Raw genomic sequence first — 71,872 nt, forward strand, 5'->3', positions numbered from 1 at the left:
CATGGTTGATTTGCTTTAAAATGTAAAGTTCACATTGATAATTTTTTATGATAATTCTGTATAATTTTTTTGTTTATGTAAATCATTATTCTTTCCTAAATTGTGATTTTGTTCATTCCTTTATGGTTGTACTTCCTTAGTGGTTGCAAATTTGGTATCGAAGCCATGTTAGCTTAAATTCTTGTTTTTGATTCTCCATATATCCATATGAAAATCCTCACTTTGGAAAGAAATTTTGCTCATGAAGGGAACAGGTTTTGGAGAGGACTCCACTTTTTTTTCCCAAGAAAAGAAACAAAAAAGGAAAATACTTGATGATTATATGGTTGGATACATCTGTGTGTGAAGAAAACATGAAAAGGAACCCAATTTAATTTGGGAACAATTGGAGAAAGTTTGAGATCAGAAAAAAAAAAAAAAATGGAATCAAATTGAAAGGAGATGATAGTACCTGCTTCCAATGCTAGCAAAGAGGGTGCAGATTATTCTGTCTTCATTATCAGAGAACTCTCCATGTTTAATGTTTGGCCTTAGATAGTTGAGCCATCTCAATCTGCAGCTTTTCCCACATCTTCTAAGGCCTTAAGAAAGTTAAACAAACAAGACCCATTTCAAGAACACAAAAAAAAAAAAATAATAATAAATAAATAAATAAAAATTAAGAGCAGCCCAACAAATTAAAACCATTTCTTGAGAAGGGATTTGATTTCTTTCAAGTATATATATATAATTACCTGCTTTTTGTGGGAGAGCTATCCAATTCCCTCCAGTCCCATGCTTCTCTATATACTCTTTCAGCTTTGCATCTTCTTCAGGTGCCCATGGCCCTCTCTTCACATTTTCCTTGTCACAGCAGGGAGCTCTTCCCATCTCTGTGTGTGTGTGTGTAACAAAGGTTCTTCTAAAATGGGCTGAAGATGCTTGTGGGGAAGGTGGCTTTGTTTCTTTAGAAGACTTGGGTTTTTGGACAGAAAGCAGTATATATTTATTGTGAGATATACCCATGTCAAAGACACACCTCTCTAATTTCTTTTATTTATTTATTTAATTTTTGGTTGAAAACACCTTCAATAATCATCAGTTGTCTAGCCCCACTTTGCTAGCCAACAGAACTTTTCATCTTAAAATAAAAGATCAAATACACTTTATATCACATATAACTTTATCTTTTATTTTCGAAAAATATTTTTAAATTAAAATACAATACTAATCCATTAATCAAATTAAAAAAATAACTTTAATGACCATCAAAATGGTCTCACACCTTTCTAGAGATATAGGCCAAGCATATAGGCCAATATATTGGTGGAGCGGACTTCATGTGTATATTAATTTATATTAAAAAGTTAGGCATACATGATGTGTGTAAAAATAAAAGTTGATTGTAATTGTCATATGAATAAAAATAATAATGTATATAGAAGAAAAAATTAAAAAAAAAATCAAAATTAGAAATAAAAAACATAGGCGTACAAGGTAGTTTTGATATTAAAAAAACATGTGACATAACTTCATCGAGTATATAATATAATAGATTACATAAAACACACACACCATAATATATAAGAGTTTTAGATATCAAATTTTTTTAACTCTAAAAGTGAAAATTTTGTTGTAAAAGACATTTAGAGACCAATTTTTATCGTCGTGGGGATAGTCGCCAAAAGGTCGTTCCGAAAAGTAAAAAATAAAGCTTTTAGTGATGAAATTTTGAAAATGTCACTAATAAATACACTTTTGGGGACAAAATAATTTGGTCTCAAAATGGTTTATTTTTTGAGACAAAAAATTTGGTCCCAAAAAGATAATAATTCATAACTAATATCCAATTTTCATTGATAAAAATATAATAACGAAAGTTTTAGCAATAAAAATATTTGATCTCTAAAAAATAATTTAGTTCCTAAATTATGGTCTCTAAAATCGTAATTTTGTGTAGTGACAACTTGGAATGTTTTGAAACTATGTCCTGCATTTTCTCATAAGCAACTATTCATTTTTTTTTTTTTCAAATTTTGATTTCTCCAATTCTTCCCCTTCTATTTACATTTTATTTTTTGTTCTTATATAATAGTTTTAACCGTCATTTCTACACATTTATTGTGTGTGTCTACCGTTCTATTTAATCTATGAACTTTTCTCAAGTTCATATATGAACTTGATTGTCATGTTCGGACTTGTAAGGCCCACCAGAGTACCTGTTTTAATAATCTCAACTGTTCATTTTGTAAAGTTCTTATTTATGTATATAATATATATCATTCATAAAAAAAAATTAAATCGATTTAATAATTATAATATTTTCATTTTATTACATTTATCTAAAAATAATACCTAATGTATTTTAAAAAACACACTTCTCAAATAAGCTTGAGCCGACTTTAAAAAAAAAAGAAAAAAAAGAAGAACAAGCTGTTTTTTTTGGTCATCTATGCATGGTGTATTTTAATTTCACCAGATAGTTATGTGTGAACCTAATAGCCATGTGCCCATATTAGGAATGGCAACAGGTCGGGCCGGGGCCGGGGCCGGGGCCGTGGCCGAGGCCGGGGATGACACTCCCCATCCCCGATCTCCAAAAGTAGAAAAATTTCCGTCCCCGCCCCCAATCCCCGACGGGGAAACCATCACCTCCCCCGCCTCCGACACCGAAAAATACCCTACAGATTTGTTCTCAACACACACACACACACACACACACACAAAAAGAACTGTTCAGATCAACCACAATTCATCAACAACCATCACCAACAGCAACAGATATATATATATATATATATATATAACAACTTTAAAAAAAAAATGTGTTCATCAACACAAACAGACAACAACAGATGTATATATATAACTTTAAAAAAAAAATTGTTCATTAACAACACATATGGAGAGAGAGAGAGAGAGAGAGAGGGCTTCTGCAGTTCTTCTTGGTCAAGGTCCTGTTCAGATCGATCCAGATCGGTAGCTTCACGGTCTGTTCAGATCGAACCACGATCTGTTTAGATTGATCCAGATCGGTAGCTTCATGAGATCGATCCTGGCCCAGTTTAAATCGGTGGCAACATAGGACTTCACGGATGGACCACGGACAGTTCACAAGCGAGACGGAGAGGGAGAAGGGAGGGCTTTACAAGCGAGACAGAGAGGGAGAAGTGAATGAGGAACAGAGACATGAGGGAAGCAGTGAGATGAGAGAAATGAGAGACGTAAGTGAGGGAGAGAGAGAGAGACGGGGTGAGACAGGGAGAAATAAAAGTGTGATTAATGGATTTGGTTTTTATATATATATACCTAGGGGTAAAATAGTAATTTCATTTTGGGATAATCGGGGACGGGGACGGGGACGGGCCGGGACGGGGCTGGGACACATATCCCCGTCCCCGGCCCGAGAGTGATCGGGGATTGATTTTTAAATACCATCCCCGTCCCTGTGGGGATATTTTTCGGAAAAAAACTGCACAAATCGGAGTCGTCGGGGGGTCGAGTCCCCATCGAACCGGGTTTAAATTGCCATCCCTAGCCCATATGTGTTGTCATATTCTGGCCTCGTTTGGGAACAGGCTAATTTAGTAACTTTTTGGCTATTTGGCTAAAATGTGATGTAAAAAAAACTAGTATGTTTGGGATGACTTTTTGGCTTTTTATGAAAAGATGTGCAAAAAGTAGAGAGAAAAGAGAATCTTTGACTTTTTGGTATGAGTTGTTGGCTTTTTGGCTTTTTTAATAACTTTTTGACTTTTTGGCTAAAATAGCCTCTTGCCAAACGAGGCCTCATGTACCTTAAATTAATTAATGTAAATTGTTGAATTTATGCCCCCCAATATTACTGTTTATTTCTTTCTTTCTTTTTCTTCTTGTTGGACCGTCACTCCAATCATCAATAAGGACACAATTTTATGTGTCATTTCTATATATCAACCATATTCTACCTACATTTATCATATTATCAAATAACATAAATATATAACTTAGAATACAAGATACACACACACACACATATATATATATATTATTTATAAAGATGTTTGGGTGGAGTAAATATTAAATGTAATATTGATATTACGCAACAGTATCACCATCTAATGAGCAATCTTGATTTGCAATAAGAACCATCGCCTCCCCCCCTTTTTATTGATGTAAGCTCATATGTTGTATATTTGTTTTTATCAATAAAATTTCTTTTTTTGCTGATAATATATATATATATATATATATATGTTAGATTAGTGGGATATATAACTTATCTACTTAGTTCATTTTCGGCTTTTTATTGGACGATGACACCATGTAAGATAGTGCTACCATTAGACTCTTTTTTTTTTTTAACCTTTTTTTTTTTACCTCGATGATGTAGAAAAAACATACGAAATGAATGAGAAAAAAAAATGAAAATATAGAAATTGAACAATTTTTACAATTTTTTGTTACTCAGAAATCTCAAAGACTTATTAGTATAACTCAATTTATTAGTAAACATTGTTTGGTGATCAAGTCACAATCTAACACAAAAAGGTTAACATATCATGACGAAATGCTCCCGTCTATTGATGTTCGTTGTTTTGCAAAAGTGAGATTGATCTCCAGTGATCTCTCCGCTCCTTCCTCACAATCGTTTTGTAGGTTCAAATAGACTGGGTTCTTCCGATCTAGACGCCCGCGATCTGAGGTTGCTCTGGAGGATGGGATTGTCGATCTAAGCATGGAAGTTCCAGCAAAGATTCAGAGTTTGTTCTGAGCGAGGGTAAGTGATATGTGATTTTTGATTTGGGATTGATTTTTTGTTCTGGTTTTTTTCGTTTTGGGGAATCAGAGGGCTGATCGTTGGTTTTGATTTGCTTAGTGAAAACTTCGCCCTCCACCTGTTCGATAAAATGCCTCAGTGAAAAATTTTATGGACCAAGGAGGAAATGGAGGTTGGACTCCAGTTGGGAGGCAGCGGAAAGGTGGAGAAGCGCAAGGCAAAGAGGTTATTCATGGACTGTATACTGTTTTTGTGGATAATTTACCTACAACAATGGTTTCTAAATCTCTGTTCGATCTATTCAGAAAGTTTGGGATAGTGAAGAATGTCTTTATACCTGCTAAAAGAAGGATAGTAACAAACTTAAGATTTGGGTTTGTGAGATTTGATTGCTATGTAGCAGCAGATATTGCCATCTAGAAAGTGAATGGTCTTTTGGTGGATGACATGGTGCTGGTAGTCAAAAAAGCTACTTCTGTCAAGAATATCAGAGATGAACAAAGCAGGAGTAGACCTCAGATCTTCAGGAAACATATTGAAACAAGCAGAAATAGGGTTGAAGCTTCTTTTGCGGGCCAAAGATCATTTGCTGAGGTACTTAAAGGGGTCTCACCCACTGTGGCTAGGAAAACAAATTTGAGCTTAAAAGTCAATGATGATGGCCATGATTGGCTCTATGATAGTGCAATAGTTAGGCTTAATACTGAATACCCCACTCACTACATTGGAAATGCCTTGCAGGAAAAATGGGTGGATCAAGTATTGGTCAGAAAAGGAGGAGGACGGGATATAGTTTTAACCTTCAAGTCTCAAGAGGAGTTGAAATCAAATATATGCAATATTAAGGAATGGTTTAAGGATTGGATTCAATTTGTGGTGGAATGGAAGCCAAGAGTTCATATCGAACAAGAGAGATGTGTGTGGTTGAGGTGTTATGGCATACCCTTAAATCTCTGGAATAGGAGCACATTCAACAGCATTGGAAGCCTATGGGGTTCAGTTCTCAATTTGGATGAAGATATTTGTTAACCAAAGGTGTTCTCCCATACCAGAATCAGAGTGGTTACATCTTGTATGGAGTTTATAAACAAAACTATAGTATTGGAGTGTAAGGGTAAACTCCATCCAATTCTTGTATGTGAAGATCTTCTATCAGACTCTAGTAACATGAAGCACAATGGCATGGAAGAATGTAATTCTAATGACATCTGTGGCAATGAAATGAAAGGAAATGTTCCAGAGGAGTGTTGCAAGGAAAAGGAAGAAACTGTTGAGGTGGTAGGAGCCAAAGTACACAGCCCAAACAGTGGAATGGTGGTAAACACAGTTATTGAGGAGACAAAATGGGATGTAGGCTTCAACAGAGAAAATGAAGCATGTACCAAGGAGGTTAAACAAAGGAAAGGGCCTATTGGCTGTCACTCGGGAGAGGAGTCAGCGGAATCTTTGATGGAGGAGTCAGTGCATAGTCCAAAAAGTCAGGTGCAAGTCTCTACACCTGGAATTATTAGAAGCCTTAGTGGACCTAGAGATGGTCTTGGGCATGACATCAATCTGGAAGTAAATTTGGCACAACCACTTAGCAAGAACTTAAATGGGAGGGACATCTTGAGCCTAAATCATTCAGACCTAGGTAAGCAAACTGCTTCTGTCCAAAATTCCTGCGGATTGAGAAGAAAAAAAAGGAAGAAGAAGGGTCAGTTAGAGGGATTCACTAGTTTTGCTAGACTTCATAGGCATAAAGCAGCTACTGTTAGCAAGCACAACTCCAAATCTGTCATCTACCGACCAGCAACAACTGCTATAGCACTTTCAGATCTGTTTGAGGGTGCTACAAGTCTGAACAATTATCTTCTCGAAGAAGCTAAAGCCACTCTTCAATTGGGGAAATCTCTTGAAATCAATTTCATTGGGAAAGAAGATGTTGTTCTGAACAAGATTTTTGAGCTAGAGCTGCAGGATAAAGAGAGAATCAACAAAGAGGGGTAGGCCTGTGTAGTAAGGTAGAATTGATTTTTTGGCTTATAGTATCAAGAGTTGGAAGCAAGATTGTAGGTTAGTGTGGTAAGTGTGGTGGTTTTAAAGTCTAAATGCTCTTGTAGGTTATAAGCTTTTGTAGAGCTAGTTTTTGGGTGGCAACAAGCATTGGCTTTAGTTAGTGTTGGTTTCTCACCAACATTATGCTTTGTTTCCTTTTTTCTTTTTTCCTTTTCATCTTTATTGATGGTTTCTCATATGTAATGTATGTGTTCTTCATTAATAAAGTTTTTTCTTTGCTGATAAAAAAAAAATCACAATCTAACACCAAATCTAATCAACATTACATAAAATTAAAAATAAATAAACTCCCAAAGTGGTAAGAACCTAGAATATAAGACTCAAAATGGATTTGTTTAGACTCAAAATTAGCATTTAAATCTTTTCGACAACAACAAAATATCTAATTTAGCTGCTTAAATGATAGAATTCATCAAAATTCAGAACAAGTCACTGCTTAGGAGTGAATTGAAGTCATTCGGCCGTTTCGAATCAAACATTGGCCTTTTGAGCTTGATCCAAAAGTCTTCAAAAACTAGAAAAATTATCTTCTCAATCAAACGTTCAAACTACTCCATGAATTTGATGTCAATCATTACTGCATCACTGGAAATTTGTCCTAACTAATCTCTTAAGATATATATAAAATCATATGATTATTTTGTGAGTTTTTGAAGGGATGATTACAGTAGAGAAACGTCCTTTAATTTTCGACGACTAAATATTGGACTTTTGGCGACCAATATTTTGGTAGTCAAAAGTGACATTTCTTGGTCAAAGACTGATAAAAGAGTAATCAATTCATCACAAGTTTAAGCAGCCCTTTTCAATCTAATTATAATATAAAGAGTCAACTTGTTTCACGGTTAGGATCATTTGGTTAGGCAAGTTTATTTTATTTTTTTAATTTGTAAATCTATTAACTAGGTTAGCATGTTGATTATGTATTAATATATAAAGCACGCAATTTAAAAGACAATTTGAAATTTTGTAACATTTTTTAACTTTTCCAATAATATGTATAAAATACTTTATAAATAAACAGTTTCAAATTTAACCGATCTTTCTCATTTTAAATTATCCAAAAGTTTAGATAATACTTGCACTCACCGCTAGCATTAAGCTAAATGAGCATTTCAACTTTTATATACAAACTCCAAGTGGGAATTAATCTACCATATTTAAATCAGAAATTGCTAATTAAAAACTAGAGTTATTTTCATTTTTTAAAATTTACATACTTTGATCCAAAATGACTCCGTAATGGCATTTTTTTTTAAAAAAAAATTTATAAGCAATCTTAAATTAATGAGTATCTTGTTTCAAAGTGATGACCTCAAACAGCAACATAATTGTATACATATTTTCAGGCTATATAGCACTGCTCATTATATTTATAATTTTACATATATATTAAAGATTGGTCAATTTTTCTGGACTTATGTTATGGCAACAAGGTAGGCTATTTGTAATAACCCCGACCTCCGATTAATGCTAATCCATGATTAGTTATGCCTAACAGTAATTTAGAAGGAATCCGGAATTAATTTACATATGTATTGCATTATCTTTGCGTTTCTATCTGTTTGCCATAAAATGATCTGTTCATGTTTAGACTTTGAACTGCGAATTGAAAGCCTTATCGGCACCCGATTTCGAAATTGATTAGTGTTTCATACTAGTTAGAATATATGTGATTTTATGGTAGATTTAATTAAAATTCGATTTGATACGATTAAATTAGATTAAATAATAGTAAATTACATTAGTTGGCTTATTTACCAAAATGTCACTTAGTGGACCACTTTGTTAAACTTTGTCTTGAGCTTGAATTCATGTCATTTGCTCATCTTTGAGAGACCAAAACCGTAGGAGAGAGTGAGAGAGGAGAAGTTTGGTTTCATCTCAAGAATTACTTGGAAAACTTGAAGAATTGTAGAAGAATTGTATAATTGAGCCTCTATACTTGGAATTGAAGACCTAAGGTAGGGAGTTCATCCTTTTAATTATGAATTTGAGTTGTCCTTGCTAGATTCATGGTGAAATTGGTATTTAAAGTCTAGACTTAGCTCAAGGTGTTGTTTTGAGAGTTAATCCATGCATGCATGCATAAATTTCCATGCTTTGAGTTTGAATTCTAAGATTTCTTCCATGCATGTGTTAATTTCACTCACATTATGGTCATTCATCTTGTTGTCCATCAAATTATCAAGTTTGATCATGTTTTGGAGGGCTTCGATTCAATGAGGTTCTTGCATGTTGTATTAAGGGCATGTTCATAGAGTTCATGTTGATTTTGCACAAATTAGGTTGCTCTTGGGCCATGATTTCTTAAAATGATTTTTAATACATGTTGTTTTATGAGTTATTATATGTTTCCTCAAATGTTGGCCCCAAAAAATGAGTTTTGAAGGCTTAAAGGTTGAGTTTCATGCTTGGAGGTCAATCTGGATTTTCCAGAAATTTGACCCACGCTCGAGCGGGGACTTTCACGCTCGAGCGTGAAGCTTGAGTACATGCACTTCCGCTCGAGCGGCGAGAGTCACGCTCGAGCGTGAAATGCATATACCCAGAAGTGTGTGTGTTTTGTAGTCCGCTCGAGCGGGGGTCGAGCGCCCGTCGAGCGTGAATTTCATACATCCAGCACTTTTTCATAAGTTTGCAGTTTGCTCGAGCGGGGAAGTCTACGCTCGAGCGGAGCTTCTTTGTCCGCATGTCCGCTCGAGCATGGACCTTATCTTCAGCAAAATCTGAGAAATGGTTTTCAACCCATTCTTACATCCTCATTTCATCCTAGGCATTTCTAAACCATGTTTAAGACTCCATAATGAGGATAAGAGATTAGAAACACACTAAGAGCCAACGAAATAAGTTTTGCACAATTAGAACGTGTGTTTCAAGTGTGCATCTATTATGTGTTGTGTAGGTCACGTGCCGCGTTCTGTCTGACTAACTGCTCCATCTGTTTGTCTCAAGGTCCACTGTAAGTAATAACTGTGTAAAGTTATGTTCAACTTAAGTATTTTCTGACTGGTATGGTATGATCTATTTTTTGAAATGCTATCTTACGAATTATGAATGAATGTCCAATTTTCTGAAAAGTATTTGTGGCACCCTTAGTTCACGTGGCTCTCATTCGGGGGTAACAATACCGCGGCCAATCTGCACGTGGCCCGTGCCTGGGGATAACAATACCATGGCTACTTGCGCGCAAGATATGGACCTTTATGGTCGTTGGTACCAACTATGCATGTGGGTCTCAGGACCAAATTGATCTGATAGCTAATGGGTGTACCACGTATGATCTTATGCAAAATCTGAAAATGAACATGAGTGTGTATCTAAATCTATTTCTTTTTTGAAGTCTGAATATGTTCTGATTTAAATACTGGATCCTAACTTGTGCTAGACATCATTCATAAAACCCCTTTACTCTGTTATTATTCACTGGGCTTTCGCTCACAGTTTATATTATGTATGTAGGTGAACCGGCACATGACCAGGGCCAGAGTTGACGACCTTCTGTTTTGTTTTTGTCAGCCAACTGTTGTGTCTCCCGAGGTGGTTTCGAATGAAGCCTAAAGCCATGGCTGTTTTTGTATTCATACTAGTCCTTGTGTATGCTCTGTAAAGTCAGGTCTTGGGAAGTGCATTCTGTAAATATTGTGTATCTGGACTGGCATGTTTATGTATATATAAATAAGTTTTGAAATGTTCTGTCCCATGTATGTTATCACAGCTCACTGGACCTTGTCTATTTTGTATTATTGCTTCCGCAACCCCTTATTATTTGCTAATCTCTTCAGAGGCTTTTGGTAATCCACGGGTTACTGGCCGGTTACGGTGTTAAACCTACAGGGACAGGTTTGGGTCGTGACACTATTTCCATCATGCTTGAAGATGAATGGCAGTGTGTGACAGTCTTAAGAGAGGGCATCTATAGAGTAAAGGTTTGTTTGGAACTTTTTTTTTTTTTTCGAATAAGTTTTTTTTTTCTTCAACATTTTCAGTTGGCATTCATCTTTCAAACCTTTTATGGACTTTTAGATTAGAAAATCAATATTATTGAAAAAGCCAAGGTTTAAGTTGGACCAACCAGGACTTGATTAATTGTTTCCTTTTTTCATTATTGATATGAAGTAATTAGTTTTTTATTTTTTATTTTATTTTTTTTCAAACGATAGGATGTTAGGTTTAGATTACTTTAAAGGTCGCAGTCGCTCTATCGACTCAAAACCCTGAATCTCTTACCATCTCACTGTCCCAAGAGACAATTATGTTGACCATTGGCCAACTGCCCTATCCAAGTAATTAGTCACCATTCTCAAACTTTGAGATAACTACTTAGTTTGACTAAATCTACATATGAATGAGAAGAAAACACAAATAATTCAATTAACAGAAGTGATAATTGAATCGAAATTTCCTATCTTGATTTTTTTTTTTTTTTTTTAAAACTTCACAACTTCTTTCTTACCTTATCATCATTAAGTCGATTGTTGTTTATTTTAACAAGCCCTAGCGACATGGTGCTCAGTGATTCATTATTTTCACCCCTTGAAATTCTTAAAAAAATTGCAGTTATAAATATGTGGCATAGAAAAATCATAAGAGCTCATATAGATGATTAGTTTATTTATGTTTTTATTTTTCTTTATTTTGATTCTTACAAAGTTAAAACCATGTGAATAGCACATAATATTAACAACTCTGCATTTGACTACCTCACATTGCATTATTGTCATCTCAATAGACTTTTCATTGAAAAGCAAAATCAAAGCATGAAATATGACTTGAGGGAAGACTGTTAATAGATACTAGTTTAAATATGACCATTTGTATTAAACTAATTAATTAAGAGGTCACTAAGATCAACCTTAATTGATACGCAAACGATTCGCATAATCGCGAAGATAGATTTCTAGAAAACTTTATTGTGGTCCAATCACAAATTTTAAAGTATAGAAACATGAAATGTATGTAACGTAGTTCAATCCTTCAATAAGAAATTAAATAGCTGGGTCGTCATCTATATATGTTATTTTAACACAATTTTGGTTTTAAGTTATTGAAAATACATTTAGTGAATTAATTATATCATTATGCCTTCTTCTAACCATGTGTAAATTAAGTTGACCTCTGTCCCAATAGTTGAAATTCTTATGCTTCATTTTTCTTCTCTTATTTTATTTTTATTTTTGATGTCTATTTATAATTATATAATGATTTCCTTACGTATTACCAATGCTCGCCATTTCTTTCCGACAAATTTCACAATTCAAATTTATGGAAAATGAAAGGAAATAGTACCCGGCCTTTCAGCATTGGAAATTTCACAATTCAAATTTATGGAAAATGAAAGGAAATAGTACCCGGCCTTTCAGCATTGCACACTAACAATTTTTTATGTCACAAAGAAGTATTACTAACGGCATGACGATAAGGCTAATAGTGGGATTGCAAATAGCACAACAATGACGATTGTCAACAAGAGTGGAATCCATTGTTTTCAATAATAAAGCGATGATGATGCTCTCTCTATGGCGTTTCAAAAGTGTAGATATTCAATTTAATGTTAGCCGTGTTTGTTTTGGGAGATAGAGGTGAGATTGAGATTAAGATTGATGTGGGACCTGTTATATGTTGTGTTTGTTTTGAGAGATGAAAAGGGGATTCATAATCCTATCAGATTAGGATGAGCCTTGGTATTGGGATTGAGATGGAGGAGATGAAGATGGTATTAAGAAAGGGGAAATTACCAATAGGCCCTGTTTGTTTTCAGAGGTAGAATGGAGGGGATTAATAGTGAGTGGATTAAGTAAAACTGTGTTTGTTTTTATGGTAGTTGTTAATGTGGGGATTGTTAAATTATTACCCTATAAAAGAAATATAAAATATTAAAACAAATAAAATTATGATTTTTACTTAAAAAAATACAAAAACATTAAATATTAATGTTAAAAAAAATGTCCAACATGTAAATAAAAAATAAAAAATAAAAATAAATAAATAAACCTAATCTCATAAGACTAATTTCCTAATATTATTTCTACCTTCTCCATCTCAATCCCAACACCAAGACCCATCCTAGTTCCATGACATTATGAATCTCCTTTCTATCTCCCAAAACAAGCACAACATATAGTGGGTCCCACCTCCATCTCAATACTAATACCACCTCTATCCCGTAAAACAAACAGGGCCATAGGTCCTACTTTTGAGACTTATTATCCATTAAATTCTATTGATAAATTTATGAAATGATAAATTTATCAGTCTCTTATTTTTATGAACAAATTTATAGTGATAAATTTATCAGTCTCTTTGTTTTTATGAATAAATTTATAATGATAAATTTATTAGTCTCTTGTTTTTATAGTAATAAATTTATCAGTTAAGACCTATAGGTAAATGAGTCTAGTTAATACGACTGATTGGTAAGTGCCCCATTAGGAAATTAGTCCCATGGGATTAGGTTTTTTTTTTATATATTTTTTTTATTTACATGTTGGGTATTTTTTTTAACATTAATGTTTAATATTTTTGTATTTTTTGTTAAGTAAAAATCATAATTTTATTTGTTTTAATATTTTATATTTCTTTTATAGGGTAATAATTTAACAATCCCCACATTAACAATTACCATCAAAACAAACACAATTTTACTTAACTCCCTCACTATCAATCTCCTCCATTTTATCTCTGAAAATAAATGAGGCCATAGAGGATTTGAGGGGAAAAAAATATTAAAATAAAAATTGATAAACAAAGAAAAAAATTTAATTATATCCTACATACATATAAAGTAGCAAACTTGGGGGAACAATCAACATTTGAAAAGATAATCCTTTTGGAGGTTGTTGAGTCCACTAAATAATGGGTAGGTTGTTTTGCAAAATAATTTACAAAGTTATATTCTTTGGACATCCCTATGTTACCTTACCTAACAACACATGCAATCTCTATTAACCATGTTTTTGCATCTAATGATTGTTTGCCCTAGAACCCTTTTTAGTAATAAAACCCTTTTCACCACTCAACTACCCAAATCTTCTTCCTCTTCTTCTCCATTTTATTTATTTATTTTTTGGGTTTGGTTGGAAGTCAAGCTTCTAGTTCATGTATGTCTGCATATTTCAACTAACGCCAATGCAGTCACTACAAAAAAATAAAAATTTTAGAGACTAAGATTTAGGAATAAAATTATTTTTTAAAGATTAAATATTTTTATTACCAAAAATGTCGTCATTATACTTTTAACAACAAAAATTGGACATTAGTGATGAATTATTATCATTTTGGAACCAAATTTGTTATCTAAAAAAATAAACTATTTTGAGACCAAATTATTTTGTCCTTAAAAGTCTATTTATTATTGACATTTTCAAAATTTTGTCGCTAAAAGCCTTATTTTTGACTTTTCGAGACGACCTTTTAGCAACTATCCTTACGACGATAGAAATTAGTCCCTAAATATCTTTTACAACAAAATTTTCACTTGTAGAGACAAAAAAATTTAGTCTCTAAAAGTCTTTTATGTTGTAGTGAGTATTGACAATTCAACCAACACATTAAATTAAAATGATAGAAACATATAATGATTGTAGTATCACTCAATTGAATATAGTTCATTTTGGTCATGCACACTACACAAAAAAAAAAAAAAAAAAGGGTAAATTACACCGACATCTCTTGAGGTTTAGATTTATTATAGTTTTTCCTCTCACTTTTTGAAAATTACATCTCTCTCCCTAAGGTTTAAAGTTTCATTATAGATTTCCCCCCTCAGCAATTTAATTTTTTTAAATACTAATTTTGCCCTCATTGGATAAATTACATTGACACCCCTCACATTTTAGAAATTATAATCCTCTCCCTAAGGTTTAAAGTAGCATTACCAATTATCCCCTCGGTTAGTATTAGTTGGAAAAAAATTAATTCAAAAAAAAATTAATTCAAAAAAAAAATTAATTGAAAAATTTTTTTGCTAGTAAAATTTTTAAATTTCTGTTTAAAAACCAATGTAAACTCATTTTTTGAATTTAAGTTTTTTCCTCAAATTTACAAACTGAGACAACCATTTATAAACCAAAAAAATTATCAAACAAGTTTTTATGGCAATTTTTTAAATTTTCGTAAATATAAATTGAAAATTGAAAACGAAATGGTTATCAAACAGGTTTCAGATGGTAAAAATGTCGCAAAATTAACAAATAATTAAATAAGTTACCAACGTAAGAAATGACTTATCAAAAGATTCTTAGGTTATGTATGGTTTGATTTTTATTTTTTTTTTTAAATTAAAAATTAATTTGGTTTAGAAATAAAAAATAAAAAAATAATTATCATTTTTATATAATTTTTATCTTTTGAGTGATTAGAAATAATTTTTTACAAATTAAATTATAATAGCCATACGCATGTATATAACCTGCCCAAAAGTTAAAATGATAATTATTTTTTACCCTTAAATGATAATTATTTTTTATTTTTTATTTCTTAACCAAATTAATTTTTAATTTTTTTAAAAAAATTCTAAAAATCAAACCATACATAGCCAAGAATCTTTTGATAAGTTATTTCTTACGTTGGTAACTTATTTAATTATTTGTTAATTTTACGATATTTTTACTATCTGAAGCCTGTTTAGTACCATTTTGTTTTCAGTTTTCAATTTATATTTACAAAAATTTAAAAAACAGTCATAAAAACTTGTTTGATAATTTTTTTGGTTTATAAATAGTTGTCTCAGTTTGTAAATTTGAAGAAAAAACGTAAATTCAAAAAATGAGTTTACGTTGTTTTTTAAACAAAAAATTTAAAAATTTTACTAACAAATTTTTTTTTTTCAATGAATTTTTTTTTCCAACTAATACTAACCGAGGGGGCAATTGGTAATGCTACTTTAAACCTTAGTAGGGGTGAGCATGGTCCGGATTGGACCGGATTGGAATAAAACCAGGACCAATCCGTTTTTTACGGTTCCTAAAATATTGGAACCAATCCAATCCGTTTAAATCATGGAACCAATCCGAACCAATCCATTTAAATACGGATTGGATCGGTTTAGGACCACGGATTCACATAATTAAATAACAAAAATATATTTATAACACTTTAATTTTATAAAAATTTAAACATAGCGCTATATTAGTTCCACAATAGCAACATATTTTTCTATAATAGCGACATACTGTTCTAAAATTTAAATAACCATAAGAAAATTGGTTTCACTATAAGTATTTAAACCATTACAAATTAAAACTAAAAACCAACAAACAAGAGTAATAAAAGAAGATATTATACGGTTTTAGGTTTGAGTTTAGATTTTATATAGAATTAAGAGAAGATACTATAGGGGAGGATGTATAATAAAAATATAGACTATTTGTATACGGTTCGGATCGGTTCCAATCCGGAACCGTGAGATTCAATCCGGAACCAATCCGTAGACTACGGATTTTTAATTCTTCAATCCGGAACCGAACCGCGGATTCAAAAAATCAATCCAAACCTATCGGATTGGACTGGACTGGATCGGATTACGGATTTCACGGATTGCTTGCTCAGCCCTAAACCTTAGGGAGGAGATTGTAATTTCTAAAATGTGAGGGGTGTCAATGTAATTTATCCAATGAGGGAAAAATTGGCATTTAAAAAAAATTAAATTGCTGAGGAGGAAATCTGTAATGAAACTTTAAACCTCAGGGGGAGATGTAATTTCCAAAATGTGAGGGGAAAACTATAATAAAAATAAACCTCAGGGGGTGTCAGTGTAATTTACCCAAAAAAAATTAAAGTTTTGGAAACCAAAATTTAAGGACAAAATTATTTTTTAGGGAGCAAATATTTTTGTTGCGAAAAGTATTGTTATTATATTTTTAGCAACGAAAATTGGACATTAGTGATAAATTATTATCTATTTGGGACCAAATTTTTTGTCTAAAAAAATAAACTATTTTTAGACCAAATTATTTTGTCTTTAAAAGTCTATTTATTAGTGACTTTTTTAAAATTTTGTCGCTAAAAGTCTTATTTTTTACTTTTTGAGATGACCTTTTAGCAATTATCCTCAAGATGATAGAAACTGGTCCCTAAATATCTTTTGTAACAAAATTTTTACTTTTAAAGACTAAACTATTTGATCTCTAAAACTCTTGGCACCACAGAAATTTCAAGACAATTCAATGATTATGACTATTTTGGGATAGGGGGTATAGAATAATTTGGTAACAAAAGATGGGAATTGAAAAACAAATTTTCTTGTAACCCACTTAATAAACACTGATTATGATTCATTAATTGATTGGAATATACTTATCATGCATATGCATGCATGCAATGACTGGCACTTTACGGATGTACCTAATTTAATTTGTTTTTACAGGTTGTACCTAGTTAAGTCCAATAACAAAATGAAGCGAGCTTTTTTTCTATGAAAAAAGATATTGTAAAGTATATACATAAATGAAGAGAGAATAATCAACACGTAAACAGATTACCAAACAATCCTTAAATTTTTTTTGACAAAGTTAGGTTCTATGAATATGGAACTATTTCCTTCTGTGTTCTTCTCCTTTGCCCATGGAATCTTTATTTGAAAATTAAGAAACTTTTTCAACAAATACACACGTCCATGTGTGTGCATATTCCTAAAAGAACCTAGATTTAATTAAATTAAAATCTTCCATTATCAATCCAAAAACATTTGGGTTGTGTTCCTTTTTCTTCAGAAAATTAATGGTTGGTTTTTGATGGGTTAAATTCAGAATTTATCATACATAATTTATTTATTCCCTTATTAGATCGGTTTCATTTCAGCTAATTTTTTTTAATCCTAATCACATATCGCCAATGCCATGGTTAAAAAATTTCCCCTTACATAGTTTTTGTAGTCACAAATTCTTAACACATTTGCAATGGCATACCTTTCTCATTGCCAATAAGTGAAAATTCACCATCAATATTTGTGACCGTGACACTAGTGATATTGTGGTCACAAATAATAATTTTTTTATAATGGAATAATATTGTTATCACAAATAATTATTTTTTATGCTTGAGTTCTAGTCATTTATATGGTGGCAGAAAGTGACTAAATGTGACATCATTTATACCGTTGTGAATATTTTAGATGCAAAATTAAGTCCTCTATAAAAATTGAAATAGTATATAAATTAGTTTAAGTAGGCTCACCTAACAAATCTTATTGTCATTGAATGGTCTGGTTTGCTTAGTCCCAAGTACCGTATATATATTTAAAAAAAGAAAATTAATCGTCAAGAAATTTTAATTAAAATAGATTAGATTCGCTTATTTTCAAGGCTACAACCAAGCAATGCCCAAAACAAATGGAAAATTGACCTTTGGTTGCGTGAAGAGTTGTATATGATTTAGACACACACCTAAAAGCTTCCAATAATACAATTGTCTTCATTTGCATTGACTAAAACTTCAAAAGTTGAGCCAACAATCTTAGACATTGAAAGGTTTGGGGTTGTTTGGGGCGTTTTAAATAAGTGTATTTTTTATGTTTTTAGATTAAAAAATTGAAGAAAAAAATATAGATGTTTGGGTTAATTTTTTGACTTTTTATGAAAAAATGTGTATTAAAAAATTGTATAAATTAGTGTGTAGGGAAAATTAGGATTGAGAGTTGTGCAGCTGTAATTTTTGACTTTTGGTAAATAGTGATAACTTTTTAACTTTTTAAGTAACTTTTTGACTATTTGACTTTTTTTCAACTTGCCAAACTTGACCTTAGTATAACTTATAAATTAATTTTTATAATTATAATTTTTTAAATTATTAATTTAAAAGATTTAAAATAATTTGTAAATGTATTTGGTGTAATATTTCATAATTCGTAAGAAAAAAGAAGTTGAAATTGTTTAGTTAAATAAGTTATCACATAATTATTTATTGTGTAAATATGTAAGATACTCTCAAAAGTTATATTTAAGACAACAAAGATTAGATTATTTCGTCCATATTTATTCAAGGGTTTCAAATAAGTTTAAAAAAATCACAAATTGAAACTTTAAAAGATCTCACTTTTTTTTTTTTTTTTTGTGTGAAATAAGTTACAATCTAATGTATAAATTATTTTTAATTTGTAAAAAAATCCCCTGCCAAATTTATTTTGTAATGCTAATGACGTCATGATGATATGCTTATGTGTAGTAGGTTATGTTAGATAATGTCTCAATGGGACCACATAATTAAATGTGGTGTTATCATTTATAAGAAGCCTACAATTTAAGTGATTCAATTTAGTTAATAGGCTTAAGGGTATATGTGTTATGGACCTAATGTGTAGATACTAGTTGTATAATTTCTATTTCTATGAGGGGCAGAAATAGATATTAAAACATATTGGTTAAATTGGTTTTCATTACCTTTCAGTTTTAAAACCAATAATGGTTAATTTATTGGTTTTCATTACCTTTCAGTTATAAACCAATAATGGTTAATTTATTGGTTTTCATTACCTTTTAGTTATGAAAACCAATTACAACCTTTAAAAGGTTATGGTCCCTATTCCTTCCTAAGGTGAAAGAAAAGATAAGAACACTGTTTTGTTTTTCTAAATCCTCTCAAGGAGAAACATAAGGCACCAAAGGGGAAATGTCACGCCCCACTTTTTATTACTCGAAGTCGTTACCAAATCCATTAACTTAATTCAATTTCAAGGATAACATGCGGAAATAAACTCATACATTCAATCTGTAGAAGTGATTAACATTCTCTCATTCGTATGCAAAGTAAATATTACATGAACATACTTAATAAATTGCCCTTGGGCTTACATCACTTAAGGTACAAGAAGAAGGGTATAACCCTTTCACAACAATGGCATTCCGCCAACATAACTGAGGCCCCGTGGCCAGTAATTAAGTAGATCCAAATCTTGCAGCCCAACCTGCTTAATACCTGAAAAGAATTCAACAACGTGGGATGAACATATAGTCCAGTAGGGAACTCAACATGATTCTCAACAATAACAGCTTACAGATAGCTATGATCATGAACACTCATTCTCATACTAGAATAGTAATGTGACAATTTATACAAAAATAACATAAGTAAGAACATTTCTTGAAAACAACCATTTCAATCAACGCCATAGGCGATTCATCTTTCCTTTTCTTTTCATTAATCCCCGTTCCCACTCTTTCATAACATTAATAATACCTTAGGAAATAATTTCACTAAGCCCACCACACTCTTCCATTTTTCAAATATACACAGATATGCTTTTCAAAGTATATGTTTCTTTAAAAAGTCCGTTCTCCTTCACACTTTCCAAAAGACAAATATGACGTTTTGGCTTTTTCCCGATACAATCAACTCTAGACAAGTACTGTTAAAAAAAAAAGAATAACAACTCACCAACGTGCATAAGATAAACCAATGAGGCAACTCGTCCCTCCAACACTATAACAAATACAATCCACAATGTTTCCAGATACACTGAAACAATAACAAAACAACACTGCACTACTAGCTATATGCGTAGTAAGCCAAAGATACACTTCTCACCACAATCTACCAGTTTACCAGGCGCTAGCTGGAAGGGTATGGTACCTTAGATTATCAGCGCGTCAGTTCTCCAGGCGCTAGCTGGAAGGGTATGATACCTCTGATTATAAGCGCTGAACACATAAGTGTGTGGAGTCCATCCCCTATCTTCTCACACACACTGGAGTACAACCCCTCTCTTCTCCCCAACCGGTATACAAATATAATGTAATTCAGCATTTCATTACATATGATGTTCAATCAACAATGGTGTATTACATACACGGCAATTCAACACAACCACGTCATCCTCCACCGATGACCAAGGACAAAACCTCTAGATGCAAATATATAGTACACCTATTAAAGACTCAATTACTATGAGACCACAAACCCGACAACAACATTAACATGGTAGTTCAAGATACAATTCCACACATGTGTGTGTTCAACACTCATGAAACAATAATCCAATTTTCATACGTATTTCAAAACACTTTTCCCATTTCACAAAACAAGTTCCACTTCCCTCTTTGTTTTAACAAAACCAACTCCGTCTCTTTAGTTGTCACAAAACCAAACCCATCCCTTTTGTTTTACAAAAACCGATTTCTACCAATAAGGAAGCCATAACCCACATTAGTATACTACATACATTTCAAACCCATTCCAAAGCCAAAGTTAACCCCTTAGGCATTAACACCTTCACCCACTCACATCAACAATAGAGAGTTACAATTTAGGTTCATTATTCTCCATTTTAATTTATCAATCAAAATATGATTTAGGCCTTTTTCCTTTATCAACTACAACATGCTAATTTACACTCCAATTAGCCCAAAACAACCCTCAATGATAACATAACCATTTTCATATACCCAACCCTAGGTTCCTTCTCATGATTTCAAACAAATCCAACATGGATATGATTTTTATGCAATACAAAATTACCACATGTCTATCTATAGACGAGGTATTGAAAAAGAACAAGGAGAATCCCTACCTCAAATGGAGAGCTCAAATAGAGAAGACGGCCCGAAATCAAAGTGCTCCAAATCCCAAATTTCTTGGATCACAACAAAGCCCTCGACGATCAACACACTTCTTACAAAGGCCCAAGGTGAGGAAAACACTCTAGCTAGATCAATCCTAAGAGAGAAGTTCGGTTTTAGAGTGAGGTGCTCTCCAATGGAGGTTTTGAAAAAGTAAGAGAGAGAAAGGAAATCAAAAAGTGATCAAAAAGGTGATTTCACGGACTGATATAAAAACAGGTCCGCTCAAGCGTACAACACCCCGCTCGAGTGTCAGACACAGGTTCACGCTCGAGCGTCCAAAGATCCGCTCGAGCGCCAGATGCACTCTCCCAGAGTTTTCTGCAGACGACCAAAATGCTGAGAGAAGGAAATTCACGCTCGAGCGTCCAAATTGCCGCTCGAGCGGAAAGGCAACAACAAATGCCCGCTCGAGCGTCAAATCTCCGCTCGAGCGGAGAGACCAAAACCTGGGCAAAAATTCAAAGCTCCAAAACACAACCAACTTATTCGCAACTTGCGCAACACAGCCCAAAACTCTAACACAAAGAGTAAGGGATAGAAATGAGGATAAGACCACAACGAATCTACGGAACCGAGTCCAGTTTACAGTTAAACAACAACAGGGAATACCGGGATCGCTATAGGAAAGGATTAGAAGGCAATAATATAGTCAATATCAAAGGTTTTATTGACAATCAGACGCTTCCGTTTAACCGTTCATCGATGGATTCAGGTATGTCGTTTTTTGTCTTGATTTCTTGATAATACACATGGTAAATGATCCAAAGTGTAAGGTTTATGTTCTGAAATTTATGTTTACAAGTGGTATCAGAGCGGTTATATCATGTGTATTATCAGAATAGATATGCTTTTATTCATCCTATTTAGTTTCTTGGAATCAGATTCTGTTTTTTGTATTTCTGTTTTTCCCTCTGCTGCAAATTCTGTTTTGTTTTCTGGAAATGGAACATAATTCGGATGGGCGGTTCATTTTTCAAATGGTGAACATCATGTATTTATATATATATATATATATATATGTATATAATTGGGATTGCTGCAGATTATATAACATATACGAGGTAACAAATTTAGAAATCTTTAAATTTAATGTAATTTCATACAACGTCTACGGAAATTTAATTTTCTAATGTTCTAAATATAAGTCAATTCAAACAAGATGTCACAAAAGTGATCTCTCTTATCTAAATTGTTTTATATGGAATGTTTTGAAATTCATGTCTGTGTATCTCATGCGGGTATTTATCGGTCCAAAGACATGATTAAGACTTAGCAGAATTACACACACATTTTGTGGTGATAAACATGTGCCAATTGTCAAGGAAACCTAATGTGAATAATAAATCCATCAAAAGATAAATTTGTTATTTGGCATAACTTATTGTCAATGTTTGATCATTACAACAAGAATACCACTTACAGTTAATATCACTACCCAAAGGTTTGGTATTAATGTTGTGCTAGGTATTTTGAGATGTTGTCATTAAATTAATTTATTTAGAGATTATCTGTTTGGTAACTTAATGTGAGTATAATTGTTTATTCCTTTTATTTTCTTTTCGATTTAGCTTTAATGTCGACTACTTCAATCTCTGCCAACATGAACAATGTTCCAATGTTAAATGGAACAAACTTTAAGGACTGGAAAGAGAACATATTGATTGTTCTCGGCTGCATGGACATAGACTTGGCATTAAGGATGCCAAAACCGAATGCTCTCACTACACAAAGTACTCCTGAGGAAACTGTGTACTTTGAAAAGTGGGATCGTTCTAACAGGCTAAGTCTTATAATCATGAAGCGTGGGATTCCAGAAGTTTTTCGGGGTGCAATAACAGAGGATGTTACCGTTGCCGGTGAATTTCTTTTAGAAATTCAAAAGCGTTTTGCTAAAAACGATAAGGCTGAAACAAGCACGCTTTTAGCAAGCTTGATTTCAATAAAGTATAAAGGCATGGGTAATGTTCGCGAGTACATCATGGAAATGTCTCGTCTTGCTTCAAAACTTAAGGCACTAAAGCTCGACCTATCTGATGATTTGCTCGTGCATTTAGTTCTCATCTCTCTTCCCGCACAATTTAACCAATTTAAGGTCAGTTATAACTGCCAGAAGGAGAAATGGACTCTCAATGAGCTCATTTCATTTTGTGTGCAAGAGGAAGAGAGATTGAAGCAAGAAAGGACTGAAAGTGCTCATCTAGCAAGCACCTCCAAGCATACGGGCAAAAGAACGCATAAGGGAAAGGAAGTTGCTATTCCTCAGGGTCCGGAACCAAAGAAACAGAAAACGCAGGATGGTTGTTTCTTTTGTGGCAAGCCCGGACACAGAAAGAAGGATTGTGCCAAATACGTCGCCTGGCGTATAAAGAAAGGTCCATTTCATGTTTTGGTCTGTTCTGAAATAAATTTAGCTTCAGTACCAAGAAACACTTGGTGGGTAGATTCTGGTGCTACTACTCACATATGTGTTTCTATGCAGGGTTGCCTGAACTACCGAAAGCCAACTGATGCTGAAAGATACATCTTTGTGGGTGATGGCAAGTCAATAGAAGTGCAGGCAATAGCGCACTTTAGATTATTACTGAAAACTGGTTATTATTTGGATTTATTAGACACTTTTGTTGTACCGTCCTTTAGACGAAATTTAATTTCTGTTTCTGTATTGGACAAATTGGGATATTATTGTTCTTTTGGAAATATGAAGTTTAGTATGTCTATTAATTCCAATGTTATTGGTACCGGTTTACTTAATGTGTTTGATAATCTATATTTGCTCGAAACTATTGCATCTTATAATGCAACATTGCACGTGGAATCACGAGGTACAAAGCGTAAATTAACTAAGGAAAATTCAGCCTCATTATGGCACAAACGCCTAGGTCACATCTCTAAATCTAGAGTTGAGCGCCTTGTGTCTGATGGAATTTTGGACTCTCTTGATTTTTCAGATTTTGATGTCTGTGTTGAGTGTATCAAGGGAAAACAAACCAAAATAAATAAATATGGTGCCCATAGGACTACAGATGTCTTAGAACTAATTCATACGGACATTTGTGGCCCATTCCCTATGGTGTCTTGGAATGGTCAACAATATTTTATCACATTCATAGATGATTATTCCAGATATGGGTATCTATTTCTTATCTATGAGAAATCACAGTCTTTGGACGTATTCAAAAGATTTAAGGCCGAAGTTGAGTTACAACTCAACAAACGGATTAAAAGTGTCAGGTCTGACCGTGGTGGTGAATACTATGGCAGATATGATGGATCAGGTGAACAACGTCCAGGACCGTTTGCAAAATACCTGGAGGAATGTGGAATCGTCCCACAATACACCATGCCAGGATCACCTAGCATGAATGGTGTATCTGAGAGACGAAACTGGACTCTTAAGGATATGGTAAGAAGTATGATCAGTCATTCTACTTTACTAGAGTCCCTCTGGGGTGAGGCTCTAAAGACAGCAACTTATATCTTAAATCGGGTGCCAACTAAAGCAGCTGCAAAAACACCTTATGAGCTTTGGGTTGGGCGAAAGCTTAGTCTAAAACATTTGCATGTGTGGGGGTGTCTTGCTGAGGCGAGGCCTTATAAACCTCATGAACGAAAATTGGATTCTAAAACCATTAGCAGCTACTTTATTGGCTATGCCGAACGATCACGGGGTTACAAGTTTTATGATCCCACAAATAGGTCAATATTTGAGACGGGAATTGCAACATTTTTTGAGGATGTTGAGTTTGGGGGGAGAAATCCAGTTAGAGACATTGTCTTTGAGGAGGAAGCAGGAGTAATCCCAACGTAACTCTGTGCCCATTTTATAATAAAGAAACACATAATTATTTTGTCTAAAATATTAGAAAAAAATAAATAAAAGTAATAATATAACATTATGAGTGGTGATTCATCCCATTAATTTTTGGACCACTAATAGCTCTAATGAGCTTAAAAAAAAAAAAAAAAAAAAAAAACACTCAAGCCAAAACATCACATCACTTTGGTGGGGACCACTGTGCCACATCATTAATAATGCTCTAGAACTCCCAATTTAATGCTCTAAAACATTATTCTACCGCTATACAATTAAAACAACATACTACTAATATATAGGCGTCGTGACGTACTAGATAATTGGTTATTTTACACATGGCAGGAAGCTACATGGGCCTGATTAAGCCTAAAATTTTAAGCTAAGTCCAAAAATCAAAATGAGTGTAGGTCGAGGCTTGCCCTCTGTGTGATCTTGGGCTGCGGCCCTACAATGGTGGGCCTTTTCAGCTTTTTTTTTTACCTTGTTTTTTTCTTTTTCTTTTGTTTTTTTTGGAATTCAATCAATCTTACTTTTGCACTATGATTTGAGCCCATACTAATGGGATGGGCTTTCCCTACACCCTGCTAACAATGGACCTTTGTGTTATTGTGTCTAATCTTAGGGCCCATTCTGGCTTGAGCTACACTCATACTTGAATTGCATGTTTTTTCTGGGCTGAATACTATGGACTTGGGCCCCTTTACTAAACAATGGTGAAGTACTATCGGCAAATGTTAGTTGTTAATTGTTAGATTAACACTTATAGAAGAAAATTTCATACTTAAGTTGACATGAATACATTTGTCGCATAATTTTTATATGCAAAAGAGCTCACAAGAACTACATAATTCTATATGTATTTTACTTCTCTATCAGTTATAAAAAGTTGTCAATGGTAAATATAATAGTAGGCCACATAGTGATTCGTATTGCTTGCCCACTACACAAATTATTCCTCTCTTCTGTCTCCTCTACTTTCTCTATTCGCCGTGTAATTGTTTTACATTGTGTTTGATTAGAGAATTTGGAAAGAAATTTGAAAAGAGAAAGAAAAAAGTTAGACGGAATATAAAAAAAATATATTGACATTTCACCTACTTTCACATACTTTTTCTATTTACCTTTCTAAATCTCTTCTTAACTTTTCCAACCAAATATAATATTACTGTATGTTCTTTTCACCGTACATTTTTCTTCTCTAATCACTGTTGAAATAAAAGCATCAAAGCAAAGGCGTTGTTTGGTATACTTTTTTTTTGACTGGTAATGTTTCTATTCCATGACCTTTTTTATTTGCTTGAAATTGCTTCTACCACTTTGAGCATTGTTGCTCTTCCATATCCGTTTCATATGTATATGGATCTACCAACCATTTGTAATATATGCAATGGCTCTTCTAAATATTTAATTTTTTTTTTAAATTGAGTCCTGAGACTGTGAATCCCCTGAACTATTTGGTTGGATTAGATATGTATCCCGTGTTTGTTTTTTTATCAGATTAGATGTCTGGAAAGGATTATTTTTAGTCAATCCAACGTTTGGTTGGATGGATTGGATAAGATAAATGAACAAAAGACTATTTTTCAATTATTTACTAAGTAATAGCAATATTAAACATATCTTTAATATTTTAATTATTTTTAGCTAGATTAAATAAAAATTTATTTTGTTTTATTTTTTTACAATTAAATAAATTTATTTTTAAAAAATTAAATAAATAAAATATCAATAAAAATATATGTTATTTTTTATTAAAATTTTAAATAAATTTATTTTAAAAAATAATAATAATTAAATAATGAAATTAAATAAAACATCTATTAAAATTTAAATAATGAAATTAAATAAAATATAAACAAAATTTTAAAATAAAACATCAATAAAATATTTATAAAAATTATTTTAAAATATTAAATAAATAAAACATCAATAAAATATCTATAAAAATTATTTAAAAAGATTAAATAAATAAAACATCAATAAAAAGTTAAATAAAATAATTTTATTTTTAAATTGAGACATCTAAATTTTATTAAAATTTACTAAATATAATACATGATTAAATTGTAGATGGTTAAAATGGTCATTTCACCACCTAATCTTAACAGTAAATAATCCTATGAAAATTGTCCCACACCCCCCCCTTGGACAGTATAATCCCATATATGGGAGATAAGGAGTCCGGTCGGACTCTATGTTCGACAGATTTAAAAAAAAAATAAATGTCAAATTATCCACTTCCAATGAATTACAATCCAAATAGTAAATACTCCTCTCCTTATCCCCAAATCAAATGCACCCTTAAAGTTTGGAAAATTCTATTTCCACACCACATTGTCTTCATGCACATCTTTTCTTACTCCACTCACTTAATAATTTGATTTTTAGGTATTTATCTCAATCCACACACTCCATATTCCAAATATACCAATTTAATAAAAAATGTGTGCACACCCTTATCTTCTTCATCTTCTAAACTCTAACCCTAACCAACAACTATCTCGCCAGTAATAATTTACTAAATTTAGTTACATGTTTCTTTTTACTTACCTTAAGCATGCCAATAGATCACTAAAGAAAAGTTATATCTACACTATTTTATCGAGAAACAAAGTGCTTTTCCTTCTTCTGAACTAACAAATGCCCATGTGATTTCTTCACATAGCCAACGGTTAATACCACATCCCATGCTCCCTTTTTATGCTTATCAATTACCAATCCTTCCATGTGATAATCCAAAACAGTGTTTGGCAGACGATATATAGAATTACAAAGACATATTACGTAAAGTATAAAATAGATCTCATAATATTTTCTTAGACTTCTACAATGTTTCACAAATAATTGGTTCTACAACTCCAACCACGCTTATATTCTTTATTTTTAATTGTTGTCGATGGTTACTAGTAGTAGGTAGTGACTAGGGTTTTAATTGAGGGTTAGGGTTTGATTGAAGGAGAAAGGAGTATTTTGGTAGTTTCATTTTAGGACAAAAATGTAATAATTTTTTTTTTTATTAGTGTGTTGATAGAGAATAAATGGTGTGTGGAAATAGAATTTCCTTTAAAGTTTGCTTACAATATGGATTGTCCTTGTGATTTTAGAAATTACATATATCTCCTAGTCAATTTTTTTAATTTAGCAGAATTAACAAGAAAAATAAAATTTTAACTAATCTCCTATATAACAATAAAATTATCTGAATTGTTAATTAAAATATATTTTTGATATTATTAAAAAATATTAATGGATTTAATAGTTTATTAAAAAAAATTATTTATTATATAATTAGAATATAATTTACAAAATTAAAAGAGACAATTTATGTTTAGAAAATGAGTGAGACCATCTTTGTTAGACACCTTACCACTTTCAAAATAATCCAAACCACTTATGATGTATAAAGCCACTCATCTCTGTATAGAGTCCACACCATAAATAGTGTGAATCATTTTAAGTATTGTAATGTCTCGAAGAAGTCTCTATCATTGTTATTTATATTTTAATCAACGTCTGCGTCTCAACAACCCTCAGGCCATTGTAACTAACCTAAACGTGGCAGATTCAAAAATTAAAATACTAAAGTATTAGATTATCCCTGATCTTCGCCGTTAATTTGAGGATACGAGTGCGACCACTGGATCACCATGGTCTTCGCCGTACCTGATTAACCTAAAGTGGGACCCGAAACGAAAGGTATGCAGTTTTTCCCTCGCTGAGGAAAAGAGAGAAAGCAGAGCATCCCCCTATATGTACATACAGATTATCAACCATATATATCTCTACTCTCTCTCTCTCTCTCTCTCTCTCTCTCTCTCTCTCTCTGTTTTCAAATCTCTGCTTTTACACAGGTACGCATCGATTGATTACAGATTTAGATCTATGTCCATTCGTTCGATTCAGATCTAAATAATGAATCTTCTTCATTGGCTTTTTTCTTTTTCCGGCATCGTAATGGAGGATTGATTGATTGGTGATTGTTTGTTTTAGATCTAGTTATGTGATCATAGATACTTCGGCTGATCTTCATTGCTTGTTTTTCATTTCTTCGTTTGAAATTAGTTAAATTACATATCTTTATTAGTTTAGGGATGATTAACATTTCATTCTCTGTCTAATCATATACACATGCATGTAAAGATTTTAGCTTGGCATTTTGAACTTTTGTGTGATGGCGTCTCTTGATTCTTTATTTGATTTTATTTTATTGATAATTATTGAGACTATAAATAATTGTAGATGAAACATATATATATATATATATATAATGAAAAAAAGAAAAATTTGCAGGGATTATTGATCATATATGATAGAGGGGAGGGGATTAAGAGTATGGTGAGATTGGGTGATGAGATTATTAGTGTAGCGGTGGTATTAGGTTAGAGATGTAGGATAGAGAGTGCTTGTTTGTATTCCACCGGATTAGTAATACTACAGATATAGATAGTATTAATATATAAAATTAATATTTTTTAATTTTTAGTATTTTTTTAATATTATAATTATTTTTTTGTTCTAAAAATATATTTTTCAAAATTCACTAATCTCGTTGCTTAATTTCTATTCCGAACTTTCTCACGGCTTTGTTAGTCCTACCCTTAGTTACAGGAATCGTGCAACTAGGTGGCGATTCACAATAAGAATCGCGATTCTGCGATTCCTAGAAAGAAACGTGTAAGAATCGCGTTTCTATGGAGAGAGAAACGCGATTTAGTTCAAGATGGGATTGTAAAGGGGGGAGAGAGAGAGAGAGAGAGAGAGAGAGAAACCCTAACCTTCGACGTCGACATGAGAGGAGAAAGGGCTTCGATCATTTTCTTCACTCTCGTGATCGTCTTCGTCACTCTCTCGATCGTCTTCGTCACTCTCTCTCTCTCTCTCTTCGTCTTCGCTTCTCTCCCTCTTCATCTCTGTTCGTTGTTCTCTTCACTCTCTCTTTGTCTAGATCATATATAATATATAATATATATAATTTATCATATATAATATATATAATAAATATAATTTATCATATATTATATATGTAATAAAAAAATATTTAACTATTATTTCTTAAAATATCATATATAATAATAATTTTTATAAATTATTATTTCTTAACTTTTTAACATATAATAAATAAAATAAATCATCCAATTATTTAAAAGAAATCTAATTATACCATATATAATAAAAAAAATTATAAAATAAAATATCTAATTTTTCTTTTTATTTATTTTAACATAATTTATTATTCCTTATTTATTATAATTTTTTATTTATAATATATATCAATTAAAAATAAAAAAATAAATTAACAATAATCTAAGAAGCACGGACACGGACACGCGACATGACACGGACACGACACGACACGGACACGCAAAAACGCAAATTTTCAAAAAATAGGGGACACGACACGCCGGGAACACGTTCAATATATATAATTAATTTTATTTATTATATGTCATAAAATTATTAAAAAAAATCAAATAAAGGTAATAAAATATACAAAATAACACTATTAAAATTATAAAAAATAAACATTTAATTGATTTAACATCATATATATCGTTCGCAATTAACATAAAATAGCATTCCATCAATACATAACATGTCATTCGAAGCTACCAACCATCATTTGTTACAAAATGCATGAAAATCAAACCACAAAATATAAAATTATCCAATGTACCAACAACTATTACAAAATCCATAAATATCAACCTAAGTAGAGGAAACTATTACAACATCTTCACCACCGCCTCCATCTTCTCCTTCATCTGTAAATAGGACCGCCTCCATAGCCGGTTCATCAAGTGAGAGGTTAGCTATCCCAAGCATTCCAATATCATCAAGTGAGTCAAAGTTATCTCCAGCAATATCCCACATTTTTGTCTCTCCTTGCAAGTATTGGGAGCTCCTCCTTGATAAAAGACGAAGATTGCTATGAATGAACACCAAATCCTCCGCACGTTGAGGGACCATCTTGTTCCTTCTCACTGAGTGAATAAAGGAGTAAGTACTCCAATTTCTCTCACAACAAGATGAAGAGGCAGGTTGCACAAGCAATCTCAAAGCTAGTTTTTGAAGAGATGGTGCATATGCACCATATGCACACCACCAAGTATAAGGATCCATGTGCCACCTATTATGAATGGAATCATACTCTGAGAATGCTTCAACATAACCCGAAAATTTTCCAAACTCAGTTATCACCTTGGTTCGCTCCGTGATATCTTCAAAATACCTCTTAAAACACTTGTTCCTCTCACGTGTCACCTCTTCATCCCTATGTGGAGGAACTCTATTTTGATCCTCATGGAGCCACTCATCACTATAATACCTACAATCCAAAATAGGAAAAATAATTATTTCAAGAAAGACTAGATAAGTCCATTAAAATGAAATATGTAAAACAAATTTAAATGTGGTACTTACTTTGGATTCAATGAATGTGCCATACAATGGAGAGGAGTATTGTTTTTATTCCAACAATCCACGAGAATTTGATGCACCACATTGTAAAATGTAGATTCCTCATCTATTCTTTTCCCTTCATGCCTATAAATTGACATCTTCACTTTCTCTATCATTGAGTCCCACATATCATATACTAAGTGAAGGCAAGGTTTGTCCGTATCACAAGCCCTAAGCATGTCATATATAGGACCCGTGAAGGAAAGAATATAATCAATGTAATCCCACCACACATCATCCAAAATCTTTTCTTTCACAAATTTTGCCTTCCCAACATCATCCTCTCTATAGCAATTCCACTTGTCACTAATTACCATTGCTTGAAGATCACGTTTTATAAGCTTTAACCTCTTGAGCATAACAATTGTGGAGGCAAATCGTGTTTCGGCAACCGAAAGCAACTTCAATGACACAAATTCATTATACATAGCCAATCGCATTGAGCGATTAGAGATAAAATTCTTAATCATCAAACCATCTCTGGCAATATCAGTTATCCAACTACATTCTTCATATGTGACTTCATTCCTCTCAATATTCTCTGCGGCACAAATATTTTTCAAAGCTAGATTTAATGTGTGCACCACACAAGGAGTCCATAGAATATGAGGGAATTGAGCTTCAATGAGTTGTCCGGCTGCCTTACAATTAGGAGCATTATCCGTGATGACTTGAACCACATTACTTGGCCCAACCTCATTAATCACTTCTTTCATCAAATTTGCAATGAAATATTTGTCTTTAGTTTCTCCAGTACAATCAACTGCTTTAATGAACATAGGCCCACTTTCACTCACTGCCATAAAATTAATCAAAGGCCTCCTTTGAGAATCACTCCAACCATCACTAACAATGCTCACCCCTTTTTCCTTCCATGTGCCCCTAATTGGTTGCAATAATTTATCAATGTTTGCCCTCTCTTTTTGAAGTTATGTGGTTCGTAACAAATTATAACCGGGAGGCAAATATCCAGGAATATTATGATTTGCAGCAAATATGTAAGAGCTAACATAGTAAGGATTTCTTGCAAGATTAAAAGGTACCCCCCCGAGTAGAACATCCTAGCAATTTCAAAATGCAATTGCTCTCTATCCTTCAAGTTGAATGCTTTCTCAATAGCACTTCCACTCCCACTCCCAGGCGCACTCCCACTCCCACTCCCACTCTCACATGTTCTCCTCTTCTTTGATTCATAAGCATAACTACTACCCACTGATACAGTGGAAGGAGGCAATGGTACATTTTTGGGAAGAGCATTTTTAATTCTCAGCTTAGCAGCATCATTCTCATTTTGTAGTTGTGAAAGTTTTTGACTTGTCACTTTCTTACAAGCACCAATTCCCTTTCCTGCCTGGGAGTTTTAACAAGTGTGCCCTTACTCTTGTATATGAACCTTTGAAAGTATTATTACAAAATTTACATTGTAATTGGCAATTTCCTCCTCCTTCCCCAGGTTTTGCTAATTTAGTTATATACTTCCACAATGGTTTATTCTCATCAAAATCATCATCAGGTATATCATTAGAACTACCACCTGTAGCCATTGTTTCAGAATTAATAATTGGTCCCTATAATAAAATTAATAAACATACATTATTAAAATTATATCCTCAAATAATAGAAAAGAAAAAATAAAATCAGAATATAAAAAAAATAAAAGAAAAGAAAAAATAAAATAAAACAAAATCAGAATCAGAATTAAAGAAAAAGAAAAGAAAAAATTAAATTAATAAAAGAAAAAAAATAAAAGAAAAAAATAAAATAAAAATCAGAATCAAAATCAAAATAAAAGGAAAAAAATGAAATAAAAGAAAGAAAGAATAGGCTGAGAGAGAGAGAGAGAGAGAGAGAGAGAGAGCTATCGAAGAGAGAAATAAAAGAAAGAAGAGGCTGAGATAGAGAGAGAGGAGCTATCGAAGAGAGAGGGAGCGATCGAAGAAGATCGAAGAGTCGTACCTTCCTTAACGAAGCAGCAAATCGACTGAAGATCGCACGAAGAAGATCGCCGACTGACGACAGACGACCGACGAGGAGCAACGATCGACGAGAGACGACGTACGACGAAGTCAGGTCCTCTCTCTTTCTCTCTTTCTCAGCTGTTTATCTTCTATTCCATAGTCGATTCGAAGAGATTAGGGCGAATAGAGATTAGGGCAAATTTGATATGTTTTTGGTTATTTTCAAATTGACCCCAAAAAATTTTAGTAAACTGTGAAATTGCCCCAGCGCGTGTCCCAAACGTGTCCAAAATGTGTCCAGATGTAAAAAAATTAAAAAAAAATGGGACACTCTCCCATGCGTGTCGGACACGTGTCCACCGCGTGTCCGACGCGTGTCCGTGTCAGACATGTGTCTGACACTGGTACGGAGCCCTCGGAGAGGTGTCCGTGCTTCATGGACAATAATACATTATTTAAAAAATATAATAAATAAATAAATAATTAATGTATATTAAAATAAAAATATTTATAAAAAAACTTCTAATGTGCATTAAAATATATATATATATATTACCGCTTCCCGAGACGCTCCCAACCTAAGAAACTTTTATCGGCTCACGATTCCCCGCTCTCGCTTCCATCCCCGCTCCCGCTTCGTGCAACTAAGGTCCTACCACATGGGAGGATTACTAATCAAATGAATAGTTGATTTCCTTACTCATATCACCAACCAAAAACTCTTTAAGTGAGTTCTACGGACTGTTAGTCCAATCCCCCTTTCCAAAGAGCCAAACAAACATGGCCAAGTGATCTTCTGATATGGTTTGGTGGTGCCCACAAGGTTGTGATTGGCGGAGGGGTAGGGTGCCATGATTTTGTATTGAGGCATAGAGAACCATTTGGAGACATGTCAATTAGCGATTAGCTGGTGGCAAAAACATGTGTTACCTTGAAATACCTAATAATTTTTCCATCTTGGGGCTCGCATACCCTATGAGAGTAGTGCATAATCCCATTCCATAGAGATGAGTGTGATTGTAGTATAGTTGTTTATTTGGACTCTTTTTGATTCTAAAAAATGTGGGGAAAGGACAGATAACGTTTTTCTTATATTTACATCTTAAATTTGTTGACGGAAACAATAGAAGAGGCTAATGAAATTTCTCAATTTATTTATCTATTGGTAATATTATGGGAAGCATCATATTTTTAACTTTCCTACAATCACACCCATCTGCAATAAAAAATTCTCCCCTGAATTTTCCTCTTGTTTCCTTTTCCTCCATGTTAACCGTAGAAGAAAAGTGGGTTTCATTTGCATCATCTTCTTCTTTCCCCCTGCAAATTTTATTAGAAGTTTTTGCTTTTCTTTTTTATTTTAAAATCTGAATGGTGCAATATGTTTCATTGCGTAAGTTCCCTTTGAGTAGGTGTTTGTTTTCTGAGCATTCAAAACAATAAAATGTCTAGTCCTAGTCCTAGATGATCTAATGTTTCATGAAAAACAATTTTCAAAGAAATATAGACACTGTTAGGAAGATGTTGGACACTAACACTCATTGGGCACTATTGATATTTGTCACACGCAAATCCAGATGTGCCTTATTATTATTTTTTAATTTTGTTTCAAATCGGACATGCTTTTGGGTGCTTGTCGGGGACACATTTGTCCGTCTCTTATGTGACATCGCAAAAAAATATATTGGGAGTCTATGATTAAAATCAAAACAGTGTGGGTGTAATAACTATTAGTCTCATAAGCTTTTTAACTTTGACAATTTTTTTATTTTATTTTTTTTGGATAGAAGTGGAACTTGGATAGAAACAAAATTAGGAGCCATGTTATATGGACTCTTCTATTTCCCCATAGAACCCGTGTTCACCGGATATGACATGGCTAAAGGTGTGGGATATGTGTCCGACACTCGTACCCAATTTAGACATATGGATCCTTTAATTTGTTACAATATATATGAAAAGAAGAAACTCACATTTGCTAACAAAGCAAGATTTTTAGCCTCTCCCATTAATTAGATATAGAACATATTTCTGAATCCTATCCAATTTCAAATTTATTTCTATATAACTTACGACATTTCATCTGAGAAAATTATATAATATGCAATATGTATGTGTATATGACGTGTCTCCATACCTATATCCAATTTTAGATACGTATCTCAAGATCCAAAGATTTAAATTTATGAAGATCTGATACTTGAATACACACTCACACTACATACTCATATCGAGCCATGTAACATAGATTAGGAGTACAAAACTCTCGGTATACAACCCCTCTAGCAACTTCAAGAAATTTAAAACCTAAAATTTTGACTTTTTTTGTTAATAGATATAAGAATTTTTTGTTCACACTTCTTTTTCAATATATAGAATGTGAAAAATGATTTCTTACTATTTTGATATGATATATTTATAAAGTAAAAATGAAGTAATATTATTTTCTTGTATATATAAAAATATTATATTTATTTGTCATTGTGTTGTTGCTGTCTCGTGTCTTGATTTTCTTAGAAAATTGTCATGTTGACATGTCAAATGTTGTATCCCATGTCCATATTCGTGCTTCTTAGAGATTTATTTTCTATAATAATTTTTTGTGTTGACTAAAGCTTTGGGGATTTGGACTAATGGATCATTGTATCTAGGACTGGTTTGTTCAATAAGAGTCTTTTTCACCAGTAAGCTGATGAAATAATTTTCACTATGCTATTCTTTTTGCATTCTGTATGTATGTTATTTAAGCATGTCATGTGGGATCCATTCTTCATCAATATTTAGTGATTCCATGTTTAATTACAAAGAACTAACACCAGTTAATTATCTTCATCAGTCTAGATATGGATAGTTTCCTCTTCACCTCGGAATCTGTCAATGAAGGCCACCCTGACAAGCTCTGTGATCAAGTATCCGATGCCATCTTGGATGCTTGCCTTGAACAAGATCCGGAAAGCAAAGTTGCTTGTGAAACCTGCACAAAAACTAACATGGTGATGGTCTTTGGTGAGATCACAACTAAGGCTAAAGTAAATTATGAGAAGATAGTTCGCGATACTTGCAGAGGTATTGGTTTTACCTCTCCTGATGTTGGCCTCGATGCTGATCACTGCAAGGTCCTCGTCAACATTGAACAACAGAGCCCCGACATTGCACAGGGTGTTCATGGTCACCTAACCAAGAAGCCCGAGGAAATTGGAGCCGGTGACCAAGGCCACATGTTTGGCTATGCCACTGATGAAACACCTGAACTCATGCCTCTGACTCATGTCCTTGCAACCAAGCTCGGTGCCAAGCTCACAGAGGTGAGGAAGAACAAGACGTGCCCTTGGCTAAGGCCAGATGGTAAGACCCAAGTGACTGTTGAGTACCGGAATGATGGTGGAGCCATGGTCCCCATTAGAGTTCATACTGTTCTCATCTCAACCCAACATGATGAGACCGTCACAAATGACCAAATTGCGAAAGATTTGAAAGAGCACGTAATCAAACCCGTCATCCCTGCCCAGTATCTGGATGATAAGACCATCTTCCACCTCAACCCATCAGGTCGATTTGTCATTGGTGGGCCACATGGAGATGCGGGACTCACCGGCCGGAAGATTATTATCGATACCTATGGTGGTTGGGGTGCTCACGGTGGAGGGGCTTTCTCTGGGAAAGATCCCACAAAGGTGGACCGCAGTGGTGCATATATTGTTAGGCAGGCTGCGAAAAGTGTGGTGGCTTCGGGACTTGCCCGCCGCTGCATTGTGCAGGTTTCGTACGCCATTGGTGTGCCAGAACCGCTGTCTGTGTTTGTTGATACGTACAAGACGGGGAAGATTCCGGAAAAGGATATACTGGCTCTGATCAAGGAAAATTTTGATTTCAGGCCAGGAATGATTGCAATCAATCTTGACCTAAAGAGAGGAGACAATTTCAGGTACCAGAAGACTGCTGCTTATGGACATTTCGGACGTGATGAATCGGATTTTACTTGGGAGACTGTCAAGATCCTTAAGCCCAAAGCTTGAGTTGGCAAATTATATTAGCAGCAAATATTTGTTTCCTCTGCAAATGGGCTTCCTGTTGCCATCATTTTGGTTGGGAAGAATAAATAAGTTTCATTCTATACGTTTACTATTAAATTTCACTCTTTCAAAGGCTTCACTGCAGTGCGGATTTCGTGTTCGTATTGTAGATTTAGGAGCCTAAAGTGTTTTATTGCAATTTTTTTTTCTTTTTTTTCCTGTGTTTGCAAAATAGTTGTTTCCAGCAGCTCACTTGTTTGATTGCTGTGATTTTAAGTTCCCGTTAATATATAAACAGTTTTCAACGAGGAAGATGTGATAATGTTGATGAGTATTTCAATTAACTGAATTGCTTTTTATTTCTCATCGATTGCATCCAAATTGCTAAACTTTTAGACTAGTAGCTTGTTTGATGATGTTTCCGTTTTCTGTTTTTTGTTTTCACGCCACATGACTACTGAGCAAAAGAGAAAGGAATTTGAGAATGAAACCCGAAAGAACTTTTAGGCTAGTACACATTGACAAAATGTAATTGTTTCACATAAATTCAACAGATTGAATTTTCATAGCAAATATATTCACAAAAGAAATCTGTTCTTAAAGGAAAAACTCGAGGTAGGTTTTCAAGAGTGTAACCACAGACGATCTTGCAGCCGCTCTTCTCCAGCACCGAACATCTCATCAACCCTTTCACCATCTCGGTAGAAATGAAAAGTAGGCGTATAACGAATATGTTGAGTTGTTTCCGGGCATTCATCAATATCAGCATATACAAAAGAAAGCTTTGGGAACTTGTTACTTAACTGGCAAAATGAGGGGAGGATCTGACTGCAAACACGGCACCTGCAACATTAAACCAACAATTACTTAAATTTGACGCATTAAATGACACGCTAAAATGTTCTTACAATCCCAGTTGCATTGTACTCATTTAAAATAAATAAATAAATAAAAACACACAAAGATGCGTCCACTGTAGAATGAGAATACAAGCTACAGCATTTCTTGAGAAGTCTGTCACATGTGTTCACATATGACAAATACAAATACTTATATAGCTCTAACTTAGTTCTACATGTTTGATAATTATCGAACTGTTCTACAATAAATAGAGAGAGCCAATGTTTACAGTAAACTAGATCAAGTTGAAACATTTTATGAAACTTGTTTCAAAAGTGGAAATTTAACTTGGCAAATATTAGAAAGAGGCAGTTCACATACCAAGATGCACCATAGTTGATTACTGCCTGCAAACATATTTTCGAAAGCACGAATTAGTTCAAGTCATTATTATATATAAATAATGCACGTACATCATACACACAAATGCCTATTCAGTCAATTAAAAATCAGCAAACACAACAAAACCCAATTCATTATTCAATGTGGAGAACCATTGGAGGGTAACAAACAGTCAATTCAACAGAAAGAAACCCAGTCCACACACAACAAGAAAATTCAAAATCAGATACCTTTAAAGGAAAAAAAAAATGGAATCAGTCTAGGGAATCAAATGAAAAAATACCCACAAACCAAAATGATTTGTAGACCGAACAGAATTGAAAGGTTGAGTTTCTTTCATTGATGTTCAAATGCTTACAGGGGTTTTGGAAGTTCTGATTTGGTGAAAGATGTCCTTGAGGTTTTCATCACTGGAAGCACTCCTGAGGTTGCCGTGGCGATTGACTGGCAAATTCAGACCTGTGCCATCTAACCCTTTCTTTCCCTTCTCTTCTTTCACTCCCAAAACAACCCCGCCTTCCATTTCTTCTTGGGTTGTCGTTAATTAATCATTCCAAACTCAGGTCCCAGCAAATCGTTTAACATAAATGTCCAGGAAGAGCTGGGAGATTGGGACTTGGGAGCGGTTTGAGGACTTAAATGCTGCAAACTCTGTAAAACAAAAAACAAAAAGGATTATTACTAGTGTAAAGTCCCACCACATGAAATTATACAACATAGGTTCCATCAGAAGTTCATTAACCCATGAAGTTCCACAAATAAAAATGTTTGTAAGCATAAGTCTTTTAAAATTGCCAGTTCATTTTCAAATACCATTGAATCTCAGACAACATGACCCAGAAATAGCAAAACAAAAATTAGGTAATCAAATGAGATTGAGATAAGTTGAACCCAGAAATCAACGAGATGCACATAGAGATATATTCGAATTCCCAAGTCAAAACAGATTGAAATCGACAAGGGGAGAAAACTTACGGGTTACAGATGGTGGGTACTGCTCGGTGATGGAGGCGCCAGACAGAGCTCAGAGAGAGAGAGAGAGAGAGCGAGGGGTGGGGTATAGGGGGTCAGCAGCACAAAACATGGATTTTATGATTTCATGGTCTAGTTGTAAAAAGGGTAAATTACAAAAAAATAGGCTGAGTTTTGTTTAAAATATAAATTAATTTTTATAGTGTAAAAAATTATATTTAATAAAATTAATAAAAAAATTAAAATTTTTAATTGTTCATCTATATAATAATAAAATTATTTGAATTATTAATTAAAATAAAATTTTAATATTATTAAAAACTGTTAATTAACTTGATGATTTATTAATAAAAGAACTCATTTGTTATGAAATTAAAAACTTGAGAGGGTATAATGTAATTTTTAAAATCACAAAAAATAATTTATAATTTAAATAAATCTGAATATATTTGTAATTTACTTATATTTTGAGTACTAGTGTTCAAGAGTGGTGTGCAGCTGCAACCCACTATCATTTTAACAAGAATAAATTACAAATACACTTCTTAAATTTTATTTAAATTATAAATTATTCTATGTAATTTTAGACATTATATTATGCCTTTTAAAGTTTTTAATTTTATAATAAATAAGTCTTTTTATTATTAAATTATTAATTTAATTAACAATTTTTAATAATGTTAAAATTTTATTTTAATTAATGATTCAGATAATTTTATTATTGTATAAGTGAACAATTAAAGATTTCACATTTTCGATTAATTTTGTTAAATAAAAAATTCTAATAAGAAGGTATTTATAATTTTCTAAATCACAAAAAATAATTTATGTTTTAAGCAAATTTTAAAAAGTATATTTATAATTTATCTATTATAAACAAGAAACGTGCCCTTTTGTTAGTTATTTTCTTTTGATAGGGTTACCAATAGTGAATGACATCGTTAAGGTTATGTTTTGTTTTGTTTGTTACAATATAAAGAAGATTTTTTTAATTATACCACTTTAATTGCACTCCAACTTTTATATTACTTTTTTACCGTTAATTTTTTTTGACCATTAATTTTGTTTACAAGAATATACTTAATGATAATGATTATTTCAAGGTAGTTTTTATTTATTTATTATTATTACTTAGACCCCTACACGCTTCGCGCATGGGCGTCGCACCATCACTGGCTACGAACAAAGTCGTGACGATTGCGCTATCATTGTCTAGGAATTATAGAACGAGACAAACAAATGACAAATTGTCATTAAATTCTCTAAACTTTATTGTATGAATTGAAAAAGGGGACAAAAAAATATAGATCGAATAATCAAATAATAAAAAATGAGGTAATTATTAGAAGCCTTGATATAGAACACAAGGAACAGTATAATTGGCCAACCAAAGCTTGACCCTCTTGACTTATATACCCCATTGATTTGATATAATTTGCTTTAGAGCTGAAAAATATGAATTTTTTTCTTGTACATAGTTGAATGAATACATAACAAATTAAAATATCATATTGAGCCACGACACTTCACAATAAAAAATGTAAAGTTAAAAATCTAATCATTCCCAAAATTAAAATTTGTTAGATACCATATGTTCTAAGAACAAACTTATTACGGAGATATAAGCCTCCAGTAGGGTAGCCCTGAAACCAATTCCAAACGCTTGAGTTGGCTAATTGGGTCAACTTCCTCCCTCTTGGAGAAGTGTTAACTGTAGCAGCATAAAGAGATCAGAAAAAAGACATCTAATGTAGCTTCTGCATTCTTTCTCAATAAATGCAATAAAATTGCAATGACAATAATCTATGAGAGAGAGAGAGAGAGAGAGAGAGAGAGTAAAAAAATGTTGGCCCAAACTTGCAAGTTTCAATTGCCAAGGATATGGACATGCACCAGGAGAATCATAATTGACAGCCAAGATATTGATACCGTCCTGTAATAAGACATTGAGCGAGGATATATACATGCACAAGAACAGTGAACTTATGTCACAGTTTCTATCTGTCAAGAAGTAGAATAATGCAGATAAAAATTAAATAATAAACAATAGAAACTAAAGCAGAACATACAATAAACAAAATTACACCAAAAGGAAGTATAACTACAGAAAAACAAAGACATGAAAATAGGAATGATAGAACATTCACTGAATAATCATTACAATACTTCAATGGTACATCTCATAATTTTCGTAAAATACAGAAACAAGATAAATTGTTGTAGAGAAACTGCTTATGCACTCATGCAACAGAACAAGTATCATGAAACTTTCGAATTAACTCAAAACTATTAAAAAGAAGGATTTATTGATGTATAAAAAACAAATTGAAGAAAAGACCATGGACTCCACTCTAATGCATTACATATCAATAGTTCAAACTACCTCCTCTTGAATATTAATCAATCTTATGTGGGCTTCTTCTTCCCTATTTCTATAATAAATAAATAAAAAAAATCATATTTTGACTTTATTGGAAAACCTTATTGGCTTAAACAAAAAATCTACTGATACAAATTTTTAGGTATTCCAAATCAGTCATGGCAAAGAAACAAACAATTGGTATTAAAGTAAACACACTCTACTACTTAAGCAATCAAAAGAAGGCCGTTTAAAAACCAATCGGTGCAATTTCTTAAATAAACCCAACCAAATCAAACTAAACCTTGCGTTCCAATTTCTTGAATGCATAAAAAAAATTAGAAAGATAAGGGAAGAGAGTACTTTAGTGCCAATCAACACCATAAGTGCAAAAGGGCTGACTTGGGAAACCAACAACGAAAGTGATTCCCATGCTTGTTTAATTTCCACAAGAATTGAATTAGGAAATGCAATCAAACTGGAATTCCATATTTAGCCTAAAGCTAGTTGGGGTAGCTTTTGCCCAAATGCTCTTTTCCAAATGGGGCTTTCAATTGTTTCCCATTTCAATGTTTTTTTTCATTCCACCCTGAGCAAATTAATAATTTTCCAACTGCTCCTCTAACGCAAAATAGACAACAAACAATACAAAAAGAAATTTCTTGGCCCCATAAAACAAGAACAAACATTGACAGAACATATATAATAACTTTAATAAATATTAGATATAGAGTTACGTAGCTTTGAATTCTATTGGTTGTAAAATTGCTTCAAGGAATCCAACAAACAAAAAACCACACACACACACACACAAAAGAAAATAGAAAAAAGAAAAAGAAGCTTACCTTGATCATTTTTATCCATCTGTGCCTTTGTTTCAGTAATTATTATGAAAGCAATAAACACTTGAACACCAACAAGAAAAAGCCCACGTCGAAAGAAATAGTTCCTTGTACAATCATCACAAGGCAAGGCCTAGAGTGGTAAATAAAAATTGGAGATGAGTGCACACACTGAATGGAGAAAACATAGAGCAAACAAACCATGAAATTCCTTGTACACACATGGAAAATGCTCAGTAATGGAAGAAACTGAGCAATAACATTATGATGAAAGAAACGTTTTACTTACAATTCCCATGGCAGGTAGTCCCTTGTCAAAAAATCAAATGATTCCCAAGAATGAGAACAGTAAGCCAAATGCTGTCAATCCCAGCCCAATCTCTGTTTCATCATAGAGTTTCCAGTTCTTTCATTAATCAGAATTTTGAAATGCAACAATTCGTAAAAATAGAGTTAATGTTATGAATGTAAAGAACCTAAATAAGTTAATTGCTTTGTATAACAAAATAAACATATAGAAGAGTACCTTATCCAATGTCAATAAACACCAAACAATCAATAATGGGATTCGAGCATTTCAATTGCCAAACCACTTTAAGAACATAGAATTATAATTCATACAAAAAAACAAGAAAGAAATCATCAAAATGGGAAAACTTTGACTAAACCATATGAGGGTTCCAAGCAATTGAGGGATAGATAGATGGTGGGTAATTTGCAGCCCACGTGTCCAGCCCACATCTGCAAGGAAAAACTAAAAAATAAATAAATAAGTAAATAACTCAAGAAAACTAAACTACTCAACAAACAGAGCCCAAATCCAAATCCAATAAATAGCTCAAGGAATGATATAATTCTAAACAAACTTATTTACATAAACAAATAGCACAAATTGATTCTCAATTCCCAATAATATTTGAGAGTACACATTTAAAAACACATAATCTTGTTGTTTTTCAATGATATACTAATATTATTGCTGTCAAGAGGATCAAATTCATCTTCTAGATCAAAATAATTTTTGCTGTGAAGAGGATCTACCAATATTTTTGGTGGATTTAGTAATACCATTTTTCAAGCTAAAGGAAGACCATTTTCTTAGATGAAACCTAATTTACCTCCAGAAGTTGCTTTTAGAATCCAAACAAATTTAATCCATTTACCCAAAATACCCACCCAGCAATTACACAAAACAAAGACAGAAGTTGGGTTGGGCATACTAATATTATTCCAGGCAAGGGGAACAAACTAATAAAAAAGCAATGGTGTCATCATCAATCAATAAAAGTATGTTATTATTGGGTTGGGCATATTGTCAAACACATGGTGAGCACAAGATAAAATTATAGCAGAACAACAAAACAAAGACAGCACATAGTTTGAGCCAAATATTAAATTGAATTGGGGGCAACAGATGAAGGAAATCAAATACATACTGTCAAACAAAGCACCCTTAAAAACCTAAGATCTTTCACCAAGAGCCCAATGTCATATGATCGAGCACATGGTGGACACACAATTAAACAGTTGCGAGGATAAAAAATAGAAGCCCCAAATAGATAAATTAGGAATAATTTCATAATTGACAAAAGGAGGAAGACACCTCAGTTTCTGCGGGTTGTTCCAGCTCATAGAACATACACCAATCCAGGATGTATGGCCATAAATATACTGAACGTTCTGTTTCGGTGATGAGTTTGAAAATCGACTTAAGTCTCGAAGATCTTCCACCATTCCACCGATCGCACCACTTAACTCCCGAAGAGCTTATCAGTTGTGTCATCAGCTTATCCCTTCTTGAAGGTTCCTGCTGCTTGTGGTCTTCCTGAAACGATGATAATGGTGTATGCGTTTTGTGCACGATTCCAGAAGGGAGAGCTGTTGGCCTCCGATTGGTTGGTTAATTGGTTGCAGATGTCGTGGCTATTGTTGTTACAAAAATGTTAGATACCCTAAAAATTCTATTAAAAATTTTATCAAATGTCTTCTAAAAGTTCTATTAAAAATTTTATCAAATGTTTCATATGGGTATGAGATCTACGTGGGACCCACATTGCTCAAATGTCTCACATAGGTGTGAGACCCACGTGGAACCTACATGAACCTGTGTGAGTCCTACACCCATATAAGCATTTAATAAAACTTTTAATAAAATATTTAGAATCTCTAACATTACTAAGGATCGAGAGAGATATAGCCGAGCACCAACGTTACACCACTGCGTTACACCAATGTTGTATCATTTTTATATATGTTATAGATTACTTTTTTTTTAAATTTCAGTCCCTTATCCAATTTCATGGTGTGAAACTCTCATATTTTATCAATTGATAACCGTCTCAAGGGGACGTGGAATCCCTCTAGTATTTTTTTTATGGATAAATTACACTGATACTTCTGAGTTTATGTTTATTATAGTTTTTTTTCATATTTAAAATATTACACTAACATTTTATTGTTAGTTTAATTATTTGAGAGTGTTAACTTTTAAGTTAAATTGACATATTTTTCCTTAATCTTTACAAATACTTTAAAGAGTAAATTATATTGACACCCTCTGAGGTTTCAATTTAATACGGATTCTCCCCTGACATTTAAAAAAAAAAAAAAATTATAAAAATAAATATGAAGAAATATATTTAATTTGTAAAAAATTATTTACAACCACTCGAAAGATAAAAATTATATAAAAATAGTAATTATTTTTTATTTTTTATTTCTTAACCAAATTAATTTTTAATTTTTAAAAACAAATTCTAAAAATCAAACCATATATAACCTAAGAATATTTTGATAAGTCATTTCTTACGTTGGTAACTTATTTAATTATTTGTTAATTTTACAATATTTTTACTATCTGAGGTCTGTTTCGATTTTCAATTTATATTTACAAAAATTTTAAAAATTGTTATAAAAACTTGTTTGATAATTTTTTTGATTTATAAATGGTTGTCTCAGTTTGTAAATTTGAGAAAAAAACATAAATTCAAAAAATGGGTTTACGTTAGTTTTTAAACAGAAATTTAAAATTTTGACTAATAAAAAAGATTTTCAATTATTTTTTTTTCAAATAATTTTTTTCCACTGAATTTTTTTTTTCAATGAATTTTTTTTTCCAACTAATACTAACCAAGGGGGCAATTGGTAATGCTACTTTAAACCTTAGGGAAGAGATTGTAATTTCTAAAATGTAAGGGGTGTTAATGTAATTTATCCAGTGATGGCAAAATTAGTATTTAAAAAAATTAAATTGTTGACATCAATAAAATCTGTTAGTTGACTTAACAGTCAACTAGTTCATGGATCAATTTGTAATAAAATTTTAAACCTTAGGGAGGAGGATGTAATTTTCAAAAAGTGAGAGGAGAAACTGTAATAAATATAAACATCAAAAGGTGTCAATGTAATTTACCATTTTTTCATTTAGGCATCATCTATTACTTGATTAAAAGGCCATAAAATATTGAATTATAATTTTTAAGTCAAGTGTCAGATGATAATTAGATGATGAAAGTGCTAGACATTTTTTTTTTTTTTTTTTTGAACAGAGGACAGTTTAGAAACACCACAGCAAGAAAACAAACAGAAAAAAAGAACCATCACAGCAAAATAAACTAAACGGAAGCAAGACAAGCCACAAGCCTAGGAGGTGGGTTAGAGACCCAGTCCAGAGGAAGACTGTTCCGAAGATGATGATGAGCCACCCAATGGGCCACTTTGTTGGCTGCTTGTGGCCTCTACAAAAAGGAGAAATCACCTGATTGTGCCATGAGTTTTATATCAGCAACCACAGCAGCACATTCTCACATAGGGACAGATTCTGAGACACTGAGATGAATTACCGATTTGTTATCGCTTGCGATTTGGACTCTAGAAAGGTTTAGGGAGGAGGCAAGCTGACAAGCTAAACGACAGGCCAAAGCTTCGCCTTGTAGCACAGAAACTATAGAAACTTGCCGTGTTAAACCATCAAGGATGTTTCCCTGTAAATCCCGTAAAACAGCTGTGATGGAAGCTTTGTCAGATCCTTTTAGAGTAGCCACATCACAATTAATCTTAAAACTCCCACTGGGAGGGGGATGCCACTCAGAATTTAGGGAGATATGGTTCAAGGACTGGTGACGCATGGGGTTAGAATTCGCCGTAACTTGCAAAAACTCGTCTCTAGCCCATTGAGCTCGCTGAATGGTGGGCAAGGGGTCTACTGGGGTGGAATTAAATACAAAGGCATTGCGCTTCTTCCAAACAAACCAGCTAAACCAAGCAACTGAGCTAAAAAATTGGATACAATCCACCTTGTGAAGAAAAGACTTTCGAACCGCACAGACCTAGTGAAGGACTGAGGAGATAGAAGTCTAGTCCACTCTATAATTCAGGTCACACCCAAACCAAACAGCTTTGACCCATCCACAACCAAACAACAAATGCTCTGTCGATTCCACTTCAATCATGCAAATAGGACACATATTTGATGGGCTGCATTTTCTTCTAAATAAATTTTCCTTAGTTGCCAAAGCATTCTTGCACACTCGCCACCAAAAATGGCGGATCTTAGGAGGAACCTTTAGAGACCATACAAATTGCCAAAAATCCCTTGAAATCTGAAAAGAGATGGAGGGAACTTGAGCTTTTGGGTTGTTCTCCAGCTTGCCCGCAGCGTGATAACCTGATTTGACTATGTAATCCCCCGATTTCTCATCATGCCAAATCTGCGTATCCTCTTGATGAGCCAAAGAAATAGGAATTGTACAGATTGCTTGGACTTTGGCCTCCGAGACCAGACCCTGCAAATCTTCGACTTTCCAAATGTCGTGAGTAGCATCAATTGTGTCCACCACTGCGCTAACCCGGCTGATGGGTGGTTTTGGGGAGGAAACATTAAAACCCGGGAGAGAAGGGATTCATTTATCATCCCAAAAATTGATGGATGCACCATTATACACTTGCCAACGGACACCATTGCACAGGATTTTTCTACTTTGGATCAAACTTGCCCAGGCCCATGAGACGCACCGACCTCGAGAAGCTTCCATGAAATTAGAATGAGGGAAATAGATCCCCTTGAGCATTTTAGCACAGAAAGAATTAGAACACTTTACTAGGCGCCATCCTTGCTTTGCTACCAAGGCTAAATTGAAATCATGAAAGTCTCTAAAGCCCAATCCCCCTTCAGATTTTGGCATAGCCAACTGTGCCTAATTTACCCAATGAATGCCCTTACTCTTCAGGTCACCATTCCACCAGAATTTGCTTATGAGAGAATTGAGTTTGGCACAAAAATTCTTGGGGAAGATAAAACATGCCATGGCGTAAAATGGGATAGCTTGCACCACAACTTTAATTAAAGTTTCCCACCCTGCATGAGATAGCAATTTAAGTTTCCAGCCCTGCAATTTAGCTTGAACTCGCTCAATAATAAAACCATAAGCCTCCGCCTTTGACCTCTCCCAAAAAGTTGGAAGGCCTAGATACTTTGCATCAACCGGAGTTTCCCGAAACCCAGAGAGCTGTCTAATGCTACTACGAAGGGGGAAAGGGACATTGAGTGAGAATTGGACACTAGACTTGTCAAAGTTGACCAGTTGTCCGGTTGCAATACAATAGGAACTCAAGATATCCAAGATCTTCAAACATTCAGACTGATCTGCTTTAAGGAACAATAAAACGTCATCCGCAAAGAGCAAGTGAGAGAGAGTGGGACAATGTCTATTGATCTTGAAACCCGAAAGTTGTCCCTGTGAAGATTGTGAGTGATCAATTTGGATAAGACATCCGCAACTAGGATAAAGAGATACGGAGAGAGAGGGTCTCCTTGCCATAACCCACGAGACGGAATAAAAGCTGTCCGTTTTTCACCATTGACAAAGACAAAAAAGATGACCGTAGTGATACATTCAGAAATCCACTGGATCCATTTCGGAGCAAAACCCATTCGGCGCATAAGCTCCAATAAAAAATCCCATTCAACTCGATCGTAAGCTTTGTTGAAATCTAACTTAATGGCCGTAAACCCGGCACGCCCCGTCTTCTTATTTTTTAAAAAGTGGAAAGCCTCATGTGTTACAATGGAGTTGTCTTGAATCATTTGTCCTGCCACAAAAGCCTGTTGATTGGGAGAGATTAGGGATTTTAGAATTAGTTTCAATCGGTTTGCAAGAATCTTGGTGTAGACATCCCCGAACGCCCCGGGAGGGAACGAGTCCCCCCCGTTCCGTTCGATATTGGGCTCACTACAGTTCGGACTCTCAAATTGTCACGGTTCTAAGTCTGAACCAAAGAGTCCAAATCCGGCAAATCGTTTTTGAGAAAACAGATTTTGTTAGAAAAGAAGTGCTAAACAAGGACTGCTTTGCCAGATATATAGTCGCCATCTAAATGTTTTATTTTGAGGAAATTTAGGAAACCCTGACTCGTTTGCCTAAGGCCACGTGTCCGTCATCACCAAAGTTGCCTCGGCTCGGGAACTTGGGTACGATTGGGGAAGGTCACTTCGTGAGCACCCCCGCTCGCCCGATCAAAGATCAGCCTTTACTAACCATGATATCTATTTTTGAAAACATTATGCGTTCTTATTCTGGTTATTAGCCTAGATTTACTATGTGATGCGCACAGCATACAAGTATAGACTGGATCACCTGAATTGGAACAAAACATTTCATGTTTGTTTGTTTGAAAATGGTTTGATGGTATTACTCGCAAGTAGGCTAAGACGTGGATTTGCCACCCTCGGGTGGGCTTAGAAAACATGATTTTGCCACTATCTAGTGGGCTTAAAACACACAGTGAATGAATTGTTCCAATCCAAATAACCCAACCTTCACCCATAGGCATTCAGGCAGTTATATCAAAAAAGCAATTAGCCTCACGGTAAGCATGCTATCATGGCAGTCACTTACACGCATGCAAGGATGCTAAAGCATAAAACTTACCGAGTACTCCAAGCCAAAACAAAAACTAATTAGAAATCCATGCATGATCCTAATTATATAGAAATGCCTAATGCAACACATGCAAAAATATAACTAATATAGGCTCGGCTATTCTAAACATGGCATATGAAATGCTACAGTTAACATGTATTCAACTTGAAATTGAAAATACAATGCAGTTAGTATGATGCGCCGAGCTCGGTGCATGCAAAACAGATGAATGAATGCAAACATGCTATCATATTGTATGCTAATTGAAACATGCCCTAATCTAACCATCATAAGCAGATAAATAAAAGGGAGAAAGACGTGGGGTTGGAAGACATACATCACACACACACACACACTTATTACAGTTGTGCCCTCGCTCGGAGGGTCCGAATAAAATAATATACAGTCCCAAATAAATAGTACAGTCCAAATAAATAATACAGTCCAAATATGTACAAAAATCCTAATTAATTACCAAATTAACTAAGAAAACAATAAACTGGCATGCAAGCCAGGGACTGCCTTGACTCTTTTTCAGATGATGAATAATGCATATCCGGGTTGCCTTTGCACGGAAATCCACTGTGATGCCCCAATTAGCCTCTGTTTTGCAATAATTTTTGGAAAGTGCGCCAAGCCCCGGAAGACTTCTGATTCTTGATTTGCTGCAACAGAGAGTAGGAAAGGGGCATGACAATGTATTTTCACAAATGTATGCATGCTTCGATCCTCGTGCCACCAATCACGCATCTCGATGCATGATGGCCGAGGAGTCGAATTGTGCAACTCAATATAGAATGAATGCACATATAAACACAACAAAACCTAAACTCCATCATGGATAATATGGAGTGTCGGTGACTGGGAATTGAGACACGTTCCGTCACTCGAAGTACGAAACGTCCCTCGTTTCCCGTGCTCGGGCTAACTCCTATCCCAAGCGCAATGCAATATGCATGACATGCATGAATGCAACTAATATACAACCTAGCATGCACAATGCTATGAAATGGCATACACGATGCACGAGGTAACATGGCATACACAATGCGCTAACATACAACCTAGCATACGCAACGCTATGAAATGAAATGGCATACACAATGCATAATGGACTTACGCCAACATGAGTGGACCTCAGCCACACTCACATAAGAGGCCATGAGACGAAAAATGAGACACTCGAAATGCGTGCACACATGCACGCAAACCGAGGACCGAACCTAAGGCACGAATGCCACTCTACCAAAGCATGGCAAGGCATGGAATATGGCATGAAAACATGCAAATTTCAGTAGCAAAATATGATGCAAAACAGCCCCGAAACATGGCAATATGGCACCCGATGCATGGAATGAACCCGAAATACAAAACTAGGCATATGCATTGGCCTATAGCTGTACAAAACATGCATTATTTGAACATGAAGTGTGAAGAAAGAATCAAGAAAGTCCCAAAACAAGTATATTTACAGTTTTAAGAAAGGCCAAACAATGGACACAAATAGGACGAAACTAGCATGCAAAAATAGCCCCGTAAGAGAGGTAATGAAGCAAGTAGCAGCTGCTGGCCCTAAATGGCTGAGAGCCCTTCAACAAATTTGAATAGGGGCTCAAAATGAATCACTTTACAGTTTACAACAAGCCACGGATTTAAACACAAACAGGCCTAAAACATTGTGCAAGAAATGGGCCAAAAGGGAGACAAAGAAGCAAGTGACAAAAGGAAGCCTCAAACAGTGAAGATCCCTTCAACAATGTTGAAGAAGAGCTCAAAATAAGCCACTTCATATTTTATAACCAAGCTCGAAACAATTTACAAATGAGCCTAAAATACTATGCAAGAAAGAGGCATACAAGAGAGGTAAAGAAGCAAGTGGAAAAAGGAAGCCTCAAACAGGGAGAGACCCTTAAACAAACATGAAAAGGAACTCAAAAAAATGCTATTTTCAGTTAGGGTCGGAGCCCAAATATGCAAGCAAGAGGTGCTAACATATTGAGCAAAAATAGGCAAGAAAGAGAGAGAATGAGACTTACCCTTGTAGCCTATGTCTTCAACAACTCTTGGACCAAGTTTGGGAGCCCTTGACCTCTAGAAATGGCCTTGAAGCTGCTGGAATGGAGTGTGGATTGGTTGGCTTGGAGATGGTGTAGAAATGGTGTAGGACTTGAGGGGTTTTGATGGTTGGAATATATATAGAGAGAGAGAGATTGAATGCAAGAGGCTTAAACCAAACCTTCGAACCCTCTGAAATGCAGCTAGAGGGCCTGATATATAGGCAAAAGGAGTGGAGAAAAGGGGGGAAAAATGGGGGGGAAATGGATTTCAAATTTTCCCCCAAAAGTTGGCCCTCCGGATACACAATCTGGGGGGAAACAAAATACATATTTGTAATGTACCAGTGGAGGGGATCATGGCTGGCCTGTTATTGGAGTTGTAGGTGGCCGGCCGGCCCTTCCCATGGCCGGCCGGCCAAGGGTCAAAAGGGTCAAGAGGTATTAGTGGCCGGCCACCCCAGATTGGTGGCCTCCCATGTGTGTACAACACAACCATGTGGTCAAAAATTGGAGGAAGTGAACCAGGAGAGAGAAAATGCCATTTTTATGAGGGGTTCAAAAGGGTCACACAGAATTACTGGCCGGCCATGTGATATTGGTGGCCTCCCAGGTGTGTACAACACAAATATGTGGTTTGGGGCAAGAAAAAGTGGCCTTAGGGTAGTCAACATTGGCTTTCGAGTGAGGAAAAACGGGCGACGGAGGGCGATGGAGGAATAAAACTGGTTGTCAGAACAATTACTGGCCTCCCACTCTTCTACGACCTTCTTAACAATGAAACAGAGGTTCCTGCCAAAAATGAACTCAAACCGATGCAAAATGGAGGTTCGGGGGCCGAAACGCGTAGCCCGAGGCCCCGAAAACTGACTGTTAGGCACCGGAAGTGGTGTTTGACCACGAAGTTCGTTTCTCGAGCCGCAGTGTCCCTCAAAAGGGAGCAAATAAGATGCATGCCAAAAATCGGAGCAAATGAAGGTGGTTAAGCGGTCCCGAACCGAGGCACACGACCAACAGCTCTGAAAAATCGGAAACCGGACTCCAAACGGGCAAAATGGCCTATTACCGCGAAACGTAGCCTACGGCCACTGAGAGATGATCTATGAGACCTCTCCCTCCTTTTGGGAAGAGAAAACAGAGAAAACTGGACCTGGTTCACAAACCGAGGCAAAGCACAAAAGAGTCCGGAAGTCCGGAGGCAAGGCTCGCAGCCGAGACTCTGAAACCTCTGAACGAGCACGATATGCAACATCACCAAGCGCTCAATCGGTGACGTCTGAGTCTTAAGGTCGGTCAAAAATGGGGTCTACAGTTGCCCCTCTTTGACAGAACTCGAAAGTCATGCGTGACGGGAGTGAATGTCAAAGCCCAGAGACGACCCATTTTTGACAAGGCCGAAGACTTAGACAAACAGGCAAGATAACAAAGATGTGCCTGTAGGCATGCCCTCAGGCAGGGGGGGCAAGATGCAAAATGATATGTAGGAAGATTTTGAAAATTGGACTTATACACTACGCGAAGCCGGTTTGAAAATTGGACTTATACGCTACACGAAGCCGGTTTGATAATTGGACTTATACGCTACGCGAAGCCGGTTTGATAACTGGACTTATACGCTACGCGAAGCCGGTTTGATAATTGGATTCATGCAATCCACTGTAACGTAGTGGCTAAAATGCAATGTAATAGCTAAGAGGTAAAGGTACCTTACAGGGGCAATTGGCAATGACTTACCTCATGCTGCTGGGGATCTTTCGCTTCTTCTTGGTTGAACTGTAGGTACTACTTTTCTCCCTGACTATGGTCGCAGCTTTCCCTATTCTCCAATAGGGTGACAGACTAGGTTAGTTCAGTATCCAGAATTGAGGCGCATACACATACTATCTCAATTTATGAGGCTGCCATACAGATTTCAAGCCGAGGATATACCTCTGGGTATTTAAACCAGACTTTAGTCTCGAAAATCCCGAACCTTTGTGTTCTAGGCATGAGCCATTCGAACTCTAGTTTTCACCGTCTCAGTTGGTCTCCTAGGAACTCACTGCTAACATAGGTAGGTGGCTATACCAAACCACTGGGAGTCGTTCAGGCACAACAAACACCAAAGGAATTGCACCTTTAGAGGATTTAAGGTCTCCTGGACCAGGTGAGTGTACAAGACAGTGCGAACAAATGCAAGTGCGATGCGCAAAACAGCGCGAATGATGATGCAGGACTTAAGGTCTCCTTAGACCGGACGATAAAACATATATGGTGCAATGGATGTAATAGATGTGATGCCATAGATAATAGATGCGATGCAACAGAGAGTACAATAGATGCAAAATGGTGACATACTCCAACCACGTTGGACTCGTGAGTGGAGGAAGAATAAAGAAAATTAATCAGGAGCGCGCTCCATGCATCCTAAGATAAATTCCAGACACGCTGAAATCGTGTAAGGAAGGGGACAAAGAGAGAAACATAGGGACTTATCCCAGTGTTTCGGAATGGTATAAGCATTAGAACGTATTCCGAACGCTTTTAACCGAAGGAGGAGAAACATAGGGACGTATCCCGGTGTTTCAGAATGGTGTAAGTATCGGAACGTATTCCGAACACTTTTAACCGAAGAGGGAGAAACATAGAGACGTATCCTGGTGTTTCAGAATGGTGTAAGTATTGGAACGTATTCCGAACACTTTTAACCGAAGAGGGAGAAACCTAAGGACGTATCCCGGTGTTTTAGAATGATGTGAGTATTGGAACGTATACCGAACACTTTTAACTGGAGAGAGAGAAACCAGGGGACGTATCCCGGTGGTTAGGGACGTATCCCAAAGATTAGGGACGTATCCCAAAGGTTAGGGATGCATCCCAAAGATTAGGGATGCATCCCAAAGATTAGGGACGTATACCAAAGATTAGGGACGTATCCTAGTGTTACGAACAAGGAGGAGAAACATAGGGACGTATCCCGGTGTTTCGACAAAAGAGAAGAAACATAGGGACGTATCCCGGTGTTTCGGGGAGGAGGAGAAACATAGGGACATATCCCGTTGTTTCGGAATGGAAAGAGAAACATAGGGACGTATCCCGTTGTTTCGGAATGGAAAGAGAAACATAGGGACGTATCCCAGTGTTTCAGAGAGAAGAAAGAAACATAGGGACGTATCCCGTTGTTTCGAAAGAAGGGAGAAACGGAAACGTAGGGACGTATCCCGGTGTTTCAGAATGGTGTGAGTATTGGAACGTATTCCGAACACTCTAAACCAAAGGAGGTCTAAGCCGTCTCACACGCGAGGAGAAAGAATGATAATTGCAAGTGAATTGGTGCATAACAATGCAATGAATGAGCATAACAATGCGAGATAGATGTGCATAATCAATGCAATGAATAGGTATAACAATGCTAGTGAAGTGGGTGCATAACAATGCAATTGGAACGTGCATCATGATGCAAGTGAAGTGGGTGCATAACAATGCAATTGGGACATGCATCACGATGCAAATGGAACGTGCGTGACAACGTATATTTAAAACAAAATGCTGAATAAGGGAATACAAACCTTAACGAGACCAAATTCAAACGCGACCTCTGATTTACCTTTCAAACGGGCACACCCTGTTCATACCAGAGAGAGATAACATCTGCTGCTGCTTTAATCGCCATTCTGACTTGGAATAGGCTTAAGCTTGGGGCCGAGATACACTCATGCTTTAGAGTAGTGACCAGGCCTGAGGAGGTACATTTGGAGTACAATCACGGAATTTGTTGAAGGTGAAACACACTTAGATGCTTCGATTTTCCCTCTTTTCTTTTGCTTTGTAGTCTGGAACCCATATAGCTTCAGATAGGTCCTGGTCTTACTGTTCTTACATGACCTGGGTTGAACCGTGCGGTTTTATGAAAGAACGAATCTTGTTTTGCACAAACGTGAAGAATGGCACAGCACTTTAAGCACAAAACTATTTTATTTTCGAAATTGAGAGATGGGTTTTCGACCAGGTATTGAGCCTACGACTGAACACAGCAAGACGACTCAACACGGAAATAAAAGGCACAACCTAAACACCACTCAATAAAGGAAAAACAAGGTAAAACAACCTAAACACATTGAGACACGCTCGGAACGACTTAAAGCAAGAATCGAGACAAACAAAACAAGAGACATGACACACAGACATGTTACAAAGACGAGAGACCTCTCCGTACGCGAGGACCAGTTTCTCCAGGTATTATTTCCCACCCTTTCTCATTTGTGATCCTCACATCACTCGGCCCTCAAGCTCTATTTTTCTGAAAAAGCCCTTTTCTCACTTTTTCTCTCATCGCACATCTCTTTATTCTTCAATCTCTCGTTTTTTCCAATCCCTCCCCTGGATGGTTGATGGATAAACAGGAAGTCGTGGGCCCTTGCCCCTGGTATTCTACCAGCTTTTGATTCTTATTCATAGCAGTGAATTCCTCCCACAGAGGGGTTGCGCTACAACTGGGTGTGTAGCAAATCTGCAGCTACCATCAGTTGATGATGCTTTGCTGGGGAGTTTGGACGTGATAAGATCTGTCCAGATGATGGAGTGGAATATCTTGCCCCATTCTAGTTCGTGCTTCGTACTTTGCTTGATACCTCGTTGCTTGGAGGATATGAGAGCTTTCTGCCCTTTGTTGTGCCCTTTTCTGGCGAATACGGTGCCCTTTCCGACAAGTAGAGTGCCCTTTCTGGCAAGTATTTTGACAAAGGGGAAAAGATAGAACACCTGACTCAACTGTGCTCCTAATTCATCATTTTGACCATTTTTTGTTTTTTTACTTTCTACTAAAACAGTTTTGACCAACATGAGAGTTAGATTAACGCGTTTGTTCGATTTTCTGATTTAAAATCATGCAAGTTAGGCTATGAGCACTGAGAGTTTTCCTTTTTTGGGTCCAAGAAATGGTCCAGTTTTGAAAAATGGAGTACTTTTCGAGAAGATTAGTCAACCTCAGTAAAAATTCTCAAAAACTATTTTTGCAAACGACCACTGCTCAATGAGCATGGAACCTACTCTTGAGATGCACAACCTCGGACCCATAGCAATGGAAAATTGCCCCTTGTCTGAAGGACACTGCATGGCAACGGAAAGTTGCCCCTTGTTTGAAATGACACTGCGGCGTTGAATGGCAACGGAAAGTTGCCCTTTGTCTGAATGGCACCACAGCGCATTGAATGGCAACAGAAAGTTGCCCCTTGTTTGAATGGCACCGCAGCGCATTTGAATGGCAACGGAAAGTTGCCCCTTGTCTAAATGGCCCCGCAGCGCATTGTAGTCAGTCCTCAGAATGACGAACACAACCAAATTCTCGGATACAGAGAAAGAAAAGATTATCAGAACCATTACATGGACATGATTGAATTTGAAGTGTTTTAGGGCTGGACTTCAGAATGAAGTTGTCTACGTATCCCAAAGATGGGAATCAAGCCTTACGTAGTTCGGGGTTAAGGTACACTCGGGTATTTAACCTCTCCTTTTGCGCTCTAGCTTTTGCCAAGGCCGTCCTTCCGGGTTTTCAACCTTGCGAGCTTTGTTTTTCTTTTCATTATTTATTTATTTTTTTTTTTTTTGGCATTTTTCTCCTTTTTTGTTCTTTTTGTTCTTTTTCTTGCTCTAACTTTTGCCTGGGTCGCCCTTCCGGGTTTTCGGCCCAGCGAGCCTCTCAAAGGGTAAAAGTGTAACAAGTCCATGCCAAATGGTTTTAGGGTTTTGCAGCCATCCGTATCCAGGAGAGTGGCCGTTGCATTGATTTATTGAAGGATCCATCTTCGGCTCTTCGAGCATATCGGACATTTTTGCCCCTAGTTCGAGGGGTGTTTCTGTTCTAGCTTCGCAAGCTTCTTCTGATGAAATCTGATCTTCTTGATCTGACTTTCTTGCCTCTTGTTCGAGGGCTGCTTTGAATCTGGCCACACCGGCCCCACATGGCGGTTGATCGTTGAACGTTCTGAATGGGTTCAAGGCTCGAAAACAAATGGATTGAATCTTGAGGCTGAGAGTGATCCTAGGCTGCACAATCTCAAGAGCGATTCCACACAAGTCTTCACAGGACCGCGCAAAACAGTTTTTGAAATCTTTTAAGAAAGCGACAAATCGCTCGCGCTGAAGACAATGTAGGACCAATCTGGATCAAGCCAGAATCCTTCTCAATACTCATACTAATAAGCATGATCTCGATCATTAAGGGCTTAACATGCCTCTCTTTCTCTCAATTGATCAAGTTTTGCAAAACCCGAGAAATTCCTTCCTCTTTGTTTTTCTCATAATGTTTCGAAAAAAAAGTTTTGGAAAACTTAGGTTGATGCAATGAATTCAAGGCACAGAAAAGACACAGCTTCTAGTCAAATACTGCCATCTCATTTAGAATTTTTGGCATAACTGGCACACGGCAGAAGCAAACACAAGAGTGTGAAAATCACTGCTGTTCCATTCAAATCTGTTGGCACAACTGGCTCCCCGGCAGAAACAGACTCGAAGGAAAGCAAAAGGACAAACGCAAAACAAGCAAGTGATATCCAAGGTAACACCCCCGAAATCACCTGACTCTAACAAAATAGAACTGACTCGATACAATAAGACAGACCCGACTGACTCAGTATGAAAGGACTGACTCAAAACAAAGAGACAAACTCAACACAACAAGACTGACCCAATACCCAAGTCAGAATGTACAAAACTAGCATTCACAAATGCTCAAAACAGTGCGTGCCATACGCCACATCCAGAGTAAACTGAGTGCCGCCCGCAAGTGGTCCAACCTCTGATCACATCACATTATCCCCCACAAGTTCACTGATTAAGTGCTGATAGACTTTGCAGAGCTTGGTGCGGGGATGACCTTGTTGTCAATCAAATTTTGTATCTCGTGGCGGAGACGGGCGCAACTGTTGGTGTCATGACCTGTTTGTTGATAGAAAGCACAGTACTTAGTCGGGTCATGTTTTGGAGGGAGAGGATCGGGTAGAGGCCGTTGCTCTAACGGTTTCGGATGTCCTTTCCTGAGTAGCACCCCTAGGGCTTTAGACAAAGACATATAGAGTGGGGTGAAAACCCTCTTGCCTCGGGGTAGATAGTCTGAAGTTCGAGGGTTTGAAGTGGATGCACCAACAAAGGGGGTGGCTGCTCTTGGTGTGGTGGTGGCGACCATGCCCACTTCGGAAGATCTTGCAGCTGCGTCACCGCTGGTGGTCGCATTTGAACTGCGGGTAAACGCCCTCCTGGGCTGCTCCTTCTCCTGGTCAATGAGGCCCTGCTTCATAGCATCCTCGATCTGTACTCCCATCTCATGCAAATCTGAAAAGGTAGGAAGTGGAGCACGATCATTTTCTGCATTAGTTTGGGCTGGAGGTTGCGCACAACCATCCGTATTTGATCCTTATCCGTTGGCCTAATGGTCATCATTGAGGCTTTGGCCCTCCAGCGGGCCACGAATTCTGAGAAGCTCTCCTTAGGCTCCTGCCTCGTCGTCTCAAGATCACGGGTCGTAATCTTGATTTGGGTATTGTATGAATATTGTGCGACGAAGGCCTCGGCCATCTCCTCCCAGCTTCGTTTCACTGAATCCTCCAATTTGGCGTACCAGATGGCCGTAACACCCGACAGGGTCCTGCCAAAAAGGGAAAGCTTCTGTAATCTTGTCAAGCCCATCGGGCGCAGAATATCTGAAAACAAACTCAGGTGGACCATGGGATCTCTTGACCCGTCAAAACGGTCGATGCGAGGCATCTTGAACCTGTCCAGTAGTGTCACAGCTGCGTCGGTGTACCCGTCCTCAATGTCCGGGATGGACTTTACCCCATGGGATTTCTTGAACAACTTTTCAAGCTTGCTCAACTTCAACGCTGTATGGTCTACCTCGAACTCAAAGGGAGAGTCTGATGGGTTGATTGGTGCTTTAGACAGCTGGGGTAAGATTGGGGGCGGAGCCGACCCTGTCGGAATGTCCGTACCTTCTTGGACATTTGGCATTTCCCCGGGTATTGGATCTACTGGTGGGGGGAGCTTGATGCGAAACAGATGCTCCATTTTGCTGTTGCAATCTGGTGATTAGCTCAGCCTGCTGGGCCATGATCGCAGCCTGCTGTTTGGCAAATTCCGCCTGCCGGGCAGCGTCTTGCTGCATGAGTTTCATACTTTCTTAGAGTTGACGCATCATTTCCTCCATCCCTGCCATGTTCTGCTGTTCCGGCTGACTGACTGGTGGGGTGACTAAAAACTGATAAAAACTGAGGCCTCAGCCTGACTGTTCACTGGTGGGGTGGATGAGGGCCACGGATCTGGTAACTGCTGAACTGGTGATTTGTGCCTGACTGGCCCTTTTACCCTGCCTCTGGCAAAGGAACATTGATTGCCCTCGAACTGAATCTCTGACCTGACAAAGTCTATCAGCACAAGTTCGATGAACCTCGGGGGATATCGGAGCCTTCTGAAGCTATGGTTCCCAGACTACCCTAGCAAAAAAGAAAACATGCAGCATCTCAGCTCAACTTCACCAAAACAGACACGAGTGTAGCAGGATGACTGTGCCCTCTACTGAATTCAGCCTCCAAAATTCAGCCTCAAATCTGATACCCTCAGGTAAACTGAATCCCAAAATACTGAACTGGTGCCCGCAGGCCTGATGCCCAAACTTGCAAACCGATACATGCATTCCTGTAGAGACGCACTCTAAAAGCACATAACAGATAATTTGAGAGCCAAAACACCCCTATGGAGGGGGTAGGGTTTCCCTGTCCTATTTTGTCAGGAACTAGGGTTTCACTACGCACGCAGCGGTTTCAAACAACCTATAAACGGGTAAGCAACCTGTCCTAGTTTGGAATGGTCATTATGGATCCGAATATGCACTAGGTCGAATGGTCAAAAAAGGTGCCCCGGTAAAACCGGGGTTTGTGTTCCCATACTGGCAGAGCCCACAACCGGTCAGCCTTACGGTCATGCCTTGACAAGACAAGCCTCCGACAAACCGTTCAGGAATAGCAGATGGCAAACACGGTGTCCTAGGCGCACCAATGCAAATGCAATGCAAAAAAACACATAAGTGTAGTCAAAACCAGATATCATGAGTTCGAGTCAAGTTCTCTAAATCCCCAGCAGAGTCGCTAGAAACTGTAGACGTCCCCGAACGCCCCGGGAGGGAACGAGTCCCCCGTTCCGTTCGATATTGGGCTCACTACAGTTCGGACTCTCAAATTGTCACGGTTCTAAGTCTGAACCAAAGAGTCCAAATCCGGCAAATCGTTTTTGAGAAAACAGATTTTGTTAGAAAATAAGTGCCAAACAAGGACTGCTTTACCAGATATAGAGTCGCCATCTAAATATTTTATTTTGGGGAAATTTAGGAAACCCTGACTCGTTTGCCTAAGGCCACGTGTCCGTCATCACCAAAGTTACCTCGGCTCGGGAACTTGGGTACGATTGGGGAAGGTCACTTCGTGAGCACCCCCGCTCGCCCGATCAAAGATCGGCCTCTACTAACCATGATATCTATTTTTGAAAACATTATGCGTTCTTATTCCGGTTATTAGCTTAGATTTACTATGTGATGCGCACAGCATACAAGTATAGACTGGATCACCTGAATTGGAACAAAACATTTCATGTTTGTTTGTTTGAAAATGGTTTGATGGTACTACTCGCAAGTAGGCTAAGACGTGGATTTGCCACCCTCAGGTGGGCTTAGAAAACATGATTTTGCCACTATCTAGTGGGCTTAAAACACACAGTGAATGAATTGTTCCAATCCAAATAACCCAACCTTCACCCATAGGCATTCAGGCAGTTATATCACAAAAGCAATTAGCCTCACGGTAAGCATGCTATCATGGCAGTCACTCACACGCATGCAAGGATGCTAAAGCATAAAACTTACCGAGTACTCTAAGCGAAAACAAAAACTAATTAGAAATCCATGCATGATCCTAATTATATAGAAATGCCTAATGCAACACATGCAAAAATATAACTAATATAGGCTCGGCTATTCTAAACATGGCATATGAAATGCTACAGTTAACATGTATTCAACTTGGAATTGAAAATACAATGCAGTTAGTATGATGCGCCGAGCTCGGTGCATGCAAAACAGATGAATGAATGCAAACATGCTATCATACTGTATGCTAATTGAAACATGCCCTAATCTAACCATCATAAGCAGATAAATAAAAGGGAGAAAGACGTGGGGTTGGAAGACATACATCACACACACGCACACTTATTACAGTTGTGCCCTCGCTCGGAGGGTCTGAATAAAATAATATACAGTCCCAAATACATAGTACAGTCCAAATAAATAATACAGTCCAAATATGTACAAAAATCCTAATTAATTACCAAATTAACTAAGAAAACAATAAATTGGCATGCAAGCCAGGGACTGCCTTGACTCCTCTTCAGATGATGAATAATGCATATCCGGGTTGCCTTTGCACGGAAATCCACTGTGATGCCCCAATTAGCCTCTGTTTTGCAATAATTTTTGGAAAGCGCACCAAGCCCCGGAAGACTTCTGATTCTTGATTTGCTACAACAGAGAGCAGGAAAGGGGCATGGCAATGTATTTTCACAAATGTATGCATGCTTCGATCCTCGTGCCACCAATCACCCATCTCGATGCATGATGGCCGAGGAGTCGAATTGTGCAACTCAATATAGAATGAATGCACATATAAACACAACAAAACCTAAACTCCATCATGGATAATCCGGAGTGTCGGTGATTGGGAATTGAGACACGTTCCGTCACTCGAAGTACGAAACGTCCCTCGTTTCCCGTGCTCGGGCTAACTCCTATCCCAAGCACAATGCAATATGCATGACATGCATGAATGCAACTAATATACAAACTAGCATGCACAATGCTATGAAATGGCATACACGATGCACGAGGTAACATGGCATACATAATGCGCTAACATACAACCTAGCATACGCAACGCTATGAAATGAAATGGCATACACAATGCATAATGGACTTACACCAACATGAGTGGACCTCAGTCACACTCACATAAGAGACCATGAGATGAAAAATGAGACACTCGAAATGCGTGCACACATGCACGCAAACCGAGGACCGAACCTAAGGCACTAATGCCACTCTACCAAAGCATGGCAAGGCACGGAACATGGCATGCAAACATGCAAATTTCAGTAGCAAATATGATGCAAAACAGCCCCGAAACATGGCAATATGGCACCCGATGCATGGAATGAACCCAAAATACAAAACTAGGCATATGCATTGGCCTATAGCTATACAAAACATGCATTATTTGAACATGAAGTGTGAAGAAAGAATCAAGAAAGTCCCAAAACAAGCATATTTACAGTTTTAAGAAAGGCCAAACAATGGACACAAATAGGACTAAACTAGCATGCAAAAATAGCCCCGTAAGAGAGGTAATGAAGTAAGTAGCAGCTTCTGGCCCTAAATGACCGAGAGCCTTCAACAAAGTTGAATAGGGGCTCAAAATGAAGCACTTTACAGTTTACAACAAGCCACGGATCTAAACACAAACAGGCCTAAAACATTGTGCAAGAAATGGGCCAAAAGGGAGACAAAGAAGCAAGTGACAAAAGGAAGCCTCAAACAGTGAAGAGCCCTTCAACAATGTTGAAGAAGGGCTCAAAATAAGCCACTTCCCAATTTACAACCAAGCTCAAAACAATTTACAAATGAGCCTAAAATACTATGCAAAAAAGAGGCATACAAGAGAGGTAAAGAAGCAAGTGTAAAAAGAAAGCGTCAAACAGGGAGAGGCCCTTAAACAAACATGAAAAGGAGCTCAAAAAAATTCTATTTTCAGTTAGGTTTGGAGCCCAAATATGCAAGCAAGAGGAGCTAATTTATTGAGCAAAAATAGGCAAGAAAGAGAGAGAATGAGACTTACCCTTGTAGCCTATGTCTTCAACAACTCTTGGACCAAGTTTGGGAGCCCTTGACCTCTGGAAATGGCCTTGAAGCTGCTGGAATGGAGTGTGGATTGGTTGGCTTGGAGATGGTGTAGAAATGGTGTAGGACTTGAGGGGTTTTGATGGTTGGAATATAGAGAGAGAGAGATTGAATGCAAGAGGCTTAAACCAAACCTTCGAACCCTTTGAAATGCAGCTAGAGGGCCTGATATATAGGCAAAAGGAGTGGAGAAAATGAGAGAAAAATGGGGGGGAAATGGATTTCAAATTTCCCCTCAAAAGTTGGCCCTTCGGATACACAATCTGGGGGGAAACAAAATACATATTTGTAATGTACCAGTGGAGGGGATCATGGCCGGCCTGTTATTGGAGTTGCAGGTGGCCGGCCGGCCCTTTCCATGGCCGGCCGGCCAAGGGTCAAAAGGGTCAAGAGGTATTAGTGGCCGGCCACCCCAGATTGGTGGCCTCCCATGTGTGTACAACACAACCATGTGGTCAAAAATTGGAGGAAGTGAACCAGGAGAGAGAAAATACCACTTTTATGAGGGGTTCAAAAGGGTCACACAGAATTACTGGCCGGCCATGTGATATTGGTGGCCTCCCAGGTGTGTACAACACAAATATGTGGTTTGGGGCAAGAAAAAGTGGCCTTAGGGTAGTCAACATTGGCTTTCGAGTGAGGAAAAACGGGCGACGGAGGGCGATGGAGGAATAAAACTGGTTTTTAGAACAATTACTGGCCTCCCACTCTTCTACGACCTTCCTAACAATGAAACAGAGGTTCCTGCCAAAAATGAACTCAAACCGATGCAAAATGGAGGTTCGGGGGCCGAAACGCGTAGCCCGAGGCCCCGAAAACTGACTGTTAGGCACCGGAAGTGGTGTTCGACCACGAAGTTGGTTTCTCGAGCCGAAGTGTCCCTCAAAAGGGAGCAAATAAGATGCATGCCAAAAACCGGAGGAAACGGAGGTGGTTAAGCGGTCCCGAACCGAGGCACACGGCCAACGGCTCCGAAAAATCGGAAACCGGACTCCAAACGGGCGAAATGGCCTATGACCACGAAACGTAGCCTACTGAGAGATGATCTACGAGACCTCTCCCTCCCTTCGAGAAGAGAAAACAGAGAAAACTGGACTTGGTTCGCAAACCGAGGCAAAGCACAAAAGAGTCCGAAAGTTCGGAGGCAAGGCTCGCAGCCGAGACTCTGAAACCTCTGAACGAGCATGATATGCAACATCACCAAGCGCTCAATCGGTGACGTCTGAGTCTTAAGATCGGTCAAAAATGGGGTGTCTACACTTGGTGATGATCTTCAGAGTGAAATTACACAAGCTAATAGGCCTGAACTCGGATAACTTCACAGGGTGACTCACTTTGGAGATAAGCACCAAATTGGTATGGTTTAGTTCTTTTAGGAGATGACCTCCTAGAAAGAAGCTACGAACTGTAGTGCATACATGAGGCCCAATCACAGCCCAGTACTTTTGATAGAAACACCTTGGAAAACCATCGGGCCCTGGAGACTTAACTGCACCCAATTGAAACACCGCATCCTTTAATTCATGATCGCTAAGGGATTGCACCAAGAGTCGGTTCATAGACTCTGAAATGACTGGAGGCACCATAGATAAAACGTTCTCCACATTCCTTTGCCCAACGTTGTGAAACAAATTTGAGAAATACCCCGAGAGATGCTGATTGATTTCATGTTCTGTGTATAGCCAAACTCCTGCCTCATTCTGAAGTCTCAAAATCTGGTTTCATTGACGTCGTTGAATCATTGAGGCATGTAAGAAGTGGGAATTCCTATCCCCATAACTCAACCATCTAATACGAGACCGTTGATGCAAATACATTTCCTCGCGGGATAAGGCATCCTCCAAATCCACCTTCAACTGGCATTGCAAATGAGCATTATCCTCGGAGAAGGGGTGAGATTGGAGAGATACGAGTTGGGATTTTAGAGTCAAAATTTGACGCTGATTATTCCCGAACGTCGCTTTACTCCACACCTTACGTCCCTCCTTACAGGATTTCAACTTAGAGACTAGCTGAAACGTTGGAGAGCCAAAGTGTTGACCATCCCAATTTGACCGAATGACATCTTCACAAGCTGGGTTTGTTGTCCACATGTTTTCGAATTTGAAAATTCTAGGAACCTTCTTAAGCGGAACACAACAACTGAGAAAGATGGGACAATGATCAGAGCCAAATTGGGCTTCATGAAAAACTTGGGCACAAAGATACAAGGCTCTCCAACCCACCGTGGCTAAAGCCCGATCCAATCGTTCACGGATATTTCCTGCACCCACCTGATTATTTGACCATGTATAGGGTGGACCCTTAAACTCAAGATCCATAAGGCCACAATCAGAAAGAAGTTCTTGGAAGGCTTGTAGTTGACTCAAACGACAATGTGCACCGCTATGTTTCTTTGACTGAGCCCTAATCTCATTGAAATCTCCAATGAATAACCAAGGATAATGAGATTTAGAGGCCATCTCTTTAAAGAGAGACCAGAAACCCTTACGAAGACTTCGCTGAGGAGGGGCATAGACAAAAAAGGTAGCCCAAACCGTAGATTTATCTGGAGGAGTAATAATGTCCCTAATTAAATGCTTAGATTGATACTTGATGTCAATTTGTACATCGTCTGTCCACCAAAGTGCTAAGCCTCCTAAAAGGCCAATTAGTTCCACATAACTCGAATTCGTAAATTGCAAACGCCGTCTGATTCTTTCCAAACTACCTATTTTATTTTTTGTCTCCACGAGGAAGACCACCATAGGCCGATGGGTTGACACAAACCCTCGGAGGATTCGGACTGTCAGGGGTCGGCCTAGCCCCTGACAGTTCTAGCTGAGGATCAGTATGGAGGCTGTGGCTGCTTGGGGCCAGCCATCACAGCCCTATCAACATCAGTAAAAGATAAATCCTCAAAAGGTGTGCTTGGGACCTATGAACAACAATCATTAAACAGAATCGTAGGGGGGCAAACCTCACAAGAGAATTCCAACTGTGGAGATTGGCTCGCAACCACCGGCACTTCGAACAGAGTCTGAGAATCATGTTGATGTCCCTTTCCTCCATGCCCTCTCTCTTAGCAATCTAGGCTTTGCCATTGTGGGAGAGGGAAGAAGCAGCTGGGGAGGACAAATGGCTTGTCCGAACACTTGAGAACCTTGCGTTTCGGGACAGGTCTGTCCTCCTCCTCGTTGGCTTTTCGTTTGATGGAGAGACTGTGAAAAACTTGGGACATACAATCATCCACCACTATGGTTTTGAGATCTAACCGAACAGGGCTGGTAGATGGACTAAGCTCTTCAATATTCAGTGGACTTGATAACTGATTTTCATGGGCCATAGGAAGAGAAAAGGCCTGGATACAATCAGTTGGTTCAGTTACAAAATAACGTTGTCCATTTGGAGGAGACTCTCCTGTCAATATTGGGCCAATTGGACTCCCTTGATGGGCTAACCCCTCAGCCAATAGCCTAGCAAATTGATCCCCTATATACCCAACCAATCTGGCCCTCATTTCTGCATACGACTTCACCAGGGAGAGGTTTTGGACTGTTGCGTTACACCCTGCAGCCCCAGCTGTTCTGTCCCTCTCCGCCGAAACCTTCGTAGTACAAACATCAGGATGTGCATGAGCACTCGGTACTGCCTCCACTATCCTAGGTTCAGTACGGAACCCACGCATCTCAGCCGTACTCGCATGTCCAGAGTCCATCATCTTGCCTAGCTAACTTTGCTCTGGTGACCTGAATCGGTGTAACATAGGGCTCACACGTTTAGCCAATTCGTCCACCTTCTTCCGATAATACTTAACCGGGAAACCAGTGGTACGAGCTATTCCAGTACATAAATGTGGCCCATAACCAGACTTACTTTCTGCTTCTCTCAACACAAACTTACAAGAATGTCTATCATGGCCAAGACGCCTACAATCAAAACAAAAATCAGATAACTTCTCGTATTTGAAAGAGACCCACAGGGCTGCTTTGCCCTCACCATGTGCTTGACCAGTACGGTGAAAAAAACCTCTCAGAATGGGTTTCGTAACATCAACTCCCACTCTAATTCGGAGGAAATTCTTGTAAAGAAGAAGGCCCTCACAGTGAGCTTCCACTCAGATCAGACAGCCAATCTTAGCCCCAATAATCTTCCCATTCCTCTTAGTCAACTTTTCAAGAGGAAGGCCATGAACTTAGACCCAAAAGGGCACCAGGAGAAATCCATGTCTGTGACTGGGACGCCCAAGATGAGGGGGTTGAGAACAAGTAAAGACCCCATAATAGACCAAGGGCCCTCCCGCTGGACTCACTAGAGGTCCTCCTTAGTTTCGAAGTTGAAAATAAAAGTATTGTCATTCCAAGAAGAGACGGTAAAGGAATTTCTAACCTTCCACGAAACATGGAGGATGTTTGAGACTGCTTGTTTGTTGAGCTTCTTGAAGGCCAGAATCCGACCAACTAAGCACTGGTGAGGTATTTCTTTGGAGCCTAGTAATCCATCCTCCAACTCAATGGTTCCCAAATCAGACGAAGTGCTCGAAACAGTCGCTATCGAAGAAAACACAGCTCGAAGAAAAAGGAGGCTCAAAGGATATTCTAGAATTAATGGGAGAGAAAAAAGAGGCAGAGAGGCTACAAAGACCCCACAAGAGGAAAACATTAACAGAGACTGGGATTGACCCAGAGAAATCCACCCTAGGGTAGAGAGCCCCTCATCCTAGAGAGAGAAATTAAGTGCTAGACAAGAATCCCAAAGCTAACTCCTCACTACTCAGTCAAAGCAAAAGTGTCAACAGTAATTACTGGCAAAAAAAAAAAAATTGGGAGTTCTAAATTAAGAGCTCTAATAATTTTAATTGGTGTACGGATCTCATGCGATGTAATATTTTGACCTTAGTTTTTTTTTTTTAAATTTTTTTTACATCATTAATATTCTTTTAGAACTTCCAAATTAAAGGGAGGTATGATTTCTGTTCTACTGACCCAAAGTCTCCAATTCTATCTACATGTTCCAAACTTTTTGCTCATTATACAATATAAATAAGTAATTTATTTTAATTAAGTGTTAATACATAGTAAAATGAGAAGAGAAAATAAAGTGTTGTTTGATAAAGTTGAAACTTAAAAATTATATATCAAAAATTGAATGGTGAATTGTTTTTAAGTTGAAAAATTTGAAAAAAAATAAATATTGAAAGGTTCAACTAAAATAAGTTGATTTATATGTACAAGATGAAATTTGAAATTTATATTATTTTAAATTTAAAATTAAAATTTTTTTTTTAATAATTTTTATATTGTGATGGTGAAGTAGCGGTGGTGGTAGTGATGGTGGTGGAAGTAGAGGTGGAGGTGGTATAAATGGCAGTAATGACAATGGCAAATAGCAATGGCTATGATACCGATGACAATGGTAGTGGAGATGGTTGTATAGTGGTTGTGGTAATTGTGGAGGGGTGGTGGTGGTTCTGGTGATAGTAGAGAGGTGGTGGTGGTAGTTGTGCTGGTGTAGTGCAGTGGAGGTGGCAGCATGTAATGATGGTGGTGACTATGCCAAAGTTGAGTTTTGATAGTTGTGGGGAAGCGATGGTAGTTACTACAGCGACTATCATGGTGGTGGTGGTAAAATGATTACATGTGACGGCAATGATGTTGGTCGTAGGATCATGATGGTGATGCTGAAAATAATGGTGCACATTGATACTTAAATATAAATAATTATAAATTTAATCAATATTAATTAACTTTTCAGTTGATAAATTTTATTTAATTTTAACTTATATTTTAAAAATTACTTAAATTTTTAAGTAATATTAAATTATAATTATGAATTAAGTTTACTTAATTTTCATTTAATATATTTAATTTTAAGTTTTAAATTTGCATATGCTATTGCTTGCTTATATAAATACAAATTGAACAGATGACAAAAATAAGTAGACAAAGGGACAAAAAAAAAAAAGAAAAAAAAGCCGTGAAGAAAACAAGTAAAAGACATAAATATTGTCTTACTATTTGATAGCATGTCTGTGCCAATTTTTTGGGATGACTTCAATAGTTTGGATTTGTTAAAATTGAATTTCTCAATTTTATAGGTGAAGTTAGTGTATTATGAGATTAATTTGTATTTATATTAATGATTTGAATTGTTCAACTTATATGACAAATTAAGGAGAATATATATACAAAAAATTAGATTAATCAGATATAAATTATTACATGATAAAATCACATATATTATCAAATGGACGGTCTATTTTTAAAAGTATGTAGGTCTTATAAATAAAAATTATCTAATAGTATGACAATCGCTATTAGATTAATTTAATTCTTATATAGATATTTTTCTTATTCAAGTGTATAATATAAACAGTTTAAATTATCAAAACAAATTTAAATTAATTTAGTAATAGATTAACTTCACCGTAAAGTTAACATCTTTTAACTTTGGCAAAAACTTCTCCTATGGGCGTGAGACTCGCAGATATATAGGTTTGTGTGAGTCCCACAAACATATGAGATTTTTTTAGTAAAAACTTTAATAAATTATTTGGGATTCCTAACCTAACTCTTAAGTTTTTATTAAAGTATCCATATATTCATTAAATTAATAAGTACTTAATGCACAAAACTGATTTTTTTTTTTTTACCATTTTTTTTTGGGTCAATTAACACATAAATTTGATGTCATGATTAAAAATGCTGTAACTTTCTTTCTACACTTTTTTACTCAAATAAAGTCAGAGAAGACCAGAAATTTTATCTTTGAAGCATGTATATGAAATCATTCAAGGATTTAGCCGTGTTCTCACTTCTCATAAATAAATATTCACAATTTTCTCTTTTCTCTTTTGTTAGCAGATATTTTAATATTTTAATATGTTATTGATTTAATTTATTTTCTTTTCCTCCAAGTTAATCATTTTCTTAGTGACCAAGAATCCTCAAAGTAACTTCCTATACTTTTCCTTCAAGAATCTTCTAAGTCAAGTCTTCTTCTCAAAGTCTTCCAAGTCTTGCCCACCAAGTCAAGTCTTCTTCTCTTCCAAGAATCTTGTCCACTAAGTTTCCTCTTCTCTAAGACACTTGCCCACCAAGTTTCCTCTCCTATAAATTGAGCCTTTCACCTCTCTTATTGGTAGCTCAAGTTTCTTATTTGTGAGATTATCAGGCAAATAAAAAAGGGTGTATGTGATAAAGCTTTGGGTTCAACCAATTGTGCAGTATTGGTTAACCATACGACTTAGTCGGGCTGTTGTGTCCTGGGAGGGACAAGTCAAGGTTTTTTCTGCGACACAGGTGTGAGGCTTTGCCGAACCACAGAGGGTTTGAATCTCCTTAAAGAGAGCGACTTTCCCGTGCCTCAGCCCTTACAATAGTTATTGTAATTTTTATTATTCGTATTTTCTGGTCTTTTATTTGTAGTTATCACCAACAATTTTAAGGAGATTCAAAAAACAAAAATTCATGGAGCCAGTATTGGAGAAGCCCAGCAAGAATACCGGTGATCTCAACAAGCCCTTCCGGTTCAAGGGAGCCCATTTCAAGAGATGGAAAGGCAAGGTGCTTTTCTACCTCGGTCTCCTCAAGGTGGCCTATATCCTGATCGAGAAAAATCCGAACAAAATCCCCATTGCAGAGATGACTGATGAGGAGTATGCTGCTCATCTTGAAAAAATCGAGAAATACAACACAGATGAGTATAAATGTCGATATTATCTTTTGAATTGTCGTTCAGATCAATTTTATGATTATTATGATACTACTTACACCACTGCCAAGAAAATTTGGAAAGCCTTGCAGAATAAATATGACACTGAAGAGGCAGACGCTAAAAATATGCTGCAAGCCGTTTTTTCCGTTATCAAATGATAGATGGAAAATTAGTAATGGAGCAAGTTCAAGATTTTCAGATGCTAGTGGCTGAAGTTAGATC

General features: G+C 36.4%; 7 protein-coding genes across 13 annotated transcripts in view; 3 read left to right on the plus strand and 4 right to left on the minus strand.

The window, feature by feature from the left end:
* The window catches only part of LOC114289491 (uncharacterized), a 4,679-nt gene extending 1,441 nt beyond the window's left edge, over positions 1 to 3,238 (minus strand). The window contains exons 1-2 of the mRNA XM_028233237.2: positions 735 to 3,238; positions 452 to 581 (exon numbers count right to left, since the gene is read on the minus strand). Of these exons, the coding sequence (XP_028089038.2) occupies positions 452 to 581; positions 735 to 1,005 (401 nt within the window). The 5' untranslated portion in view covers positions 1,006 to 3,238. The remainder of the gene's footprint in view (positions 1 to 451; positions 582 to 734) is intronic.
* A 1,027-nt stretch (positions 3,239 to 4,265) lies between these two features.
* LOC145822421 (uncharacterized) lies at positions 4,266 to 7,029 on the plus strand. The gene is made up of 2 exons (XM_082919398.1): positions 4,266 to 4,738; positions 4,838 to 7,029. Exon 2 carries the CDS (start codon positions 5,813 to 5,815, stop codon positions 6,725 to 6,727), a length of 915 nt encoding a protein of 304 aa, XP_082775524.1. The 5' UTR covers positions 4,266 to 4,738; positions 4,838 to 5,812; the 3' UTR covers positions 6,728 to 7,029.
* A 15,732-nt stretch (positions 7,030 to 22,761) lies between these two features.
* On the plus strand, positions 22,762 to 24,078 carry LOC145820940 (uncharacterized). Its single transcript, XM_082917607.1, has 2 exons — positions 22,762 to 23,723; positions 23,831 to 24,078. The coding sequence occupies exons 1-2, from the start codon at positions 22,925 to 22,927 to the stop codon at positions 23,857 to 23,859; spliced, it is 828 nt and encodes a 275-aa protein (XP_082773733.1). The 5' UTR covers positions 22,762 to 22,924; the 3' UTR covers positions 23,860 to 24,078.
* Positions 24,079 to 28,602: 4,524 nt separating this feature from the next.
* On the plus strand, positions 28,603 to 37,900 carry LOC114289492 (S-adenosylmethionine synthase 2). 4 transcript variants are annotated; one of them, XM_028233238.2, is made up of 2 exons: positions 28,603 to 29,016; positions 36,419 to 37,900. In XM_028233238.2, the coding sequence occupies exons 1-2, from the start codon at positions 28,916 to 28,918 to the stop codon at positions 37,596 to 37,598; spliced, it is 1,281 nt and encodes a 426-aa protein (XP_028089039.2). In that variant the 5' UTR covers positions 28,603 to 28,915; the 3' UTR covers positions 37,599 to 37,900. The 4 variants fall into 4 exon arrangements, with proteins under 4 accessions (XP_028089039.2, XP_028089040.1, XP_082775526.1 ...); XM_028233239.2 differs by having other exon boundaries at positions 28,635 to 28,861; XM_082919400.1 differs by having other exon boundaries at positions 28,870 to 29,016; positions 36,424 to 37,900.
* Positions 30,675 to 34,902, minus strand: LOC145788724 (uncharacterized). The gene is made up of 2 exons (XM_082919399.1): positions 31,586 to 34,902; positions 30,675 to 31,490 (listed from the first exon to the last, which is right to left on the minus strand). Exons 1-2 carry the CDS (start codon positions 32,425 to 32,427, stop codon positions 30,872 to 30,874), a joined length of 1,461 nt encoding a protein of 486 aa, XP_082775525.1. The 5' UTR covers positions 32,428 to 34,902; the 3' UTR covers positions 30,675 to 30,871.
* Positions 37,901 to 38,072: 172 nt separating the features above from the next.
* Positions 38,073 to 44,945, minus strand: LOC114289496 (thioredoxin-like 3-3). Of its 4 annotated transcripts, none has more exons than XM_082919402.1 (7): positions 44,614 to 44,931; positions 43,300 to 43,751; positions 43,014 to 43,143; positions 41,671 to 41,742; positions 39,196 to 39,488; positions 38,817 to 38,842; positions 38,073 to 38,438 (listed from the first exon to the last, which is right to left on the minus strand). In XM_082919402.1, the coding sequence occupies exons 5-7, from the start codon at positions 39,358 to 39,360 to the stop codon at positions 38,219 to 38,221; spliced, it is 411 nt and encodes a 136-aa protein (XP_082775528.1). In that variant the 5' UTR covers positions 39,361 to 39,488; positions 41,671 to 41,742; positions 43,014 to 43,143; positions 43,300 to 43,751; positions 44,614 to 44,931; the 3' UTR covers positions 38,073 to 38,218. The 4 variants fall into 4 exon arrangements, with proteins under 4 accessions (XP_082775528.1, XP_082775527.1, XP_028089044.1 ...); XM_082919401.1 differs by having other exon boundaries at positions 43,300 to 43,764; XM_082919403.1 differs by lacking the exons at positions 38,073 to 38,438; positions 38,817 to 38,842 and having other exon boundaries at positions 39,326 to 39,488; positions 41,671 to 41,810; positions 43,300 to 43,764; positions 44,614 to 44,945.
* Positions 44,946 to 65,676: 20,731 nt separating this feature from the next.
* LOC145821392 (uncharacterized) lies at positions 65,677 to 66,702 on the minus strand. The gene has a single exon (XM_082917903.1). The coding sequence runs from the start codon at positions 66,700 to 66,702 to the stop codon at positions 65,677 to 65,679; it is 1,026 nt and encodes a 341-aa protein (XP_082774029.1).
* Positions 66,703 to 71,872: the final 5,170 nt, after the last annotated feature.

Source organism: Camellia sinensis, chromosome 3 (assembly GCF_055761805.1).
Source record: "Camellia sinensis isolate YWXY chromosome 3, ASM5576180v1, whole genome shotgun sequence".
Lineage (NCBI taxonomy): Eukaryota > Viridiplantae > Streptophyta > Magnoliopsida > Ericales > Theaceae > Camellia > Camellia sinensis.

Coding starts and splice junctions, on each gene's coding strand:
- LOC145822421 (XM_082919398.1), top strand. CDS start 5,813: ATGGAGTTTATAAACAAAACTATAGTATTGGAGTGTAAGGGTAAACTC.
- LOC145820940 (XM_082917607.1), top strand. CDS start 22,925: ATGTCGACTACTTCAATCTCTGCCAACATGAACAATGTTCCAATGTTA. Junction 23,724..23,830: donor CGCCTGGCGTATAAAGAAAG/GTCCATTTCATG, acceptor GTTTCTATGCAG/GGTTGCCTGAACTACCGAAA.
- LOC114289492 (XM_028233238.2), top strand. CDS start 28,916: ATGTACATACAGATTATCAACCATATATATCTCTACTCTCTCTCTCTC. Junction 29,017..36,418: donor AAATCTCTGCTTTTACACAG/GTACGCATCGAT, acceptor TATCTTCATCAG/TCTAGATATGGATAGTTTCC.
- LOC145788724 (XM_082919399.1), bottom strand. CDS start 32,427: ATGGCAGTGAGTGAAAGTGGGCCTATGTTCATTAAAGCAGTTGATTGT. Junction 31,491..31,585: donor GCACATTCATTGAATCCAAA/GTAAGTACCACA, acceptor TTTGGATTGTAG/GTATTATAGTGATGAGTGGC.
- LOC114289496 (XM_082919402.1), bottom strand. CDS start 39,360: ATGGAAGGCGGGGTTGTTTTGGGAGTGAAAGAAGAGAAGGGAAAGAAA. Junction 38,843..39,195: donor TCAGAACTTCCAAAACCCCT/GTAAGCATTTGA, acceptor ATATGTTTGCAG/GCAGTAATCAACTATGGTGC. Junction 38,439..38,816: donor ATCAACTATGGTGCATCTTG/GTATGTGAACTG, acceptor TTAATGTTGCAG/GTGCCGTGTTTGCAGTCAGA.
- LOC145821392 (XM_082917903.1), bottom strand. CDS start 66,702: ATGGTGGTCTTCCTCGTGGAGACAAAAAATAAAATAGGTAGTTTGGAA.